Source organism: Drosophila serrata, unplaced genomic scaffold (genome assembly GCF_035046125.1).
Source record: "Drosophila serrata isolate PLE 108 unplaced genomic scaffold, ASM3504612v1 contig_93, whole genome shotgun sequence".
Lineage (NCBI taxonomy): Eukaryota > Metazoa > Arthropoda > Insecta > Diptera > Drosophilidae > Drosophila > Drosophila serrata.
Window position 1 is genome coordinate 28,982 of NW_028256991.1, and position 72,089 is coordinate 101,070.

Genomic DNA, 72,089 nt, shown 5'->3' on the forward strand with positions numbered 1-72,089 from the left:
TTGCGCGTGGATGTCCAGGGGATCAATTCCAAGTATAGTCTCTAGAGCCTTTGTGGGGGTTGACCTCAGCGCCCCAGATATGCAGAGCATTGCCTGCCGCTGGGTTCTCTCCATAAGCATTTTGTAGGTCCTCTTTTCCATGGCTTGCCACCACACTAAGACCCCGTATAGCAGAGTCGGACGCACCACCGATATGTAGACCCAATGTATCAGAGCGGGTGAGAGGCCCCATGTGCTGCTGAGCAATTTCTTGGATGCATATAGCGCAATGGTGGCCTTTTTCACTCTCTCTAGTACATTGGGTTTCCATGCCAGCTTGCTGTCCAGTACAGTGCCCAGTTATTTGACTTGTGTTTTCGGGGTCAGCCTGGTTGAGTTTATTTTAGGGGGGATCCATGGCGGTACCTTATATATCTTTGTGAAGAGAATGAGGTCCGTCTTATTCGCATTGATATTGAGTCCTACGTTGTCCGTATCTCCCTGAGTGTTGATTCCATGATCGAGCTAAGGGTCGATGGACATACTCCCGTGATAATTATGCTTATTGACGTGCCCCACGATTTTATTTTAGTCAAGTCTATGCATATGTTTATAATTCCCACAACTCTAACTCTAACTATTATTATTATTATTATTATTTTTTGTTTTTTAGTACATTTATCTTAAATATCGCAATGTATGTTTAACATAAAACCTTTTAACTTAAAAAGTTTTTTTTTCCTATTTTTATTTTCTAGTTTTTAGTTTTTATTTCGCACTCTGTTTAATTCATTTAGTGCTTCATTATTGCAAGGTTTTTTGCCCGTTAGTTTATTGCAGTTCAACTCCTCTATACGTAGTCCCTGCAAAGATCTTACTCTACTAAGGATGGGTGGATTCAGGATGGATGAATCAGATACCTAAATTACAGATTCAATTTCGAAATTTAAATCTTATTATTATACGCCATTTAGTGGCTGCGCCCATTCTTCTTGTCAAGCCCTTATATTTGATACCCATATTGGTGGGATAGATAAACAATTGATATTAGCCATTTGGTAGCGGCGGCCATCTTAGATTTCAATTTTGCATAGTAAATTGTATTCTACTTGTTGAGACCTTTCATTTGATACCCATGTTGATGGGATTGATAAATCCTAAGTTATCCGCCATGTTATAGCGGCGGCCATCTTGAATTTATAATGATAATGAATAAACATAATTGTATTGTCACCAAAATCCAAAGTGTATACAAAATTTCAGATTAATCGGTTGACAGGAAGAGGGTGAAAGTTGATAGTAATTCAATTTGACCCAAGAATAAATAAAACAAACGGGGTGAGTTAAATAAAAATGTTTAATTACTTACTTCTTATTCACCAATCGGTCTTCGAAAGGATCTCTCGGCATGCGGGCCATTATATCGGACTCAGCTTTTTCATAAGCCAGCGATATAGCAGGCAACATATCAGTACCAATATCAATACATAGGATTGCTATAGTACCTAAAGCCAATGGAATATCAAATACAACAAAACATAGAAAGGGCATTATTTCTGGTAGGTTTGACGTCAATGTGTATGCGATAGATTTTTTGAGATTATCAAAAATAGTTCGGCCTTCTTCAATCCCTACAACTATAGAGGCGAAATTGTCATCAAGTAAAATCATATCAGCAGCCTGCTTGGACACATCAGAACCAGAAATGCCCATTGCCACACCAATGTCAGCTCGTTTTAGGGCTGGTGAATCATTCACACCATCTCCCGTGACAGCAACAATTTCACCCCGTCTTTGACAAGCTTCTACAATTATCAACTTTTGTTGTGGGGACGTACGTGCGAAAACAATTTCATTATGATAATAAATAACTGCATCCAAATCCTCAGCGTTCATTTCCCGTAGTTCCCCTCCATGAACTACAATAGCAGTCGCTTGACGGGGGTCAACTTCTTGAATACTTACACCATGTTCTTTGGCAATGTCCTCAGCAGTGGGTTTTGTAATGATACCTACACTGCGAGCAATCGCTTTAGCTGTAATGGGATGATCACCAGTCACCATAATTACTCTTACTCCTGCCGAACGGCATTTAGCCACAGCATCTGGAACTGCGGCACGTGGTGGATCTATTAACGATATTAGTCCTAAAAAGCAAAGACCTTGCAAAGGAAAATTCGGAGGTTCCGTACTAAATTCGTATGTAATTGGGTACTGATTCTTTGGAAGTTTAAGCTCTGCAAATCCCAAGACTCGTTCACCCATTCCTCCCATATCTAAGTAGGCATCTTCAAAATCTTTTGAAAGTGCAGCAGTAAGCTCTACCACCTCTCCTTGAATTAATATCGTTTTGCAACGGTCTAAAATTCTTTCGGGTGCACCTTTCATTTCGATTATAAAATATCCATCGGTATAATTATATTCGTGTACAGAAACTTGATACTTTTCCGTAGAATTAAAAGGTATTTCAGTCAACTTTGCATACTTCAGACGAACCTGTCCTACACCATTATAAACAGTCTCTGCAAATTTTAAAAGGGCTGCTTCTGACGCGTTTCCGTTCACTTCTTTTTTAAATATTGGTACACTATCTTGCCCTCCCTTAAACTCGGCTGAATTGCAAAGGGCTGCACATAAAAGAAGGGCACTGAATGACACGTCTTCCTTATTAAAAATAGAACCCTTAAAAGACTCGGTAGTATCAGATTCCACTATTGCTTGATCATACCACAAGTGAGCAACAGTCATTCGATTTTGAGTTAGGGTGCCGGTCTTATCTGAACAGATAGTTGATGTAGACCCTAATGTCTCAACTGCTTCTAAATTTTTGACTAAGCAGTTCTTAGATGCCATTCGTTTAGCTGTAAGTGTCAGACACACAGTTACTGTTACAAGAAGACCCTCAGGCACGTTTGCGACAATAATCCCAATAAGAAACACAACTGCATCAATAAATGAGTATCCGAGCATTAAAGCTATTCCAAAAAAAGATAGTCCTAATATTACTGCAAAAATTGTAATGAATCGAATGAACAGTTGTATCTCTCTTGAAATAGGTGATTGCACATCATCCAAACCGGCTGCTAAGTTAGCTATTCGTCCCATTACTGTATTATCGCCGGTAGCAATGACCACTCCTCTGCAAGTTCCTTCAAGTACGTTTGTTGAAAAAAATGCCAAGTTCCTTGTTTCTAGAGGATTCTCATGAGTATATTCAGCTGATCTTACTTGAGGTTCGGATTCCCCTGTCAAAGACGAATTATCCACTTTTAAGCCATGAGCTTCTAGTATTCTTATGTCAGCTGGAACTCGATCACCAAATTTAACTTCTACAATGTCTCCTTTCACTATTGTTTCTGAAGCAACTGTATTTATTTCACCTTCACGTACTACAGTAGCGTATTGGGGTACAAGATTTTTAAAGGAATCCATTATTGAAGAGGATTTATGAACCTATCAAAATTAAAAAGTAATTGTATTATTAATTTTTTTATGTTATTTGATACTATTTTAAAAATCTATACAGTAAATAAAATAATTAATTTTTAACTAGTATATAAGAAATTAATAAAAAAAGAACTACACTCAACGGTTCTGTATCCGGTAAATTAAAAATAAATAAAGTTCTTACTGACACGTTATGCACAGTGAATCTCAAAGGCTAACCTATCTAGGACACTCAAAACCATCAACCCCTTTTAGAGTTTGATATTAAACTAAGGCCTTATCCTTTAATATTTATAATTTTGCAAATTTTTTTCAGTCCACCCATTTTTTTTAATCCTACAGCAGCAAAACTCCTTATCCTGTACTTAATTTTTTATAAATATATATATTTTGTTTTGAAGTCAGTGACTTGCTTAAGATTCTATCACTAAAAATGTATTTACAGTTGGCTATGACAAAACTCCTCCTTCTGAACTTAGAAATTATGCTGAGTCTAATATAATAATATGTTATTATAGAATCTGTGCAATATCGAAGCTTAAAAAAAAAACAAGAAAGGAAGCTAACTTCAGCACGCCAAAGTTTATATACCGTTCCAGATTAAACTTCGATGACTAGTAATCCATACAATATAAATTATATATATATACATATGTTAAAAAAACAATGAAGTAATACCTGCTTTCATTTCATTTACCTATACATATTAAATTTGCAGTTTTACATTCATAGATTTGCATTTTTGCTCCACATCTAACGATATAGTCGTCCGAGGCACCTCCGACTATATGAAGTATATATATTCTTGATCAGGATCAACAGCCGAGTCTATCTAGCCATGTCCGTCTGTCCGTCTGTCCATTTCTACGCAAACTAGTCTCTCAGTTTTTAAGCTATCTGAATGAGAATTTGCAGTTAGTCTTTTATATACTCTATCTCATATTTTGTCGGGACGGTCTAGATCGGACGACTATATCATATCGGAAAAATGTTAGAAAAAAATTATTTCCTTTTAATTTTTCAAAATGTTTTCATCACATTTCAGATATAGCCCTTTTATATTATATTATTTTATATTATATTATAATATTATACTAGAATTTTGCTTTTTATTTATGGAAATCGAACGACCATACCACCTAGCACATGCATAGGAAAAGTCTTTAAAAAATGTTTACTTTTCCAGTTTTCAACAGATCTTCATCAAATTTTATATTATTCTGGAACTTTCTTGAAAATTTTATAAAAATCGGACGACTATATCAAAAAGCTTCCATACAAACGGTCGTTAGATGTAAAGGCAAAAGCAAAACTGTTACTATAATAAGTAAGTATTGGTAAATAAAATGAAAGCAGGCATTACTTCATTGAATTTCGGCGTGCCTAATTTAGCTTCCTTTCTTGTTATTTGTCTGTCTGTTTGTAGTGTCGCCACACACTAAGAGTGTGTGGATGTTGGTATGAGTGTATGGGTATGCTGTTGTTGGAATTTCATCAGAAGGTTAATTTCATCATAATAGGGATATTGCATAAGCCAATAATTGTGCTGTGATTGGGTGTGTGTATGCTGTCACTTTAAGAAGCGTCGTTTTAGTAGGGCGACAGCGTAGTGTCGCTGTCGCCGAGTGTGGTTAGGTGGTAAGCATAGAAAGACGAAGCGACGACGCAGGCAGTTGCGTATAGACCGTCATGTGTGCGAAACCGAAAGTAACTGTGCTATTACGATGTCGGAAAACAACTGTGCTGCAATACATACATAGTTAAACTTCTACCGCATACGAAGCCATATAAAGCTTTTCATTTTTGATCTTTGTTGTATTAGAACGGCACATTCACCTATATAGTTGTTATTAGTTCGATCGAATTGAATATTTAAAACATTTTTGGATTGCCATATCTTAAGATTCATAATTTTTGTTAAAGCGTTACAAGCTGAGGATGATAAACGAAGGATAATTTTAAAATTAAATTAAAATACTTTAACCATGTTATAACTGGAAATTATTTTATAATTTTTATAATATACAATTTTTTTCAAAAACAAATTAATTTAACCTTGGACCACAATTTTTTTCGCTTATATATAAAAGCGTGCTAAACGTACCTTAGCTTGCCTATTGCCACGCGCTCCCGCTGTTTTTTATCTTATATATCGCTCTCTCTGTCTTCAAACGTAATAGGTATAATTATCTATTTTGCTAAAAATTGCACAAACAAAAAACAACTATTTTCAAGTGTTCGGGTGCAAAAAAATTCGGAATTGGCAGGCAGCATTTAGACGGATCCTAATGACCCGCTACGGGCACTCCGCAGGAGGCCTGGGCGTCAGGACCGAATTACTGGCCAATAATGACACGACAGATAATCAGTCTGCCTTGCAAAAATCTCCTGTAGCAGTCCTACCTACGAAACACGCGGCCCTCCTCTGTTGAAACATCCTAAGATGTTATTGCCTCTTTCCAAGGCAAAACCAGAAAAAAAAACTGGTCGAAAAATTTAAATTTTCTTCTGCAAGGGATATTTGGACTTCAACAATAAATGTCTATCTATAACAATCTTTTTGACACAGTATGCTCTACCAAATCCTGGCTTGAGTATATAGTTGTTAAGGAATTGAAGCTAAGATAAGCAAAAGGCGGCCTGTAGGCGGCCTACCTAGGACCATTACGCCCTTTATGTCTTCTTATTCTACTTCAAAAAACTAATGACCTCTCTATCCTTTTCAGATCAGAATGCAAGAGGCTTACGAAGTAAGTTTCATAACTTATATTATGACAGTCTTTCGTTTGCTTTTCAAGTAATTGTACTCACAAAAACCTGCTTAAAGAAGATTCTGAGCTCCGAAATTTACAGTGTTCACAGTATATCGGAAAGAGGGGCTTGTCAGACGCGACGGTGTCCTCATAACGGTTGACCCCGAACTGACGTCAGAGTTATTAACTTTCGAGGAATGCAACGATGTTGAATTTCTCTGTTTACAGCTATCTATCAATGGTAGCTCCATTTTTATTACCTGTTCTTACGTACCTCCATTGTCGGAGCTTCCTATTTATTGGAACCACCTTTCCGCTATTCAGATGGTTACCAATAAACTTTTGAATAGGGACCATTTGGTTGTTCAATGCGTTTTTAACATCCCTGGGTCTATTTGTTCTATAAATAATTCAATAAGTACTATATTAATTTCTTCACAACATTATGTTATTACTGGCTTGTTTGACATTTTGCTGTCCCAAGGCAACCATGTACGAAATTCCTTAGGGCGCTTGCTTGATCTTTGTTTAGCTAGGGCACCGCCGTTGGGACAATCCAAAGATCCCTATCCTCTTACTTTCGATATCACTCTTATCATTGGGACTGATTTTCAGAATATTTCTGACTGCATGAATGATTTAATTTTCACGAAATGTGTTCCGTTTTACCATCTTCCAATATCGTCTAGGCCCTATGCTATATTTAAACTCAAGCTTTAATATGCTGAACGCTCAGTGTTATGAAAACAATTTGACTCGTTACAGGGTCCATTTCTCACAGGACCAAAACAGTTGTACAGATTTGTTAGAACTAAACTCCTCGCGTTCGAACGAAAATATTACTGTAAATAGTGATCGGGTAATTGCCAACCTATTTGCGCAGACTTTTCAAACAAACAGCCAGAATTTCACCCGTTGTAACTGCTGAGGTTCAAACCCCCGAGAACCATAATAAGTGGGAGATGTTTTTCATGCAGCAAACCAAGGGCGGTTTTATGGAAATTTTATCGACACTCAATTTAATATCCAGCGCTAACAAAGATTCGGTGTCCGAATATGCCGCGGGAGTGCCCATGCTGCCGGTGATTTCCGTTTTGTCCGCTAGAGGGTCTCAAATTTTAACTCCTTAGAGTCCCATTAATCCTCCAGACCAGGGCGTCAGGTCCGGACTACCAGCCGAAAACGGAGAGACAGTTAAACAATCCGCCTTGCCAAAAGCCCTTATAGCTGTCCCACCAACGAGACATAAAAAAATCAGTCTGTAGAAATAACTCTTTCTGGGCTCAGGCCCACTCAGACCACTACTCCTTCTACTTCTAACTCCGCCTCAAAAAACTAACCAACTATCTAACAATTTCCTATCAGAATGCAAGAGGCTTACGTAGTTAGCTTCCTAACTTGTACCCTGATAGTCTTTCGTGTGCTTCTCAGTTTATTGTGTTCACTGAAAGCTGGTTAAAGCCGGAAATTCTAAGCTCCGAAGTTTTTCCAGCTGTGTTCACAGTATATCGGCTTGATCGGCCTATTAGGCGTGGGGACGGTGTCCTCATCACGTCAAAATTATTAACTATTTAGGTATGCAATTATGTTGAATTCGTCCTCAATGGTAGCTCAATGGTAGCTCCCACATACTTCCGATGACTTTCCGATAGGGACCATTTAGTAGTCCTAGGAGACTTAAACATCCCATGGCCATCTGGTCCTTAAATAATTCCATACATACTCCTAACCTGAACACAACATGATTTTATTCCTGACTTGTTCGACATTTCGCTGTCTTCTAGAGCGCTTGCTCAACAAAGATCGGTCTTGTCTCTGACGCTACCCGAAGATCCTTATCATTCTACTTTCGATGTGACTCTCGACATTTGGTCTGGCTTACAGAATTTATCTGACCGTTTAACCAAAGAAGTCCACTATTTCCGAAAGACGGATTTTGAACGGCTGATTAATTTTATATACAAGTTCAATTGGTCCAATCTACACATGTGCAGTTGCCGTAGATATTTTGTACAGTGCCATGAATTCTATTTTTACTGAATGTGTTCCGTTATACTATCCGCCAAGCTCGAGTAGCCTCCGTGCTTTACTAAAGAGTTGAGCCGCCTGAAAAATAAAAAATCTAGGCTGTATGCTAATATTAATATTTCCGGTTCTCAATCTACCTTTTCCTCTTATAAAAACTATTTGACTCGTTGCAGGATCCAGTTCTCTCAAGACCCACAACAGATTTATAAGCGTAAGACTAAAACAAGTCCTTCCTCGCTTTCATTTGAAAATACTACCGCAAATAATGACCAGGCAATAACCGATCTATTTTATCATTTTTTTTTAAACAACTTACTCAAACTCTTCGGATTTAAGTCAAACTTACGCCTACGTTATACCCAAATCGAACTAAATTTGTAGTCCTAGTTTAAACAAAAGCTTTCTTCTCTTAGATCTTCATTGTGTTAAGCCATTTTATTCGCCAGGTCCCGATGGAGTTTCTGGCTGTGTGCTTAGGTATTGTGCCGACGCCCCGTGCTATTCCCTTCGGAAATTGTTTACCTTATCATTAGAAACCTCCCACTTTCCCATTATTTGGAAGGAATCGTTTATTATTCCTCTCCACAAAAAAGTTAGCAAATTGGATGCTAGCAATTATAGAGGAATCTCTAAGTTGTCGGTCATCCCAAAACTTTTCGAAAATATAATTACTCCTCACTTGCAGCACCTTTGTAGATCAGTTATTTCTCCATGTCAATATGGTTTTATTAAGCGAAGATCAACAACAACATATCTTTATCGCTTCCTATATTATGAAAGCCTTCCACAAAAAAATTTTAAGACAGATGTAATAATTTATCAATGTTTTTAGGGGTACATCTGGCAGCACGCTAGTAGTTAATTTCCTCGTCCTCTTTTCTATTTTTCCTTTCGCGCCTACTAACACTTAACCCAAAAGTCACGTTCCTGGTTTCATACAGGCAACTCGTATGTACTGACCGTAGTGCATCAACGTCAAGATTTTGGAAAACAAATTCGTTATAGCTAGATAGCTTAAAATATACATTCGTATTGTAAATAAATCCCATGCAGCCAAATAAGGAAAAAATAACAATAATGTTAATATAAGCGATAATAATCATGCCTTAAACAGCTATATTCAGATCTGTGATATAATTCAAATTCAATGTTCCAAAGAAAATTCTATCTTAGGCATTTGTGTATGCTTCAAATTAAACAGGCAGAAAAATATATACAGATGAACAGGGCAAAATGTTTTAGCCTATAACTAATAATTAAAACTAACAAAAATATTACCGGCTCTGCCTCTCATTCACTTCCGATCCATTTCTTTGGGATTTCTCCTCCTCTTTTCCCGACCAACTCCCGACGCCGATTTACTTATGCACGTCCGACTAATATCAGATTATGATGGTAACTGCCGACCCTAGTTACCTTATACTGGGTCTATTATTGCTTTCTCTCTCTATCTCCCACATAAAATATGCAAATAGCAAGGGAGCCGAGCGAAATAAAACGGGGCTGGCGCAGCTCGCTTTGCTAGCTTTTAATGCCTACAACAAAAACAATCGGCACGCTCGCGAATTGGCATTCTAGCCCGTTCTTTTTATATACGACCTGATAATGCCAGCTTAAACTGCTTGAAAACTTATTTTAGCCCCGAAATTCAGGAACTTGTTGAGCCTCCGTCTCGTTCAACAGGAGGCCGGAAGAAAATGTTGTTGGATCGATATTAAACGCCAACTCTAAATAAAAATAACACTTGCCTTACGGGGAACAACATATAGATGGCGGCACCGTCTTTTTTGCCCGCCGACTATTTCGCCTGCCACAAGCGCTACAAACTGCCCCCTCCACAAGATCAGACTTGGGGGTGACACTCCCAAAGCCGATAACACCAAGCTTGAGGCGGTTTTCTATTGCCTCAGGTCCTTAACATGGTATCTTCCAATAAAATGTCTCTGCCGATCCTCTAAATCGTTGTAGGCATTACCCAGCTTATAGGTAGCTTGGACCTAGCTTAACATATACCCCGCTTAGACGTTGCTTTGTTTATGATTCTTGTACAACACTTCCTGGTCAACTTTGAGCGAAATTTCTTTAGATCGGAGATTATAGTTTCGTTCGTTCTTTTCATTTTGCTTCATCACCTCGACAGCCTTGCTGCGCATCAACTCCAAGGAATATTCCTTAGAGAACATTCGCTCTGACGCATTCGATTGTGGGGAATACACAACTGTCCGAATATGACTGACCTTATAGTCCCGGATAACCTTCTGGAACAGGTCTGATTTAAACTGCCATTATCTGAAATAATTGTCTCCGGCACCCCATAAGTATGAAAGAGTTCCTGTCGCATATACTGTATTAACCACTTTGCTCAATAGCTTTTTGACTGCCTTTAGAATGATCCAAAGCTATGAAAATTCCAATATTTCCACCTCTCGAGCGGGGATATGGGTCTAAAAGTCCATATACAGCCTTTGGAAGAATCTTTCTGACTCCGCTGGAACCCCCATCGGTGCTCTCTTAACTGTATTAAGAGCCTTTGTCATTTTACAGATATCGCGAGCTAGAACATAGGATTTTACATCTTTTATTAATCCTGGCCAATAACAATGCCTCCGCCTCCGCTCCAATGTTTTGTGAATTCCCCCATGCAAAGCCAAAGGATGGTCGTGAGCCTAATCTAGAACCTCCTGGATCAAATCCTTCGTAATCCACAACTTCCAGATTGACCAGCGAACCACTGCTGACTCCCAATGCCTCAACCTCCTCATTTACTATAAATAGCGCATCCGGCACAACATTTAACTTGCCACTGCCCGATTTTACATCCGGCTGCGACATCACTTGTACACTTCCCTTCACAGTCGTGGTAGCGATGACCTTCTTGGCGGCAGTTCCAACAAAGTAAAGCTAGAGCCCCGATTTCCGATTCGCCTTCCGCTTCAGAAAACTCGGACGGATGCTCCTCCTACAATTCGCAAACCTGCTGTTTGTGACACCTCCAGTACACAGAATAAATTCCTCCAGTAAATCCAATCAATTCTACAGTTAAATGTCCTCAACCCAAAATCTTGGGTTGGATTTACTGTAAGCTGCAGTAAAAACGACATACCGCATTATGTTGTGTGACTGCTTTACAGTAAATCCAACCACTATTCTGCAGTAGAAATTCCTTAACCAACAAATTTTGGAAATTACAGTATTTAATAATTTAACTGTATAAAAATGCAGAATACTGCCCCCATTAGTATATAGGGGCAGTACTGATACTGTTCAATACTTTTAAATACTGTTGCAGTGTTAAAACTATTCAGACATTTATGGAAATATATTTTATGAATAAGTTTGTCATTCTTAATTTCAGAGTGATCTAGTTCTTCGCCTTAACCTTAACCTTAACCCTTTTTCAGATAGTAACCGATTATATATTTTTAATAAGCATTTAGTAGCAACTGATAGTGATAAATTTTTTCTGGAGTTGATGTACATTTTGATTTCTCTGTGGTAAGAGTCATATCGAAAGCACCAAAAATACTTCAAAGGACCGACTCTATAAATCTGGAGGAGTGAATTAAAAAGTGAAATTTTGTCTTTACAGTTGTTCCAAAAAGGTTAAAATTAAGTTTATGGAACTCATACCCACACCTTGTTCCATATCTTAATTGCTTTCGCGTAGGGGACACCTTAATGCGGATGCTTTTTTGGGACATGTCATTGCTCCCTTTAATAAGATTTTTGTTTAGGACTAAGAATTAATTTAATGAAAAATAAGATAGGTACTATTGATCGAAACCTAATCTTGATTTGGCTATTATGTCCCTCCCTTTACATATTTAATAAATAATAATGTAATAGATAATAAACGCGTTAAGTCTTAAAAAAGGACTTTAAATATAAAAATAAATAAAAGATTTAAAAGATTTTATGTTTTTTTTTTAAATTCTTGGACGTTGATGCAATACGGTCAGTACATACAAGTTCCCCGTATGAAACCATGCACGTGCCTGTTGGGTTAAGTGTTAGTAGGCGCGCAAGGAATAATAGAAATGAGGACGAGGAAATTAACTACTGGCGTGCTGCCAAATTGCTTGCCTGCCTGTCAATAAAGTGGGTTAGAATTAAAGCTTTTAGTTTTGGAAGGCTATCTACGATTGAGATTAATGTGTACAAATCATTATAATTTGCACACAATACTCTAAAAGGTTCATGCAATTCGAAAGAGGTTCTACAGTGGTGCAATACTAAAGGAATATAGGATCTAGTATTTCTACTTGGTACATGGAAATTGAGCTGACTCAACAAGTCAGCACATTCCACGTCACCATGAATGAGCTTATAGATGAAGGTAATGCCAAGCATAGTTCTACGGTTGGCTAAGGAGGGTACGTTAAGGAAGAGTTTATTAGTGTAAGATGGTAACGTTTGCTTTAGATCCCAATTTAAACCGCGTAGAGCGAAAAGTAAATGGTCATTTTGAACCGACACGATGCGTTTACTATGGACGCCCTACTGATATTTTTATCGCTGATGAGGGTCATTTAATAGATAAATTAGGGTTATCTGACACCAGTCACCCCCTTAAAAGGGTAGGATCACAAAAAATTAATTATTTTACGGCGAAGCGCTACCGCCACGAAGAGGCAGTCGATACGGCTACGAGCGTGAATGCGACGGAGCGATATCGAAACGCGTTCGATCAGAGCTCAATGACAAAATAAGGGATGGAGGGTTAAAAGGTTCAATACCAGCTGAGCACTCACGCTTATTCAAGAATAAACGAAAATGGCAATCACGCCCGATCATCGCCAAAGAGGGATGGATGGTAAAAAGGTCACATACCACCTATGCACACCTGTAGTCACCTGTTATCGGTCAACGCAATGAAAAAGGGGAGGGATGAAAAGGTCACAGTCAGCCAAGATTTTAGTCTCTATGATAAGAGTCACTCGTGTGGGCACAAAAGGAAATTCTTGTGTGTACCCGAAAGGTGACGCTCACCAACGATCCTTCAATTAGAAAAAGGGAGGTAGCAACTTTTATACCCGTCACCAATCATAACACTACCAATGAAGGGAAAAGGCATTAAGCCTTTGTTTATTTATGAAGACATCTAATTGATACATTCATACATACCCCAGAACACTGACCCAAGAATGGGAAGCCACACACACAAAAATGATCTTTTATACTTTTGCCCAAAACAAATCTTGAAAAATCATGGTCACAATTTAGTTGCTCCCTTGACTCTCACATAAGGTGTGGGGTGATCTCTAAAAGGGATCACCCATATACCCACCACCCAAGATAAAAATGTCTTTTTCGTTTCCGTCTACGTTGGAAGCATAAAACGGGTGGCACACAAAGTACTAAAATTAATAAATTTTTTAGCTGTAAGTTTTGTATGTTGTGTAAAAAGTTAATTGACAGTGTCAAAAATATGAAAAGTTATTTTATGTTAATTTTTTGTTAAATCTTAAATTGTTTTGTTTATGTTTTTGAATATTATCATTAAGAATTATCCAATAAATAGATATACATTTCGAGGTGCAGCTCATAAAAGTGTAAATCCTCAAATTCAAAACAAAAAATATCATCCCCCTTCTGCCACAATTTCTCTGATGCCCATTTATTTGTGAAAGAGCTCGGGGAAACAGAGGGCGAAATTAGGGTAATTTTAATGAATAAGAACTCATATATTTCAATTTCTAAACACAATCCTGTAGGAGATAAAACCCTAGACCTCTAGTCTAGATACTCTTGCAAACAATTTAAACGATAAGCACTTGAAAATATGGAAAATAAAGTTCCTTCGATAGACATTAGTTTTTATTAAAATTTGTCTATAAATTTCCAATTCACTTGCATTATAATTTTGTGGAAGATGATGACATATTAAAGAATATAAATTATTTGTATATTGCCAGTTTTGTCCATCATCAAATTTAATTTTATTGTTTGAAACAAATTTATGACTACTCCCAAACATAATTTGACCATTTTGATTTTTTCTAGGACCATATGTCTTATCCAAAATACGTTCTCTTGCCAGTTCACTAATGTTGAAATACTCTCCTCATGTTTCGATGATTGTTCCAATATCGAAGGCGATGTGTGAATAAGGAGTGGATTTGTTGCCACAGGTGATGTAGCTGGTTGAGAATAGAATTGTCATCATCATCATAGTCATCAACTTAATCATTAATATTATCCTTCATCCCCCAATCATATGATTTAACTTCATTATCTTTATCATATATCATATTAAGCGATTGAGTTTAGGTTAATTGTATCATAAAATAAATTAATAATAATAAATAATTTATATGTGGTTTATCAAAGTCTGATGGTATATTTTTTTGTAACATGTGATGTAATTTTTTGTAATCAATAACAATTTCATGCAATGGTTCTGTTATACATAGGCTTAAATGTTTCTTTAAGTCCCATAATATTTCGGTTTTGGTGTTTTTTATTTTAGAGAATTTTTTTACAGCATTTCGACTTTTAGTCAATTGATTTAAAATATTTTCATTCATTGTGATAAATCTGATATTACTCCTTCGCATGTGAAAAATCTATTGAAAAAGAAATCTTGATGCAATTAATTATATATCACAGAGCAGAAATCGAAATCATAACAGATATCTAATCAGATAATCAGACCTAATAGCTGAATAGCTGAGTTAAACAGACCTGATAACCTGTTCAGTTAAACAGACCTCATCAGGTGATTAGACCTGCTAGCTGACCAGGTAATTAAATATTTATTGTAAAAAATTAAAAATGTGAAGGAAAATATTTTCCCATTTTCCAATCCCAATTTTAAAAAATTTATATTTTTTAATTAATTAGATTAATTTTTGTTGTAATTTTTCATTTTTAATTTCTATTAAGCAGAAAGCAGAAAGAAAATATCTGAAAAGAATTCCAAATTCTCGATAAAAAATATTGTTTTAATTTTATTTTTAATATATGTATTATTTATTTTTCACTTTTTTGATTATAAGCTGAAATAAGTTGGATAGTGGGGCGATCCTGCCCGCAAAGAGTCCCTTTCGGAGCAGAAAGAAAATATCTGAAAAGAATTCCAAATTCTCGATAAAAAATATTGTTTAAATTTTATTTTTAATATATATTTATTTATTTTTAACTTTTTTGATAATAAGCTGAAATAAATTGGATAGTGGGGCGATCCTGCCCGCAAAGAGTCCTTATCGGAGGCCAAATCAGGGTTGAAAATCCAAAGGCAGGGGCGTCGTGGTATATATTTCAGCGTCAGCTTTTATACCCTGCTCACAAGAACCGAGCTCCCGGTCGCTTTGCATCGTTAAAGCGAGAGCAAGCCGGGAACAGAAAACTCGCTCCTGACCAGAGGCGGCACAGTGGGCCCCTCACGTAAACATCCTTCGCCCCTTGCAATCGCTCGTGTTGCAACAGTGCAGGCTCCAGACACGACCCAACCGAAGACGGTACTTTAGGCCACTGGCAGTCCATCCTGGATCTTCAGGAAGCCGGGCTGCATCACTCTCGAATACATATCCGCTCCTAGGACCACGGAGATGGTCGCCGGTAGATGTAAACGCTCGTCGGCCAGAGTGTTGTCGCGGAAGTGGGCCCGCACCGTCTCGCTTAGCTCCCGGATTGGAGTTCGGATCAGCGTGACCGCGCCGAACTAAACGAGAAATTCTAATTTTGTCTCAAAAATATACTACAAAATACTATTTCATATTTTATAAAATACCACTATAAATACCATAACAAATAAATCGCCTAGAAATTCAAATTATAATATGTAATATGTAAATAAGGTTTTTCCCATTGCAAAAAATGTTTGTTTTTTATTTCATTTTACAAGATTAATAATATTTCAGTCCAGCATTAAACTAAAACAATATGCATTCGTATTCAATTCCATATTCCAATATATATTTAAGTCTTAAAATTAATTAAATACTTTAAATTCATTTTGTAACACTTTCTTAAAATAAAATAATAGAGAAACTTTTTTGTCCAGTCATCGAGTAACATGTTCTTAAAATAAAATAATAAAGGAACTTTGTCGAGTCTTGTACGTTTCTTTTAAGATCAGAATATTACTTTTCATTAAATTGACTAGTCTTCTTCGTCAGAGCTGCTTAAATTTAATTTGTTGAGATCTTTGCACAACATTTGTTGTTCATCAATGATTATGGAGAACACAGGCCTTCCCGCTGCAGAAACGCACCGTTTCATGCTAGAGATCAGTTGCGCCTTCATCACAGGTGCCAGTACATTGTACCTTTGATTTTCAACAGAAGTAGTTCATGTTGTCTTTATGTTTTTGGGTAGCCGCGTGCTGCGTAAGTGACGCCAGCCTACTTAACATGTCCGTCTGGCTTTGCACCGCGCATCCATCATATTTGCGCTCCATTGCCCAGCCATTTTTGGTTCTCCGGCATAATCTCCCACTCAGCTCTATATTTTTTTTTATTACTCATGATTAATTAAGACTTGTTTGGATTCAAGAAAAAGAGAGAGGTTGACCAAACCGAAAATACCATGTAATACCATAAAATCTAAGAAAAATGCCTATATAACATTAAAATACTTTTGGGCAAAATCCGAGCTGATAAAATACCAAAAAGTATTTAAAATACCATATTCGGTCACGCTGATATCTACCCTACTTCTGCAAATAGGTACATCGTTTTCGCTGTGAAGCATGGACAGTTGACTTCTTAATAAAGAAATTATACCTTTAAGTCCTATTCACCTCACAAAAGCAATGCCGTTCGCCCAAAAGGAAAAACTGGAGTCCGCAGTTCAGATAATTTATCCGTGGCCAAGTGTCGAGCTAACAATAACCCTGGCGCCTGTCAATCCAATGCGTATAACTAAATAAATGAGAAAGATTGCTTCCGGAAAAGTCATAAGGCTTTAAATCCAATTTATGTGATACCGTAAATTAAATAAGACCGAGAGACTGATTCGAGCTGAGTGTCACGGCAACCGATGGCTGAAGAGTAAACACAATTCTTTACCCACCGTTATACTACCGCCCTTTAAAAATTAAAGGAAAAGATAAATAGAAGTGTTTCCTGCATGTGTTAATGTTTTGGTGTGAATATTTTTTCACCAATGTAAACGATTAGTGACCCAAGGTTGGGCGCCAGATTATTTATAATGATAATAATTATTACTGTAACGAATTAACAGGCCCGGGTGGTAGGTAAAAGTACGAAAGACGCACGCAAAAAGGTCCATCTGCTCTTAGTCGGTTTCGTGAGGCGGTGTTCTTGTCCATATACTTTTGCTTTTCATCATCCTTTAAACTATCAAAAACTGTGTACTACGACAATAAATATGTTTGGCGGCAAAAAAAAGTTTCACACAAAACAGAAAAACTGGGGAGACACTCCTTTCCGAACTTCCTAATGATTCTTAGATGACATAAAGATCAGATTTGCATGCCCTTCCTTGGACGTCCTTATCTATAATTAAGGTGCTCATATTTTTTTTGACGTCCCCTTTTTGTGTTGCTAATAAATAATATTCCTTGTGGGAGATAGAGAGAGAAAGCGATAGGCCGAGCATAAGATAATCAGGGTCGGCAGTTATAATCTTATATTCGTCGGACGTGCATAAGTAAATCGGCTTTGGGAGTTGGACGTAAAAAGAGGAGATGAAATCCCAAAGAAATGGATCCGAAGTGATTGAGAGGCAGCGCCGGGAATATTTTTGATAGTTTTAAATATTAGTTATAGCCTAAGCGCGATCTATAGGGAAGCCCGAAAGCGGGGAGAAACGCTTGAGGAAAAGCGGAGAAGCAGGGCAAAACTGAAGAAGTTAGTGGATAAGGTAGAAGAAAGAGAACCGTAAGCTTTGTTCGAGTTCGGTCGTTCCGTTTTTGTTTTACCGAGGGTGAAGGGGTTCGCGAAAGAAAAAGTAGCAAAAATATTGCGGCATAGTGGGCCTAAATATTTATAAATATTTCCTACTGTCCGCCGTGGATGAAAAAAAGTAAATAGCTCTAGAGCATTGCTAACAGGAAGTAGAGAAACGTAAAGTTAAGTTCAAGGCTAAACGCCGGCATTGAAGTCTAATCTTTTTTTGTAACAATTTGCCTACCTTCTGGCACTACCAAAACGTTCTGCCTTGTTCATCGGTTTACATTTTTTTCTTGTTTAAATCGGAGCAAATACGAATGCCTAAGATCGAATTTTCTTTGAAATATTGAATTTTAATTACGTCATGTATCTGAAAGTAGCTGTTTAAGGCATGAATATTGTCGCATATGTTTTCATTATTGTTATTTTTCCTTATTTGTCTGCATGGAATTTTATTACAATACGAATGCCTATCTTAAGCTAATTTGGTAAAAGCAATGTTATTTAGACTTATAAGAATAAAAAATTATAATGTGGGGAAACACTTGTTTGCTTATGGATAATCCCCTCGCTAACCAATTATTAGCAACCCAAAAAGGGGCCGCCCGTTCTTTCTATATTGTGTGCAACTTTTCTCTACCCAGAACATATTTATTGTCGTAGCACGCATTTCATTTGATAATTAGAAAATGATGAAAGGCCAAAGTATATGGACAAGAACACCACCCCACAAAACCGACAAGAGCAGCTGGACTTTCACCTTTCACTTCACTTTCACCTACCACCCGGGCCTGGTAATTCGTTACAATGTGGGATTCTATGACTCCCAATATCCAATGAGTGCACCATGATGAAGTTGGAAAATCATTTAAATGACGTTTCTATTAGATGCAGCCTCGTAATTGAACGGAACCAGTGCTCATTAGCACCTGTAAGGCCGTAGAAAGGTAAACTTCCGGCACGCCCCGAAAGCAATAGAGTCCGTTTTGGCAATCAAGCACCTTGCAATCTTGATCGACCATAGGTTAACCTAAAAGAGCCATTAATATGTATTCTTTTGGGAACGCTGGGGAATTAAGAGAAGGAGAAGCTAATCAAAATATTTTTCGTTAGTATATGTCTTTTAGGTATTTTAGGTATTTAGGTAGGCTCCACCGAAACAAGAAAATATCAGATCTTGTAGCATAGCCAACACTTGAGACTCGAAGCGTGGTAATGAGCGACCACTTGAGCGCTACCTGAGCGCTACTTGGGCGATTTATTCTGTTGAGGAATACAAACTTTGATTTAACCTCAACCTATTTCTTATACATACAGCAGTATCTCCTCCCTTCTCTGCTGGGATCGCCGATCGGAATAACCGTGGCGCCAAACTTAACTTAACTTTGCCATAAACAGTCTGGCCAATTACAAACATGGTTTGAATCACAAATACACACTTAACAAAAGTGCACCCTAGTGGCGCGTAATTCAAACCGATTGACAATCGATATTCTAACAAGCTTATCCGTTCCGCGACATCTCCGCCCCCGTGAAGCAGTCGCATTCACCACATTCAGAACAGCTAGCTTCGAAGCGGGACGAATCATCCTAGCTCGATCGTCAGTCCGTACCGCCGCTCGCCTGGGCACTCCATCTACTCCAGTGAACACCTCCTCCACGATTCCTTGTTTCCACTCTCGACGTGGTATGGCCGGATCGCAGATGAACACTAAGTCTCCTCGGCGCAGGGGCTCGACATGTGAGCACCATTTCTCTGATGACCTCGTGTAGCTCTCGTCTGTGGTTGCTTCGTAGCTCCCTCCTGTGGCCACCGTCTATCTGTTGTGACCATCTGGGGCCATCGGCCTCGTCATGCAGCAAGTAGTGATGCTTCCTCTGGCACCGTAGACGTTGCACTTACGGCTCCTCTTGCAGAACCGTACCATGTGCCCGCTTGTAAGGCTTCTTGACGAACTCCAACCGCGTCCTGACAGGGGCGTTGTTGAACTCTTTGCAATCCTTGATGGCGTGTTGCCCTTTACACATGGGCAACCTCTGGGGTGGTCATTATACCCCTTCTGTTCCATGTCTTCCTGATGCTCACCTTGCATCGGAGGCTACAGATTCGCGTTTCCATGTAACACGCTTCGCTTTGGGACTTTACTGCTCACTTCCGTAATGGTGCATACCAGCTTTGCGAGCTCGTTTAGCCATTCGCTTAGGTGCACTATCGTCGGATATGGCTCCATCGTGACCGCGTACCTGGCCCAGTCCAACCTCTTACTTAGGGGCAATTTGCCGATCAGCTCCTCCATCAGGGTGGGATTTCCTATATGCTGGTCGCCGCTGTCGGTTGACTGCAGAAACGCAAGATTGCTCACACTCGTGGCGAACGATACAATCCTGCCTATGTTGTGCTCCTGAATTGGCTGTAGCTCCCGCACGCTCTTCAGTTGGCTCCGGATCAATTGCTCCGGACGCCCATAGCGAAAGCGAAGCTGTTCCATTACGGCCTGTACGTTGTTGGGATGAATAAGCAGTGATTTGACTGCCGTCCTCGCTTCACCCTTCAGTGCCTTCACTAGCCTTTAGTTTTTTTCCAATGCTGTACAATGATACGCCGCCATCGTCTCCAAGAACGCCCACTGGAATATTGGCCACTCCTCTGGCTGACCTTCGAACTCTGGAAGATCAGGCAATCTGCGTGCACCGTGGCTGTCACACAACATGGCGGCGAGTAGCATACAGTTGTACAGCCTGCCCGTGTGACTTTTTGCCCTATTGCCACATTACCGCTCAAATATGGCGGCAAGCTTCCACTCAATTGTGGCGGCAGATTTGCACTCAATTGTGCCGGCAACTGTTCATCATCAGACCAAACATGGGGCCTCTCCGGTGTATTGCGGTGTATTCGCCGCACCGCACACTCCGACGCCACTCGGCCAGATTCTAATTGGATTCCTGGCACTCAGCCACCACTTTCCGTAGCAGCCTCCGTAAGTTCGTTATCCAGAACTTCTTCCGTATCTGGCCTATGGTCGCATCGTGGTTCTGATGCCGCATCTTCTCTACCATCACAGTCATCGTGTACCTGTGGGACAGTATAACAGGGCGCATGGCGCTGTATGGGACACAAGCAGTGTCGTCGATCCTTTCCCTTACACGAATGACTGCATCGTCGTCGAAATACGGGGACAGCTCTCGCGGTTTGCTGCCTTCTTTCGAGATCTTTCCATTCATGTCCCTCTCTTCTCGGAAAGCACTTCACTTTGAGCCTGCTGGATCAATATGCGCTCCGCCTTGGCGCATTCGTTTCCCGTGAGTCCATACTTCTCACTGGCCGCGGCATCGTCGGACGAATCCGTGGTCCTTACCAGCCGGTTGTAGTTTCCTCATCGGAGCACATTTTGATTTTGAACATACGAAATGCACCCGCACTTCGTCGTTTGCGTAGGTGGCCCGCCAATACTCCGTCGCAGAAAACGCCGACTGGCTGGAGTCCACGAAAACGTGCAGCTGGAGTGCTCGTACTCGTCCAGTACCAGTAGCGTGGACATCGGAACTCCTTCACATAGCTCATCTGTTGTCGCCAGCTCTCGAATGCCGTGGCTAGCTTGCCTGGCAAGCTTGGCGGTTACCATGTAGCAGCTCAAGAACCTTATCGGATCAAACGTGGACATCACCAAACTGAGGAACTCCCTCTTGGTGGGGACGCGTTTCCCGGTCATCTCGCTGCTGGGAACCCGATGGTACATGACGCTGAATCTGAATTCACCTGTAGCCGGATGCCAATACATGTCCAATACCTTCTGCTCGGATTCGGTCTACTTGACATTCTCGTTGGTGCCTAACGGATTTTAGGCTCTGACCAATCTCGCCGAGCTGGAAGAAAACCGACACAGATCAAAACCGGCACTTGCGTGTATTTTCTTTCTCGTTTTGAGACAGCGATAGCTTCATCCTCGTCTGCGAAGCTGTCTACGTAATCCTCCACGTTGTGGTACTCGTTAATGGCCAGGACCGCCCTGGGATCAGTGTGAAGCATTTACGGTCTTCACGTGCTGCGCTGAGCATGGCGAATAAGCTGCTTCAAACGTAATCACTGTTATCTCGTAGATCTCCGGGTCATTTCGGTCATCTCCATGCCTCCACAAGAATCTGTGGGCCCATTTATCTTGTTGACGAGTCGTCATTGTGCCATGCTGTAACTGACTGGCAGTCTCATTTCATCATCCTTTCATAGCAGCCCTGTCTGGTATCGTTGACGTATTCATTTAGTCGTCCTCTCCAAGATGCCCAGGGCCCGTTCATCGTCGCTGGCTGCGAAGTTCTCTAATTCGAAATAATCGCTGACCATCATCTCCAGAGCTCATCCTGGATAACACGACTAGAAGGCACGATTTCTCCTTGACGCTTGACGTCATACTGGTCCTTATACTACCCATCCTAGTTTGGTAGCTGCTGTGTATGGCCCTCCTGTACCGAAGCTTCTGGTCTGCAGGGGTATTCCGTGCCTACCTGTTGCTTCTCACCGGACAGCGTCACGTGCAGAACTCGGAGCAGCAGGGACCCTCCGTCCGAATCGACGCAACTAAGGTTTCGATGCGGCCGCTTTGGTTTTCATTTTCTATACGCCCAGCGCTTCTCAGGCTTGATGCTTGTGCTATGAAAATGTTACTCACTGTTGGATCCTCTGACTGCGGCATCCGCTTGCGTTGGCTGATGACCTCGTGTAGCTCTCGTCTGTGGTTGCTTCGTAGCTCCCTCCTGTGGCCACCGTCTATCTGTTGTGACCATCTGGGGCTATCGGCCTCGTCATGCAGCAAGTAGTGATGCTTCCTCTGGCACCGTAGACGTTGCACTTACGGCTCCTCTTGCAGAACCGTACCATGTGCCCGCTTGTAAGGCTTCTTGACGAACTCCAACCGCGTCCTGACAGGGGCGTTGTTGAACTCTTTGCAATCCTTGATGGCGTGTTGCCCTTTACACATGGGCAACCTCTGGGGTGGTCATTATACCCCTTCTGTTCCATGTCTTCCTGATGGTCACCTTGCATCGGAGGCTACAGATTCGCGTTTCCATGTAACACGCTTCGCTTTGGGACTTTACTGCTCACTTCCGTAATGGTGCATACCAGCTTTGCGAGCTCGTTTAGCCATTCGCTTAGGTGCACTATCGTCGGATATGGCTCCATCGTGACCGCGTACCTGGCCCAGTCCAACCTCTTACTTAGGGGCAATTTGCCGATCAGCTCCTCCATCAGGGTGGGATTTCCTATATGCTGGTCGCCGCTGTCGGTTGACTGCAGAAACGCAAGATTGCTCACACTCGTGGCGAACGATACAATCCTGCCTATGTTGTGCTCCTGAATTGGCTGTAGCTCCCGCACGCTCTTCAGTTGGCTCCGGATCAATTGCTCCGGGCGCCCATAGCGAAAGCGAAGCTGTTCCATTACGGCCTGTACGTTGTTGGGATGAATAAGCAGTGATTTGACTGCCGTCCTCGCTTCACCCTTCAGTGCCTTCACTAGCCTTTAGTTTTTTTCCAATGCTGTACAATGATACGCCGCCATCGTCTCCAAGAACGCCCACTGGAATATTGGCCACTCCTCTGGCTGACCTTCGAACTCTGGAAGATCAGGCAATCTGCGTGCACCGTGGCTGTCACACAACATGGCGGCGAGTAGCATACAGTTGTACAGCCTGCCCGTGTGACTTTTTGCCCTATTGCCACATTACCGCTCAAATATGGCGGCAAGCTTCCACTCAATTGTGGCGGCAGATTTGCACTCAATTGTGCCGGCAACTGTTCATCATCAGACCAAACATGGGGCCTCTCCGGTGTATTGCGGTGTATTCGCCGCACCGCACACTCCGACGCCACTCGGCCAGATTCTAATTGGATTCCTGGAGGGCGCCGCAAGTCCTTTGTTTGCCCTTGCCTGTAGGAGCTCTTTCCCTAGATTTGCGATCCTTGCTATAAGCTGCGCAATCTGAGAAGTCGTGGGGTCCACATCCTGTCCTGGCGCTCCAGTCTGGGCCGGTCCAGTGGTGCGTTTTGCCCCGATTCCTTCCTCTGGAGTCCGTGACCGCTGTGGTCCACTGTCTGCATTCGCCAAGCCGGTCGTTGTGCCGGACGCTGCAGATGTGGTCGTAGCTGTGGTTGCCTCAGATTGATTAAGTCTGCGGCTGCGTCTGGGCGAATGTGTAGTCGGCGTGTCCCGCATTTAGCTGTGTACGTGTGTTCTCCGATGCCGTAAGAGTTCCGAATAAAAGAAATGATGCCGATCTAAAATCCCTGGAGTGTCCGTCTAACAATCTGGGCTCCACCGAAACAAGAAAAGACCAGATCTTGTAGCGTAGCCAACACTTGAGACTCGAAGCATGGTAATGAGCGACTACTTGAGCGCTACTTGAGCGTTTTATTCTGTTGAGGAATACAAACTTAGATTTAACCTCAACCTATTTCTTATACATACCGAGTATCTCCTCCCTTTTCTACTGGGATCGCCGATCGGAATAACCGTGGCGCAGAACTTAACTTAACTTTGCCATAAACAGTGTGGCCAATTTCAAATTAATAAAAATAGTTTGAATCCCAAATACATACTTAATGAAAGTGCGCCTTAGTGGCGCGTAATTCAAACTGATTGACTTGATATTCTAGCTTGTCCATTCCGCGACAGGTATATTTAATAGGCTAAGAAATCAAATTAATTTAAAATCTAGTTCAGATGTGTTAATGAATAATTTATTCTATGACCCTAACAGATTTGACCGCGAGGTGAAAAAAAGATTAAACGCCAAATTAATAAGAAAACAACCCTCCGGCAGCTGAATAGAATACCTACTCTTAAGAGTGTATGGTCATGGAAAACGGTTGACTGTAGTGCATTTATTGATGCGGTATCTTTATTAAAATGCTTTTATTAGTTCGAGGTTGATAAATTCTTTTATAGATCCTCCGTAAATGAGTAAGAGATACAGAGCTAGAGCTCGATTGAGAGAGCATTAAGAATCTTCCAAACAAATGATCAAGTTGCTAGATGCTAACGAAAAAATTCTCCATAGTTTTGAGAATATAGGGGCAGTAATTTATATGATAAAAGCACAAGGCCAACTCATTGATGCACCTCGAAATATAGATAACAAGGAATTAGATTCTGAAATATCTAATGAAATTAATCAGATAGGAGGTCCAACATTGACGTGTCGAAAGGCTAAGAGAATATTTCATCAGTCCGTGTTGATTTCGGATCAGATGGAGTGCACCTGATTCAGCTGATATCGTTACAGTTTCCAGCAAAATACGGCTATGGAACTTCTGTGAGACGGATGTTGCCATTAATCCTGAGTTGGGCATTGACTTTTCACAAGATGCAAGGTTGATCATCCAGTCATTTATCTAGGCTCATGCCTGTTTGCTGCTGGACAAGCTTGTGTAGCACTTAGTCATGTAAGAACCTTAAGACGGAATTTGCATTGAAGAACTTGATTGCTTAAAGCTAACAGGAAAAACCCCATGCAACAAAGAGAGCTTAAATGAAATAATGAGATTACGAATGAGTTCGAAAGGTATTTCATAATTACATGTCCGCAAAAATTGATTATTGATAAATCGAACTTTAATACGGAAAATAACTGATTCTTAGAAAATTAAAAAACACGAGTTGATAGGTACCCACACTAAAATATATAAGAAGTAATAGATTAAAAAAATAAAAAAACACGCTTCTATAACCAAACTAATAAGAAGAAAAGATTCGAATCCTGATGTGGACAAGAGACGAACAGAGTACTGCCCATTTTCAAGCCTAACACAACTTTCTTTGAAAAACTGCTCGCATCGCGAGTCCTCAGGTAACAATAATGGTTCTGGCGAACTGAAGTCCTCGATTCCTTCTTGCTTCCTACGGCAGCAAGTGTGTCATCATCAGAATGATTAGTAGGATTGTTGACGATGGCAGACAGACTGAGGAGTAGACGCACTCGGCAGCCCTCCAGACACGATCCAACCAAGTTTGGTGTTCTGAAGTGTTGGCAACGTGCTGTCCAAATGAATTTGTTCCGTAGCAATTATTTCGAAAAAGAGGCCAGCACGAATTAAAAGTAATGAAGTTTAGCTGAGACGCCGAGTCTAAGATTGCTCGGCAAGGCATAAATTCTTCAGCCTTATTTCTCACATATATAATAGCGGTTGGAAGCAACACGGAATCAACGGGCAGAATATCTGTGGGTTTTGGTGGAGGGTTTGATGAATGTAAGCATGATAATAATGCTAATGAAGACGATGTTGATGGCTGAGAGTTTAGGAGTGGATCGGATGATAGAGATGAGACGGTGGATGGTACAGACAGGTCTCGAATGATATGCAACAATGGGTGGTGCTTCAATATTTGTTGTGCGTTGACTTGCATAGCTGCAAGCTATGCCTCTTGCGCAAACAATTGAGGCACAGGTGCAACTTCTTTGCTTCTCTAAATCAAAGATTCGGGCTCAAATTTAGAAATCAAGAGCATTTTGTCAAATAATGATCTCTCGCATGACAAAACATACATAGAGAAAGATTTGAGCTAGTAGCTAAAGTAATAAATGTGTTTGAACTACACCTATGCATGGTTTTTCCCACCTGCTGACTTGGGATTTGCGTTACCAAGGCTTGATCTGTATTTTCCATCATCCTACACCTCCACTCCAAGAACGACTCCATAGAATCCCAAGTAGATAAATGGTTGATGGAAAAATCCTCTTCCCATTTTTCGCGCGTCCTTTAATCCAAGATTTGTTGCGAATTCATGCAATCACTTAACTCCCGAAGGCCCTTGGCTGATCCCTTCTCGACACCTTTTAACCCAAATATTGCCTGTACGTATGCCTGACAATATAGAACTTTATTATCGAATCTATTTGTGAGTAAATCCAAAGTCTTTCAATAATTGGCATTCAAGGGCTCAAGCGAACGTATGGTCTCTAGAGCCACGCCGCCTAAACTTGAGCTTAAATATTGTTATTTTTCAATATCGCTTAGCTCCTCATCATTTCCGATGATCGTGGTGAACGTCGCAATAAAATCCGACCAATCAGAATAGGATCCGTGGAACCGAGGTATCTCCAGAATTGGCAACCGAGGCTTCCTAAATCGGAAAGAAAGATCTGGATGGTTAATAATGTCTATGGATGTTGAATTTGCAGCGGATGCAGCCGGAAATTGCGATATGCGAAGCGCCGCTAAGCCTCCATTTATTTTCGCCTTCACATCCATGAACGCTGTGGAGAATTCGATCCGATAGTCGCTTTCTATCTCCGAAAGGTCAAATTTTTCCAGCGAAGCCTGTGCGGAATCAAAGGCCAGGTTTAAGGAATTAAAAAGAAAAGAATTAAAATGCCTGACCGCTTCAGTAGGTATGAACCCGTTTAGTTTTCACCGCGCAAATTTAAAGGTTAATCAGCGTCACCGAGATGCAACGGAACCTCAACAGTGTTGTTTTTGTAAATTGCCTGCCTCGCAACAGCCGATAATTTCAAACGCGCATCTATGCTATGTATTGCATGTATGTATATAGGAGCTATTTACGAAGCTTAAACGCGAGCCACCGTTGTGTATAATGTTTGGCACAACTCAGCTTTGTTTTAACAGCGCGATGTAACCGAAAATCAGCGGCCGGCTGTATGCACTCAACTAGTTATTAATAATAACCGAATGCCCGTAAGCGACAGCAAAGCAAAGCGATTTATTTACAAAATATTATACAGCGAACACTGGGATGCAGACTCCGAGCCAAAGAATCAAGTCGGGGTAACCAAAATGTTTATGGGGAAGACAACGAATTTGCCACCCTTGAGCAATAGCTAACGCACGAATAGGTTGATTATATGCCGAATTTTTTTTCTTGTTTTTTGTTCTCTAGTCGGAGCTGCAACTACCGATCGAACGCTTGGCTTCAATATATATGCTTACAATGTAGCTTAGCTTACAGATAAGGCAACAGAAGAAGGAGAGATAGAGAAATAGATAACTAAAAAGAACTAAGAGGGCTGCAGCTGCAGCCATACACCTATGCTCGCATAATTAGGCGCTATCGGTCTGATCCGAACACATGGCTTCTTCTAATATTTTGCGGGAAAGAGCATCCGCTACATAATCTTCTTTGCCTGGAAGATACTTAATTTTGTAATCGAATTCATTCAATTAGATTTTCTACCTTTGCAATTTCATGTTGGGTTCTTGATTGCTTAATATTTCAAACGGCCTTCCAAATAGATGACCTAAAATATTTAGTTGCCCAAACTATAGCTAAAAGTTCTTTTTCGATAGTCGCATAGTTTATTTCATGCTCATTTAGCGTTCTGCTTGCATAACATATATTGCTATATTACTAGCGTCAGTTGGTAGGGAAAAGGGTTTTGAAAAAACAGTATAGATTAAAATAGGATCCGAAGTTATTAGTGCCTTTAATTTTTCAAATGACCCTATGTAATCTCTGCATTTGGTATCGATTACCGCTCCTTTTTTCAACTTTAGGGTCATACCTTAGCAAAATTAGGAATGAATTTGCGATAGAACCCACTTAGTCCTAAAAATGATTTTTTTGTAATGCGTTCGTTTTGTTTGTGTTAGGTCGAACTCCATTAGTAGTGACAATGTGTCCTAGCAATTCTGTTTCTTTCCTCATGAACCATCATTTATCTAATTGCAATTTCAAATTAGCATCCCTTAATTTTCCAAAGACTTTCTTCAATGATAAAATGTGTTCCCCCAATGAAGTGGAGTAAATTATAATATCATCCAAGTATATTAAGCAATTCTTGTAAATTAAATCTTCCAACAAATTGTTCATGCATCTCTGAAAAGTTTTAGCTAGATCAATGTAATACTGACATCTTTTCAATTTGTCAAGTATTTCATCCATTCTAGGATTCGGAAACTTATCATTTATTGTTATTTCATTGGAATTCCTAAAGTCAGCTACTAGTCTGAATTTTCGTTTACCTGAGGTGTCTGCCTTCATTGGGACTACCCAAATAAGTGAACAATAGGGGGCATTTGATTTTAGGATAATGCCCTGCTCTATCATTTCCTTAATTTGTTTGTTTACTTCCTGATCAACGCTCTGGGGGTATTTGTATGGTTTGCGATAAACTGGGTCTTCATGCTGAGATTGGATAACATGGTTAATAGTACTACTGAAAGTCAAATTCTCATCTTCTCTGTACTGAATGTATCTATGTTTGTTTAGGACATTCTTTAAAAATTCCATTTCTTCAACATTGAGATGTTTGAGTCTCGTTACATTCGCGTAATTCGTTATTGATCGCGAAGTTAACTGTTTCATCAGCAATGGATGTGGGATCGGATTGCATACCACTGCGCCTTCTACGTCTTCCAATCCCGACCCAAAAAACTAACCTACTCCTTAGGTATTTCCTATCAGAATGCAAGAGGCTTACGTAGTAAGCTTCCTAACTTGTATTCTGATAGCCTTTCGTTTGCATCTCAGGTTATTGTGCTCACAGAAACCTGGTTAAAGCCGGAGATTCTGAGCTCCGAAGTTTTTCCAGCTGTGTTCACGGTATATCGGCTAGATCGCCCTATCAGACGCGGGGGTGGAGTTCTTATAGCGGTGGACTCCTCACTCACGTCAGAATTATTAACCTTCGAGGAATGCAACGATGTTGAATTCCTCTGTGTGAAGCTATCTATCAAAGGTAGCTCAATTTTTATTACCTGTTCCTACATACCTCCACTGTAGGAACTTCCTGTTTATTGGAATCACCTTTCCGCTATCCAGATGGTTTCCCGTAGACTTTTGGATAGAGACCAGTTGGTAGTTCTAGGAGATTTTAATATCCCTGGTGCTATTTGGTGCTCAAATAATTCCACCAATACTCTCCACACACCTACACAACATGACTTTATCGCTGGCTTGTTTGACATTTCGCTGTCTCAAGTCAACCATGTGCGAAATTCCTTACAGCGCTTGCTCGATCTTTGCTTCGTCTCTAATCCTGCGAGGGTCAGTTTAGCAAGGGTGGCGCCCCTGACGCAGCCCGAAGATCCTTATCATCCAACTTTCGATGTGACTCTTGATATTGGGTGTGACGTACATAATATTTCTGACCGTCCAGCCAATAAAGTCCTTATTTTCGGACGGACTTTGAACGACTGAATAATTTTATAAACGAGTTTAACTGGTCCGATCTATACATGTGCACTGACATGGCAGTTGCTCTGGATATTTTTTACAATGCCATGAATTAATTTTTTACTGAATGTGTTCCGTTATATTATCCGCGAAGCTCGAAAAATCTAGACTGTATGCTAAATTTAAATTCACCGGTTCTCAATCTGCCCTTTCATCTTATTTATCAGCTCGGTCAAACTTTACCGTGCTGAACGCCCAGTGTTATAAAAAACTATTTAACTCGTTGTAGGGCGCAGTTCTCACAGGACCCAAAACAGTTTTATAATTTCATTAACACTAAACGTAAGCCTAAAACAAATCCTTCCTCGCATTCATTTGAAAATACTACCGTAAATAATGATCAGGCAATAGCCGATATATTTTCACAGTTTTTTCAAACAACCTATTTAAGCTCTTCGTATCTACACCAGACCTATTCCTACGACTTACCCAAATCAAACTTAATTTTCTGTCCTAGCCTAAACGAAAGCTCTCTCCTTTTAGATCTTCATCGTGTCAAGCCAGTTTATTCGCCAGGTCCCGACGGAATTCCTGGCTGTGTGCTCAGGTATTGTGCCGACGCCCTGTGCTATCCCCTTCTGAAATTGTTTACCTTGTCCTTGGAAACCTCCCACTTTCTCATTATTTGGAAAGAATCGTTTATTATTCCTCTCCACAAAAAAGGTAGCAAATTGGATGCCAGCAATTATAGAGGAATCTCTAAGTTGTCGGCCATCCCTAAATTATTTGAAAACATTATCACCCCTCACTTACAGCACCTTTGTAGATCGGTTATTTCTCCATGTCAACATGGTTTTATGAAGCGAAGATCAACAACAACAAATCTTTTGGAGCTCTCTTCCTATATTATAAAGGGCTTCCATAATAATTGTCAGACAGATGTAATCTATAGTGATTTCAGTAAAGCATTTGACTCTGTTAACCATTCTCTTCTCGTTAGAAAACTCGATTCAATGGGTTTTCCAAGTGATCTTCTTAATTGGATCTCAAGTTATTTGAATGGCAGGACGCAAAAGGTCCTCTTTAAGAATAATTTATCCAATGTTCTAAGGGTTACATCTGGCGTCCCGCAAGGAAGCCATTTGGGACCCTTATTGTTTACATTATTTATAAATGACCTGCCCAAAGTCTTGACTAACTCCAGAGTACTTATGTATCATATTTCATCTATGGTGAATAGAGCCAGGGGTGTGTTTGGTTTTTATTAAACGGTGTTAGAAGGAATTCAATGACCCCTATGTTACTAAATCCTTATATACTTCTTTAGTTCGTCCTATCTTAGAATATGGATGCTGCGTATAGAGCCCTTAGTATGGCGTCCATAGTAAACGCATCGAGTCGGTTCAAAAGAAGTTTTTACTTTTCGCTCTACGCGGTTTAAATTGGGATGCAAACCAAAGATTACCTTCCTACTCTAATAGACTCTTATTAATAAACTTGCCGTACTTAGCCAATCGTAGAACGATGCTAGGGATAACCTTTATTTTTAACCTTACCCATGGTGATGTGGAAAGTGCTGACTTGTTGAGTCAGCTTAATTTCCATGTACCATGTAGAACTACTAGATCCTATATCCCATTAATGTTGCGCCACTGTAAAACCTCCTTTGAACTGCATGAACCTTTTAGAGTGCTATGTGCAAATTATAATGATTTGTACACACTAATATCTAACGTAGATACCCTTCCCAAATTAAAATCTTTAATACTAACACACTTAGTAAGCATGCAAGCTAACAATCTGGCAGCACGCCGGTAGTCAATTTCCTTGTATTCTGTCCTATATTTTCCATCGCGCCTACTAACACCTAACCCAAACAGGCACGTGCCTGGTGTCATACGGACCACTTGAATGAACTGACCAAAGTGCATCAACGTCCAATTATATCTCATTACAAGAAAAAAACACGTCCGTTCTCTTGGAAAGATGAATGATGATTTTGATTTTGATTTTAATTTTATTGGGTCCTTAATTTTATATACCGTGAGATTTTCTTTATTTTCTTTTTAATTTGCAAAATTTTCTCTAATGATATTGACGGACGAACCTGTGTCAATCATACCTTTGTAAAGATTGTTCTGATACGCAATTTTTACAAATGGACTGGCTCTTCCTCTTCTCCCGTGTCCGAGGAAGTTTGATGAAAATTTACGTCTACATCCATTTTGTTCTGTCCACTGCTACTTTCTCTTTGTCTTTTTACAGGACCATTATTACCTGGGTTATGCGAAGTAGAGGGTTGATAATTCAAGGGGTTATTCTGCCTAGCTTGATATAAACCATTCATAAAATTGTGAAATACTTGCGGCTCAACAATAGGAGGGTTGCTTGGATTACGATTCTGGTTATTTCTATTCGAATTACTGGCTTGATTATTATTCTGATAAGTCGACGAATAGTGAACACTTGTATTATGTCTGTTGTTGTAATACCTTTGATTGTTGCTTTGATTTTTGTTTCCCTTGTCCTGGCGATTATGATCGTGAAATTTTTGTAAATAAACGTCTTCAGGATTTGCATCATAATGACCTAGTTCCATGGTGGCTTGTTTTAATTTTGGGATAGTTTCGATATCCTTGCGAGCCAACGATATGTACATTCTATATGGTAGTTTTTTATTAATTTTAGATTTGGTAGTCAATTTTAACATTTCAGAATAGTTACTCTTAATTAAAGGGGTAACTTTTTAACTCTAACTTATCAAAGATATTACGATGCTGCACTTCCAGCATCTGGATGAACTTACTGATGCTCCCGGGGTATGGCGGCTATGGTCTGTGATCCTTAAATAAAGTGGATATTGCTTCTCGGATCTCCATCCATGAGGTTGCTTCTGCTTGAGTCACAGCTTCCAATGCAGTATCTACTATCACTCGCTTGATAGCGCCGTAAATGATGTGAGCTTGACGGGCATCTTGCGTTGGGTAGAGGGTCAATATCTGATCGACTTGGTTGATGAACACTTATAGCTTTCAAGGTGTGTCTTCGTAATAATGAAGCTCTTTCATTTGGCTTAACAGCTGATTCAAATGAAGCTCGGAGAGTTGTGCCACTGTTGTCATTTTTACTCTTTGTAAATTTTAGTTGTTTAAAAAAATCACAGAATTAAAAATTCGAATTTGAATTTTGTTTCCGACCTCACGGGATTTTCGTTTAGAATACTACTTGCACGTAGATTCTTTAGCGGATCAAACTTTTTGAATCACTGTTTTAATTCGCTGGTCTTGATAGCTAGTTGTATAGCGTATCCTTAAAATTGACCAGTACCGTACTAAAAAGAACTCGTTGATCCTACCGGCTGCGCCAATTAAATACTTGGTTATTCATAAGCTAAAAAAAATATTTTATTTTATTTAAACCAAATTAATAAAAGATATTTTTTTTATTGAAGAACACCGATTAATTTCGTGTCTCAAACTGAACTCATCTTATTGAACTAGGATGGCTGACGTTAAAGCCTCGGTCTCGAGATTTGGTGGATCTTGATGGATTTCGAAGATCTTAAGAGAGAGCTTAATTGATTCTTTTATTTCTCTTGTATTCAAGTGAATACGCTCTTGTATACAAGTGCTTTATTGAAATTTGATAAATTTGTTTTCGAGTTAGCGAGTCCGAACTTTGAGCGTATGAACGCGACAAATAGAGGAGACTGTTCATACAATGAAATTGTTTAGTCTACTATCGGGAACTCGTGGAGTAATGGTGTCCGATGACTATCTAGTTATCATTACATGATGATGCATAGTTTTACATATGTGGAATAAGTATGAATGTGCTAAAGTCCGTGGGACTGTGGATATGTCACCATATATATTTTTTCAAGTTTTCAACATCAAATTTAAGATATAGCCGATTTATATTATTCCACAATTTTGTGCAGATATAGCCGTTTTATTTTATTCCACAATTTTTTGTAAAATAATATGAATATCGGACTACTATATCATATAGCTGCCATAGGATTGAAAGAGAAAATAATACAATTAAAATTTATAACTTTTCCAGTTTTCAACATATTTTCATCAACTTTAAGATATAGCCGTTTTATACTGTTCCACAATTTTTTGTAGAATTATATGAAATTCGGACGAGTCTATCTTAAAGCTGTCATAGGACCGATCGAGAAATTAATACAATTAAAAATACAATAAAATTTATAACCTTTCCAGTTTTCAACAGGTTTTCATAAAATTTAAGATATAGCCGTTTAATATTTTAAAAAAAAAATTTTTTTTTGTAGCATTAGATGAAAATCCAAATACTATATCATATAGCTGCCATAAGACTGCTCGAGAAAGTAATACAATTAAAATTTATAACTTTTCAGTTTTCAACAGACTTTCATCAAATTTAAGATATGGCCGTTTTATACTATTCCACAATTTTCTTTTTTAAATTATATGAAAATCGGATTTCTATATCATATAGCTGCCATAGGACCGATTGAAAAATTAATAGCACTAAAATTTTTTAATTTTCCATTTCTCAATAGATTTTCATCAAATTTAAGATATGGCCGTTTTATACTATTCCACAATTTCTTTTTTAAATTATATGAAAATCGGACTACTCTATCTTAAAGCTGTCATAGGACCGTTCGAGAAATTAATACAATTAAAAATACAATTAAAATTTATTACCTTTCCAGTTTTTAACAGATTTCCATAAAATTTAAGATATAGCCGTTTAATTTTTTTTTTTAATTTTTTTTGTAGCATTAGAAGGAAATCGGAATACTATATGATATTGCTGCCATAAGACTGCTCGAGAAAGTAATACAATTAAAATATATAACTTTCCAGTTTTCAACAGACTTTTATCATCTTTAAGATATAGCCGTTTAATATTATTCCACAATTTTTTGTTAAATTATATGAAAATCGGACTAATTTATCATATAGCTGCCATTGGACCGATCGAGAAATAAATGCAATTAAAATTTATAACATTTTCACTTTTCAACAGATTTTCATAAAATTTAACATAAAGCCGTTTAATTTTTTTTTTTACATTTTTTTGTAAAATTATATGGAAATCGAACTACTATATCTTATAGCTACTGACGCCGATCCAAATCCCGGGAGTTGCCATCTAACACTTGTGCTCCACCGAAACAAGAAATACCAGATCTTGTAGCGTATCCAACACTCTGACTTGAAGAGTGGTAATGAGCTTACTCGAAAGTGTTTTATTCTGTTGAGGAAGTAGTACAAACTTAGAATTTAACCTCAACCTATTCCCTTTTACATACCGCAGTTTCTCCTCCCTTCTCTGCTGGGATCGCCGATCGGAATAACCGTGGCGCCGAACTTAACATAGCTTTTCGGCCATAAACAGTGCGGCCAATTACAAACATATTTCAAATACCGAATACATACTTAACGAAGGTTCGCCTTAGTGGCGCGTAATTCAAACTTGACTGACTATCGATATTCTAGCGGGTTAGCTTATCCGTTCCGCGACATCCCCGCCCCCGTGAAGCAGCCGCATTCACCACATCCAGAACAGCTAGCTTCGAAGCGGGACGAATCATCCTGGCTCGATCGTCAGTCCGTACCGCCGCTCGCCTGGGCACTCCATCTACTCCAGTGAACACCTCCTCCACGATTCCTTGTTTCCACTCTCGACGTGGTATGGCCGGATCGCAGATGAACACTAAGTCTCCTCGGCGCAGGGGCTCGACATGTGAGCACCATTTCTCCCTGCGCACAAGAGTAGGCAGGTACTCGTGCACCCATCGCTTCCAGAAGCGGTCTCTCATCATCCTGGCCAGTCGCCACTGCTTCTTTGTGGCGCACCTCTCCAACGGCTGTCCATTATCTCCGGGTAGATCCGGCAGATTGGGTACTCCTCTCAGCAAGTCGTTGGGAGTCAGTGGAGCCTCCTGGTCCACAGTGACTGGCACATGCGTTAGTGGGCGGGAATTTACTATGTTCTCCGCTTCGATCAACAGGTTCTCCAGAACATGTTCCATGGGAGCCAGCTCCCTCATCGTATGTGCCAGCACCTTCTTGACGCACTGGACCATCCTTTCCCAGGCGCCACCCTCAGCTGGGTTCGCTGGGCAGTTGAATATCCACTCGATTCCTTTGGACGACAGCTCGCCCTGGATCTTCTCTGGCTCGAAAACCTCGTTGAATCTCCTGGCCTCTCGATTGGCTCCAACGAAGTTTTTCCCATTATCGCTCCTCATCTTGACCACCGGTCCTCGCCGGTTCATGAAATTCCTCATAGCGATGATACAGGAATCTGTAGATAAATCATGGGCCATCTCCAAATGGATGGCCCTCGTGGTTAAGCAGGTGAACAGTGCCACCCACCTCTTCTCGATGCGACGTCCAATTGTCACGTGCAACGGTCCAAAATAATCCAACCCCGTGTGCTTGAATGGCCATCCGTTGGCTTCCAGTCGGTCTTCAGGCAAAGGACCCATTATTGGCTGCATCGGCTGTGCCCTCCTTGCAGATCTGGCAGTCAGCCACCACCTTCCGTAGCAGCCTCCGTAAGTTCGTTATCCAGAACTTCTTCCGTTTCTCGCCTATGGTCGCATCGTGGTTCTTATGGCCCATCTTCTGGTGGTAGTGGTGTACTACCATCACCGTCAGCGTGTGTCTGTGGGACAGTATAATGGGGCGCCGGGCGCTGTATGGCACAAGCGGCGGCGTCGATCCTTCCCCTTACACGCATGACTCCTTCGTCGTCGAAATACGGGGACAGCCCTCGCAGTTGGCTGCCTTCTTTCGAGATCCTTCCAGCTTTGTCCCTCTCTTCTCCGGAGAACGCTTCACTTTGCGCCTGCCGGATCAATATGCGCTCCGCGTTGGCGCATTCGTTTGCCGTGAATCCATACTTCTCACGGTCGCTATACTGGCCGCGGCATCGTCGGACGAATCTAAGGACCCAAGCCGTGGTCCTTACCAGCCCGTTGTAGTTTGAGAACCTCTGGAGAAATGCACCCGCACGTCGTCGTTTGCGTAGGTGGCATGCCAATACGCCGTCCCAGCAAACGCCGACTGGCTGGAGTCCACGAAGACGTGCAGCTGGAGTGCTCGTACTCGTCCAGTACCAAAATAGTAGCGTGGACATCGGAACTCCTTCACATAGCTCATCTCTTGCCGCCAGCTCTCAAATGCCGTGGCTAGCTCGTCTGGCAATGGCTCATCCCATGTGAATCCTTTCTGTCAAATCTCTCGCATAAGTAGCTTGGCGGTTACCATGTAGCAGCTCAAGAACCCAATCGGATCAAACGTGGACATCACCAAGCTGAGGAACTCCCTCTTGGTAGGGACGCGTTCCCCCGTCATCACGCTGCTGGGAACCCGATGGTACTTGACGCTGAATCTGAAGTCATCTGTAACCGGGTGCCATTACATGTCCAATACCTTCTGCTCGGATTCGGTCCACTCGACGTTCTCGTTGGTGCCTAACGGATTTAAGGCTCTGACCAATCTCGCCGAGCTGGAAGAAAACCGACACAAATCAATGTATCTCTCTTACTCGTTTTGAGACGGCTATAGCTTCATCCTCGTCTGCGAAGCTATCTACGTAATCGTCCACGTAGTGGTACTCATTAATAGCCAGGACCGCCCGGGGATCAGTGTACACGTGCCTTGAAGCATTTACAGTCTTCACGTGCTGCGCTGAGCATGGCGAACAAGCTGCTCCAAACGTCATCACTGTCATCTCGTAGATCTCCGGGTCTTTGCGGTCATCTCCGTGCCTCCACAAGAATCTCTGGGCGCATCTATCTTGTGGCTGCATCAATACCTGGTGGAACATCTCCTTGATGTCCGCACAGACTCCCACGGCTCCTTCCCTAAAGTGGAAGAGGACAGCCGGGAGTGACTTGTAGTTCTGGGGGCCTTTCAGTAGCGCTGAATTCAGGGATACGCCGTTCACTTTGGCTGCTGCATCGAAAACTAGTCGGATCTTCCCAGGCTTGTTTGGGTTTTCGACCCCGAAGTGCGGCAGGTACCACAACTTGTCACGGTTACCATAAGTGACCTCCTGCTGCTCTAGTCGTCGTGCGTATCCCTTCTTGACGTAGACATCCATGATCGCATTGTAGGCATGCGCGAAGTTCGCATCGCGCTTCATTTTCCGTTCGATGTTGACGAGTCGCCGTAGTGCCATGTTGTAACTGTCTGGCAGTCTCGTCTCGTCATCCTTCCATAGCAGCCCAGTCTGGTATCGTTGACCTATCCGTTTAGTCGTCCTCTCCAAGATGCCCAGAGCCCTTTCATCGTCGCTGGCTGCGACCGGTGGCGCTGGCTTCACTCCGAAGTTCTCTATTTCGAAAGAATCGCTGCCCATCTTCTCCAGAGCGTCATCCTGGGTAACGGCTAGTAGGCACGATCTCCCCGTCAGTGGACTCGCTTGACGTCTCACTGGTCCATATACTACCCATCCTAATTTGGTAGCTGCTGCGTATGGTCCTCCTGCGCCGAAGCTTCTGGTCTGCAGGGGAATTCCTAGGTGCGCGTGATCCAGTCCAATAAGGATCCTTGGCGCTGCATTGTTGTACGGCTTCACTGGTTGTCGACTCTCACCCTTTAGGTGTAGGCTTCGGACGAGCTCGTCGTCTATGAGTGTCACAGACGATCCCTCGTCGAGTAGTGCGTACGTGTCCACCTGTTGCTTCTCCCCGTACAGCGTCACGGGCAGAACTCGGAACAGCAGGTGGCCTCCATCCGAATCGACACAACTAAGGTTTCGATGCGGCGTCTCCTGGCCGCTTTGATTCTCATTTTCCATGCTCCCAGCGCTTCTCAGGCTTGTTGCTTGGGCCATGGAAATGTTACTCACTGTTGGATCCGCTGACTGCGGCATCCGCTTGCGTTGGCTGATGACCTCTTGTGGCACCCGTCTGTGGTTGCTCCGTAGCTCCCAACTGTGGCCACCGTCTGACTGTTGTGGCCGTCTGGGGCTATCGGCTTCGTCATGCAGCAAGTAGTGATGCTTCCTCTGGCATCCGTAGACGTTGCACTTACGGCTCCTCTTGCAGAACCGTACCATGTGCCCGGTTTCAAGGCACGCGAAACAGATCCGCCGCTTCTTGGCGAACTCCAATCGCGTCCTGACAGGGCCGTTGTTGAATTCCTTGCACTCCTTGATGGCGTGTTGCCCTTCACACATGAGGCAACCTCTGGGGTGGTCATTATACCCCTTCTGTTCCATGTCTTCCTGATGCTCACCATGCATCGGAAGCTCCAGATTCGTGTTTGCATGTAACACCCTTCGCTTTGGGGTTTTACTGCTCACGTCCGTAATGGTGCATACCAGCTTAGCGAGCTCGTTTAGCCATTCACTTAGGTGCACTATCGTCGGGTATGTTTAAATAGCGATCGCGTATCTGGCCCACTCCAACCTCTTACTTTGGGGCAACTTGGCGATCAGCTCCTCCATCAGGGTGGGATGTCCTATATGCTGGTCGCCGCTGTCGGTTGACTGCAGAAACGCTGCAAGATTGCTCACACTCGTGGCGAACGATACAATCCTGCCTATGTTGTGCTCCTGAATTGGCTGTAGCTCCCGCACGCTCTCCAGTTGGCTCCGGATCAATTGCTCCGGACGCCCATAGCGAAAGCGAAGCTGTTCCATTACGGCCTGTACGTTGTTAGGATGAATAAGCAGTGACTTGACTGCCGTCCTCGCTTCACCCTTCAATGCCTTCACTAGCCTTTGGTTATTTTCCAATGCTGTACACTGATACGCCGCCGTCGTCTCCAAAAACGCGCACTGGAATATTGGCCATTCCTCTGGCTGACCTTCGATCTTTGGAAGATCAGGCAATCTGCGTGGCGTCCATTCATTGGCCACACCCGCTGTTCCATAGGATCCGGGTGATGGCGTGGGTACAGCGAATCTGCGTTGTGGCTCCCGTGGTGCGTGAACATAACCTCGTTCTGGCTGCACCGTGGCCGTCACGCAACATGGCGGCGAGTAGCTTACAGTTGTACAGTCTGTCCGTGTGACTCGTTGCCCTATTGCCGCATTACCACTCAAATATGGCGGCAAACTTCCACTCAATTGTGGCGGCAGATTTGCACTCAATTGTGCCGGAAACTGTTCATCATAAGATGGCGTCACTGACGCTAGTGGTCCCGTTGGCAGATTTTCACTCAAGAGCTGCCTTACCGTTGCGCTCAAACATGGCGCCTCTCCTAGCGGTGTATTCGCCGCACCGCTCACTCCGACGCCACTCGACCCGTTCCTAACGGGATTCCTGGCGGGCGCCGCAAGTCCTTTATTTGCCCTTGCCTGTTGGAGCTCCTTCTCTAGTTTTGCGATCCTTGCCATAAGCTTCGCAATCTGTGAAGTCGTGGGGTCCACATCCTGTCCCAGCGCTTCCGCTTGGGCAGGTCCAGTGGTGCGTTTTACCCCGATTCCTTCCTCTGGAGTCCGTGGCCGCTGTGGGCCGGGGTGCCGGATGCTGCATATGTGGTCGTAGCTGCGGTAACCTCAGGTTGATTAAGTCTGGGGCTCCGTCTGGGCGAATGTGTCGTCGGCATATCACGCGTTTAACTCCGTACGTGTTTCCAAATGCCGTTAGAGTTCCGACTCTAATGCGAATTAAGATGCGAACTCAAAGAATTCGAATAAAAGAATGCGAATAAAAGAAGTGCGAATAAAAGAAATAACGCCGATCCAAATCCCGGGAGTTGCCATCTAACACTTGTGCTCCACCGAAACAAGAAATACCAGATCCTGTAGCGTATCCAACACTCTGACTTGAAGTGTGGTAATGAGCTTACTCGAAAGTGTTTTATTCTGTTGAGGAAGTAGTACAAACTTAGACTTTAACCTCAACCTATTCCTTTTACAAACCGCAGTATCTCCTCCCTTCTCTGCTGGGATCGCCGATCGGAATAACCGTCGCGCCGAACTTAACATAGCTTTTCGGCCATAAACAGTGTGGCCAATTACAAACATAGTTCAAATACCGAATACATACTTAACGAAGGTTCGCCTTAGTGGCGCGTAATTCAAACTTGACTGACTATCGATATTCTAGCGGGTTAGCTTATCCGTTCCGCGACAATAATAATAATAATACTTATTGACGCCGAACTAAATCCTGGGAGTTGCCATCTAACACTTGGGGCCCCACCGAAGCAAGAAATTCCAGATCTTGTAGCGTATCCAACACTTGGACTTTAAGTGTGGTAATGAGCGTACTCGAAAGTGAGTGTGTGCTTCATTCTGTTGAGGAGTACAAACATAGAATTAACCGCAATCTTTTCCTTTTAGCATACCGCAGTATGTTCTCCCTTCTCTACTGGGATCGCCGATCGGAATAACCGTGGCGCCGAATTTATCATAGCTTTCGGCCATAAACAGTGTGGCCAGTTACAAACATAGTTCGAATACCAATACCAATACCATACTTAACGAAGGTTCGCCGTAGTGGCGCGTAATTCAAACTGACTGACTATCGATATTCTAGCGGGTTAGCTTATCCGTTCCGCGACAGCTACCATAAGACTGCTCGAGACAGTAATAAAATTAAAATTTATAACTTTTGAGTTTTCAACAGATTTTCAGTACCTTTAAGATATAGCCGTTTTATATTATTCCACAATGTTTTGTAAAATTATATGAAAATCTGACAATTATATCATATAGCTGCCATAGGACCGATCGAGAAATTAATACAATTTAAATTTATAACCTTTCCAATTTTCAACAGATTTTCATCAAATTTAAGAAGTAGCCTATGCATATTATTCCACAATTTTGTGCAGAACTATATGAAAATAGGACTAATTTATCATAAAGCTGCCATAGGACCGATCGAGAAATTAATACCACTAAAGTTTATAACTTTTTCAATTCTCAACCGATTTTCCCCATTTTTAAGATATAGCCTTTTAATATTATTCCACAATTTTTTGTTAAATTATATGAAAATCAGACTAATTTATCAATAACTGCCATAGGACCGATCGACAAATAAATACAATTCATATTTATAACATTTTCACTTTTCAACAGGTTTTCATAAAATTTAAGATATAGCCGTTTAATATTTTTTTTAAATTTTTCTGTAAAATTATATTGAAATCGAATTACTATATCATATAGTTGCCATAAGACTGCTCAAAAAAGTAATACAATTAAAATTTATAACTTTTCCAGTTCTCAACAGATTTTTCATCAAATTTAAGATGTAGCCGTTCTATATTATTCCACAAATTTGTGCAGAATTATATGAAAATCAGACTACTATATCACATAGCTGCCATAGGACCGATCGAGAAATTAATACCACTAAAATTTATAACTTTTCAAGTTTTTAACAGATTTTCATCAACTTTAAGATATTGACGTTTTATATAATTCAATCATTTTATAGCAGATTTATATTATTCCACAATTTTTTGTAAAATTATATGAAAATCGGACCACTATATCATATAGCTGCCATAGGACCGATCGAGAAATAAATACAACTAAAATTTATAACTTTTCCAGTTCTCAACAGATTTTCATCAACTTTTAGATATATCCGTTTTATATTATTTTATTTGATAAACTTTAAGATATTGACGTTTTATATAATTCAATAATTTTATAGCCGATTTACATTATTTCACAATTTTTTGTAAAATTATATGAAATTCGGACTACTTTATCATAATCCTGCCATAGGACAAGATAGAACAGATAGAACTTCGATGACTATACATTTTAAATAATATATATTTGTGTTAAAAAACAATGAAATATTACCTGCTTTCATTTCGTTGACATATATGTACATGTTATAATTACAGTTTAACATTTACAGATTACAATTTTTGTCCATTTCTAACTATTTTTCCTATCGGAACTATATGATATAGTAGTCCCATTTTCATAAAATTTTACACAAAATTTTAAATGTATTTAAAATGGCTATATCTCAAATTTGATCACATTCTGTTGAAAACTTAATATATTATAATATTTTTTGTAAAAATTTTCTGATCATTCCTATGGCAGCTATATCACATAGTCGTCCGATCTGGCTCCATCCGACATATATACGAGTTAGAGTGTATATAAGACTAACTACAAAGTTTCATTCTGATAGCTTCAAAACTGAGAGACTAGGTTGCGTAGAAACGGACAGACGGACATGGCTAGGTCGACTCGGTTGTTGATCCTGACCAAGAATATATGTACTTTATATAGTCGGAGGTGCCTCCTTCACTGCGTTGTAAACTTCTGACTGAAATTATAATACCCTGCAAGAATAAAGTTATAACTTTTTCACTTTTTAATAGATTTTCATTAACTTTAAGATACATCCGTTTTATATAATTCCAAAATTTTTCGAAAAAGTATATAAAAATCGGACTACTTTATCATATAGCTGGCATGGGACCGACTGAGAAATTAATACAATTAAAATTTATAACTATTTCAGTTTTCGACAGATTTTCATTAAATTTGAGATATCCGTTTTATATTCTTCCACATTTTTTTCGCAAAATAATATGAAAATCGTAATATTTTATCATATAGCTGCAAAAGGACCGATCGAGAAATTACTATTAATATTAATAATAATATTATTAAAGTTTAATTTTTTCAGTTTTCAAGAGATTTTTATCAAATTTAAGATATAGCCTTTTTATTTTATTCCACAATTTTGTGTTAAATTTTATAAAAATCTGGCTTATTTATCATAAAGCTGCCGATTGAGAAATTAATACATATAAATCGCTCACTATTGTATAAGTTGCTACACTACAGTAATTTACAATAATAAATTCAGTCAAAATGGAAAAAAATCACACAAAAAAAAAAAAAAAAAAATACATATAAAAATTATAACTTTTCCAGTTTTCAGCAGATTTTCATCAAATTAAGGATAAAGCCGTTTTATATATCTCCCGTACAAACGATCGTTAGATATAGACAAAAACGCAAAACTGTGAATGTAAAACTGTAAATATAATAAGTATAGGTGAATAAAATGAAGGCTGGCATTACTTTATTGCTTTTTATATCCTTGTAGGGTATTATAATTTCAGTCAGAAGTTTGCAACGCAGTGAAGGAGGCACCTCCGACTATATAAAGTATATATATTCTTGATCAGGATCAACAGCCGAGTCGATTTAGCCATGTCCGTCTGTTCGTCTGTCCTTCTGTCCGTCTGTCCTTCTGTCCGTCTCTCCGTTTCTACGCAAACTAGTCTCTCAGTTTTGAAGCTATCTGAATGAAATTTGCAGTTATCCTTCTATATACTCTTATTCGTATATATATCGGAACGGGCCAGATCGGACAACTATATCATATAGCTACCATAGGAATGATCGGAAAATTTTTACAAAACAAATTATAACATTTTCAGTTTTCAACAGAATTTAATGAAATTTGAGATTTAGCTAGCTTATATTATTCTACAGTTTTTTTGTAAAATCGGACTACTATATCAAATAGATCCCATAGGAACGACCGAGAAATTAATACAATTAAAAATTATAACTTTTCCAGTTTTCAACAGATTTTTATCAAATTTGAGATATAGCCCTTTATATTATTGTACAATGTTGTGTAGTTTTGTGAAAATCAGACTACTATATCATTTAGATAGAGATTAATTCAATTAAAAATTATAACATGTTCAGTTTTCAAAAGATTTCCATCAAATTTGAGATATAGCAATTTTATATCAGTCTTAAATTTTGTTTCAAAATGAAAATCGGAGGACTATATCATATAGGTCGCTAGATGTGGAGCAAAAATGCAAATCTGCGAGTGTAAAACTACAAATACAATATGATTAGGTGAATGAAATGAAAGCAGGTATTACATCATTGTTTTTAAACATAAATATATATAATTTATATGTATGTATATGTATGGATTTCTTGTCATCGGAGTTCCATCTGCAAGGGTATATAAACTTCAGCGTACCGAAGTTAGCTTCCTTTCTTGTTTTAATTCATAGTGATCGATGTTCTATCTGCAAGGGTATGTATTTTCAAGACAGGATGCATTGTTCTCAGGCTTAGCTCTAGGGTATAGTAATTGAGCCATCTACTTATTTTTTAAACGAGCTGACCAATGCTTTTATTAATTCTGAAGTAATAGTGAAACAGATTTCACATTTAACTTTGCGTATAAAATAATGCTTTTGCTTATCTTAATAGTTTTCAAACTAAGGGTGCAAACTTTTTAAAATTCAATGGTTCTTGATTTATCGCTCAATCGAGCAAGGCGTATAATGTTACAAGAGTGTTTGGACTTAAAATATTATGCGGTGGACAAATGTTTTTAAAAGCCCCCTATACTAAGAAGACCTTATATACTTAGTTAGTTTGATATATTTTAGAGTACTTATCCTTTGCTTCGAGTTCCCAGTGGGAACATTTTACTTTTACCTATAATTCATAAACCCTGTAAGTTGCAAAGTTGGGGAAATTACAACGATGTTTACCTCATTCTTTAACTATATTTCCTATTATATCGCATGTTAACGCCTAACTCTAACAATCACATTTTTGATGTGCCATGAGACAAGGATACTAACAATAGTGAATAACTATTTGTTAAAAAAAACCAAATTAGCCATCTTAACTTTTTTGAGCGTCTCAGGAATGTGTGTAAATGATTTCTCTATTAATATTGGTCAAACTAGTCCTTATACTACAAAGTACGAACTATACTTTAATATTTACCTGAAAATATGTAAATAGTCCAGTAAGTATCACAAGTACGGCTAGAGCCAATCCTAAATATAGGTTATCGTCTGGCGGATCACGCTGCGTATTCGTTTGTATCAAATACCCAATTAAGCAAAGACCAGATCCTACCCAAAGAAGTATAGCAAATCCGCCAAACATTACTTTCAAAAAAACTATCCACTTCGGTGTTGGTGGTGTTGGTGTAAGTATATTGGGACCATATAGTTCCAACCTTTGCTTTGCCTCCGAATGAGATAATCCCTAGGTGTAAATAAATAGTAAAAGCCATCATCATAGAAATTAATTGTAAGGTATACATACCACATTGCGATCGGTTTTTAACCGGTCCAATAATTCTTCAATTGAAATTTTATGATTATCAGTTTCAACATCTTTTTTATAAGACTGAATATCCTTTTTAGTTTTTTTAGTTTTTTTTTTTGTTTCTTTTTTGTTTTTAATGCCCATGTTTTAAATTTTTGTTGTTTATTTACCAACCTTGGATTTTCCTTGTATTCTGATAGAATAAACTTGGATATGTTGATAGGTCTTAAAAAATATGTATATTTTAGTTATGGAACCTTTTCATAATCACCATCACTTCATAGCAAACGGTCATGTTTTTGTTTTGCCCCCCAATGTTTTGTGTTTATTTGCCTTTTAACCCAGCGGGGTTTCCTCTATTTTATCATTAAACATTTTTATTTGTATATATCGTTTATCTACCTCGCATGCATATGTTTCCGCGTTTAGTCTATTAATTACCACTTTTAGTTTTGTGGACAGACGGTTTTTATCTTTTCCTTTTGTTCCTATCCATCTCTTTCCCCCGCTTGAGTGTCGTTTGTTTTTGGCTGCAGAGCAAAGCTCTCGCTTAAGCTCTATTGTTTCTCTTGCTCTATCTCTCTCTCTCTCCTTCTCTCTCTTTCTGACTCTAACTCTTCCGCTCTCCTGCTTTTTTCAGATTTGTTATCGTTCACAGTGGTTCAAGAAATGTAAAAATGTCCTCGATTATGGTCACCAACACCAAATAGGTGTTTCGAATGACCAGTCGAGTCTCCATTGCTGGCTTTGCAACGCGGCAGTGCATACAAAATGCATCGAGAAGGCGGGTCGCATAGCTGATGCAATTTCCAAAGGGGATTGTATTATAGTTGTGAGGCCTGTTGAGAGGTAAATGTTATCCTTCATTCGCCAGACCTGAAGCGGAGTTCTCTTTTATTCATTTTTATGGACGTTAATGCATTACGGTTAGAACACTCAAGTGGCCCGTATGAAACCAAACACGTGCCTGTTAGTGCGATGGATAATATAGAAAAGAATGCGAGGAAATTAATTACCGGCGTACTGCCAGATTATTTGCTTGCATTTGTACTATGTGTCTTAGTATTACATTTTTTAATTTGAGAAGACTATCTACGTTGGAAATTATTGTGTACATATCATTATAATTTTCACATAAGACTCTAAAACGTTCATGCAATTCAAAGGAGGGTCCACAGTAGCGCAACACTAAGGGTATATAGGATCTGGTATTTCTACTTGGTATTTGGTAATTGAGCTGACTCAACAAGTCAGCACTTTCCTCATCACCATGGATAAGGTTATAAGTGAAGGTTATTCCTAGCATCGTTCTACGATTGCCTAAGGACGGTAAGTTTATTAAAAGGAGTCTATTTGAATAGGAAGGTAATCTTGCATCCCAATTTAAACCGCGTAGTGCGAAAAGTAAAGTCAAGTTTTGGGCCCAAGCGGACGCCCAAATCATCAACTGATTTAATTCTTTCCAAAGAGCAGCAGTTCAGGGTGTAAGTAGGAACGACACGACAGAATGTCATTAGCTTGCATTTCGAGCCGTTTAAGTTTAATAAGAATATACGGCACGAAGTATGAAAAATATTTAGATCTGTTTCAATGCAAAGAATTTTTATTGAGCATTTCGACTTTTTGTCAATAGATTTAAAAAATTTATATAGTTATAAGAATAATATATATATAATAATAATAATAATAATAATAATAATAATAATAATAATAATAATAATTATTATTTTTTTTTTTTTTTTTTTTTTTTGGGTTGAGGAGGGGAATGCCTAACGCATCTTCCCTATTGCCGTCGCAAAAAAAGGTATGTGGGGCTCGCACCCACTAAACCCCCCCCCCCCCCCTCGCATTTGGCCGTGTTCCCACCTCGGAACAGCTTTCGCATTACTTCAAGGTGGCGCCAATTCAGCGCAATGCGCTCTCATCTTCTTTCTGCGTCCAGATTACCCAGTTAATTCGTCCAGATCTTGCTTCTTAGATCTGAGAATGTTCTGCACGAATCCTGCGATGTGTTTCCACGTGTCTTCGCTGTCTATCATCTTCGTGACAATATTTTCTGTGTTTATTGCCCCAACAGCTTGTTCCAGGCAGTTCCGCGCAGGTCCGAATTTCTTACAGCGGAAAGTGGTGTGTTTAGCACTGTTCATCTCCGCATCTCCATATACGCATCTGGCGCTGGTTCTTTTCCCTATAGAGTGCAGAAAGGCGGCAAAGTAGCCATGGCCAGTCAGCATCTGCGTGACGTAGTAATCCACATCTCCGTGTTTCCTTCCGTACCAAGCTACCAGGTTTGGTAACAGTCTAGCTGTCCATCTTCCCCTTGCTTCGGCTGCCCATCTTTCCTGCCATTGTTGGAGAATTACTTCTCTGGTCCGCTCAATAAAGCCTCTTGTCGTCTCTCCTTCCTGTCTCCTCATATATATTTGTTTTCGCGCTTTGGCCAATAGGTCGATTGGTATGGCGCCTGCAATTACTAGTACAGCAGGGCCGGATACCGTTCGATATGCACTCGCGATTCGTAGAGCCATGGTTCTTTGTACCTCAAGTAGAGGTTTTGACCTGCAGGTTGTCTCAAGGGTGCCTGCCCAGACCTCACACCCGTACAGCATGATTGCGTGATTTATCTCCATTAAGAGTTTCCGCCTTGATTGTAAGGGGCCGCCCACGTTTGCCATGAGTCTGCTAAACGCCTTTGTAGTCTCGGTCGCCCGCTTCTTCGTCTCTTGTATGTGTGCATTGAATGTCAATTTTGAGTCCAGTCTAACTCCTAGGTACTTTATAACCTTCTGCGTCCTTATTAAAGTCTCTCCAACTCTCATGTCTATTTCTAGAGGGATCCTTTTTCTGCTGACTAAAAGTAGCTCTGTTTTTTCGTCCGCCAGTTTCAGGTCGTGTGAGTTCAGCCAGCTTTTTACGCGTGTCATTACTTGCGTCAACATACGTTGTGCGTACCCGGTATTTCAAACTGTAATGACTGCGACTATGTCGTCCGCGTACCCCACAATAGTCGTGCCCTCAGGGATGTCTAGGTGAAAAATTTCATCGTAGCTAATGTTCCAAAGCTCCGGTCCAAGTATTGATCCTTGTGCCGCTCCTGAAGTTATCTCTATACATTTCTCTCCTGCTTTTGTTTGGTACAGTAGTCGTCGGTTCTCAAGATAGCTCTGTATTATCCGCATCAGGTATCCTGAGATTTGGAATCGTCTTTTCAAGGCATCAATTATGTTGTTCCATTTAACGCTGTTGAATGCGTTTTTAACATCCAGTGTTGCTAGGAAAACTACCGGCCTCGAGAAATGGTTGCCTTGTTGGCTGCTGAGCGCTTGCTTGACGACTTCTTGGATTGCTCCAATGGTCGACCTGCCTGGCCTAAAGCCATACTGCATCGGTGAAAGACCCCCCCCCCCTCTTTCGATCGCTGCTGATAGGCGTGGCTTAATCATTTTCTCTAGTAGCTTCCCGGTAGTGTCAAGCATACATAGTGGTCGATAAGCTGATGGGGTTAGGGGATCTCCTTTGCCCTTACTTATGAGAACTAATCGTTGCCTCTTCCAGATGTCGTGGAATTTCCCGCTGGTAATGCAATCGTTATATATATCCAGCAGGATTTGGGGTCTGCTCTCCGCGATCACTTTGAGGACCTCTGCTGGGATGTTGTCGGGCCCTGGAGCCTTCTTCCCTTTTAAGGTTTTTACCGCTTTTAGTAGCTCGTCCACTGTGAAGAGTTCGATCTGTTCTGCTATTGGTGGAGAAGTTCTCGCTTTACTGTTTGTATGAGTGGGGAATAATGTTTTGACTATATGGTCCATTTGTTCTTCATCTAGTTCTGGTGTTGTGCTTCTTGTTCTCAGCTTCTTCATCACGGTTTTATACCCTAGCCCCCATGGGTCAGAGTTGACGTCGTTGCAGAGGCGTTGCCAGTTTTCCGTTTTGCTCTTCCGGATGGCAGCATTTAAGTCCTTCTTGGATTTCTTAAATTCGTCATTAACTTCTGTGAGAATCCCCCTTCCTCTAGCCCTCGTGAGGGCTTCTCTAAGAGCTTTTATCTCTCCACCAATACGCTTCTTGTCCTTGTCTTCGAGGATTGCCCATTTTTGGCATTGCAGCGTTGCATGCCTGTTTTAAGATTGCCAGGTTGTTGCTAACTGCGTTACCGCCGCTCTGTCGGTTCTGCCTTGCGTCAATTTCTTGTATCAGCCTTGCCTTGTCTAGTCGGTTAACGTTCCATCCTTTTCTCGTTGGTCTCACTGTAGTCACTTCGTTTTCTGCTATGTTAAACGTTATATAGTTATGGTCACTTCCGTTGTAGGTGTCGAGGACTTTCCAATCGGCGATCTTGTGCGCGCAGTTTTCTGTCACTAGGGTTATGTCGGGGATTGTGCTCTCGTTCCCCACTCGATGGAATGTCGGTATTGCTCCTACATTTGCTGATAGCATTCCGATACTTGCTGCCATATTTAGGATTCTACGGCCTCGAGAGTCAGTTGATGCCATGCCCCATACTTGAGCCTATTTCCCTGGCGTTGTCTTCAATACATTTAAGTTTCATCTGGAAAGTCTAAATGTCGTCACTTGGGGTCAAATAGCAGCTGAATATTATCCAGTTTCTGATTTGTGTTAGAACATGACATCTTCCTTTTTTGTCGCCCCTGTGTGAAAGAGTGTTCGGGTCGGGGATCCAAATTGCCGTCGTCTTTGTGTCGTCTTCTAGCCAGACGCCTTCGTCCCGTTTCTTATATTGTTCGCTTATGATAACAACGTCAATTTTGTTTTCCAGCACAATTTAGTGCAGCAGGTCATTTGCCGTTCTGCTTCTATGCATATTTGCTTGAAGAATCTTAATGGCTTTCCTTTCCTGGCCACACTGGGGCAATGCGCCGTCCCAGGGAGGTGTCCGACGTCGCTCCTCTTCTCTGATGTACAGATACAGCATCTCGGAGCTTTAGTGCAGGTCTTCATTTTATGACCACTTTCACCACATCTAATGCAGAGGTCTCTCCTATCCGGTCGTTTGCAATCCTTTTGCAAATGTCCCACCCCAAAACATTTGAAGCATCTCTTTATATCGAGACAACGCTTAACGCGGCATTGGGTCCACCCTATTATTATTCGCTTTTCCGTCAGTATCTTTAGCGCGTCTTCCGTTGGTAGCGTAACAAACGCTGGCCTTTGTTCTGAGGTTTTTACTCCTGTCAAGTGGATTATAATTTCCTAGCGCGTGTCGCCTATAACTTCTCTGATTGCTGAGATTATTTTATCTTCTTGTGTGATGCAGTCAATGTCTCTGATTTCCAGTTTGACCAATTGCCTCATGGTCTTCACTGTTCCGCACTCTTTAAGATTATCCTTAATGTTTTCACATAGCTTGACCGTTTCACTTCCTTTTGCAAGTTCCAAGAGCATATAACCTGCCTTCGTTTTTCTGACCGACAGTATATTGCTATCGGATTCCTTTAGTTTAAGGTTTTTTCGCAGGCATAGCTTTTTCCCTCTGTCGGTCTGACTAAGACGGCTGCTGGGCGAGTTCGCATTCTTGTGCTAGTCTTTCCTTTTGTTCCCTCAGCTTCACTTTGTCTGACATGTCCTTCTTTAGTTTTGCTTTCTTTTTTGCCCTTCTTATATGTGACCGTCTGAAAACCATCGTTTTCCTGTTTATTTTTTACCTTCTTACTCCTCTCCTGCGCCGCCGGGCTAGTGGCCGTCCTCTTCTGAAGTATCGAAGTGGGGGTTTCGCTCACTGTATTGCCAGGTGCGTATTCATTGGCTTTTCTCTTTTCCTTTGACCGCTCCCTTTCTGCGGTTTTCCAGCTAGATCGGTAGTTTTCCATGACATCAAAGAGCTCACTGAGTTCTGAGGTGCCATCCTTTACGTCCATGCTGATATTCCTTTGCTTTTGCATTGCGATCTTCATTTTCTTGAGAATTGCCTTGCACTCTGATAAGGCCTTCTCTTCTAGTGCCTGCATCTTGTATATCAGCTCCGGTCGTGGGGAGCTTATCTCCACAGTCTGTGCAAGCAGTGGGGTCTGTTGCGTTGGTAGGGGGTTGTACAGTATTCAGTCTCTGAATTGTCCTTGTCCCCGAGGTTAGGATTTGGATGGGGTATCATCCTCACGCTGTTGTCCGGTGAACTTGTCATCAAGCAGCTCCTCCTGAATGCGTCTTCTTCTTCTTCTTTTTCGTTGTGCGCTGGTCATCTTGTTTAAGTGGGTCCAAACTCTAAGCCGCTATCTCCCCGCATATGTGCAGTATTCCAAAGTGTCCCCATGGGTCCCTATGCAAGCAGTGAGGTTCATGCGAGGGTTGACACAGGGCTTCATGGGGATCTGTGTTCAGAGCCAGGACAGACTCTAAGCAGGAATCCATTCAACTGCACCACCGAGCCATCGGTGTGCGGTTCGAACATACTTAGAGACTTGCTAAGTTTTAATTGGACGAAGGCATTTTCCTGAGATCGCGGGTGTGTCAGGCCCGTCACCCCGGTTGGGGTGCCCTTGCAGGGATAATAATATAATAATAATAATAATAATAATAATAATAATTATTATAATAATAATAATAATAATAATAAAATTATTAATAATAATAATAAAATAATTATAATGCTAATAAAAATAATAATAATAAAGATAATAATAATAATAATAATAATAATAATAATATTAATTATGTATTAATAAGAATAATAATGATAATAATAATAATAATAATAATAATAATAATAATAATTGACGCCGATCCCAATCCCGGGAGTTGCCATCTAACACCTTTGCTCCACCGAAACAAGAAATACCAGATCTTGTAGCGTATCCAACACTCTGACTTGAAGTGTGGTAATGAGATTATGAGGCAGTGTTGGTTTATTCTGTTGAGGAGTAGTACAAACATAGACTTTAACCTCAACATATTCCTTTTACATACCGCAGTATCTCCTCCCTTCTCTGCTGGGATCGCCGATCGGAATAACCGTAGCGCCGAACTTAACATAGCTTTTCGGCCATAAACAGTGTGGCCAATTACAAACATAGTTCAAATACCGAATACATACTTAACGAAGGTTCGCCTTAGTGGCGCGTAATTCAAACTTGACTGACTATCGATATTCTAGCGGGTTAGCTTATCCGTTCCGCGACATCCCCGCCCCCGTGAAGTAGCCGCATTCACCACATCCAGAAGAGCTAGCTTCGAAGCGGAACGAATCATCCTGGCTCGATCGTCAGTCCGTACCGCCGATCGCCTGGGCACTCCATCTACTCCAGTGAACACCTCCTCCACATTTCCTCGTTTCCACTCTCGATGTGGTATGACCGGATCGCAGATGAACACTAAGTCTCCTCGGCGCAGGGGCTCGACATGTGAGCACCATTTCTCCCTGCGCACAAGAGTAGGCAGGTACTCGTGCACCCATCGCTTCCAGAAGCGGTCTCTCATCATCCTGGCCAGTCGCCACTGCTTCTTTGTGGCGCACCTCTCCAACGGCTGTCCATTATCTCCGGGTAGATCCGGCAGATTGGGTACTCCTCTCAGCAAGTCGTTGGGAGTCAGTGGAGCCTCCTGGTCCACAGTGACTGGCAGATGCGTTAGTGGGCGGGAATTTACTATGTTCTCCGCCTCGATCAATAGGTTCTCCAGAACATGTTCCATGGGAGCCAGCTCCCTCATCGTATGTGCCAGCACCTTCTTGAGGCACTGGACCATCCTTTCCCAGGCGCCACCCTCAGCTGGGTTCGCTGGGCAGTTGAATATCCACTCGATTCCTTTGGACGACAGCTCGCCCTGGATCTTCTCTGGCTCGAAAACCTCGTTGAATCTCCTGGCCTCTCGATTGGCTCCAACGAAGTTTTTCCCATTATCGCTCCTCATCTTGACCACCGGTCCTCACCGGTTCATGAAATTCCTCATAGCGAAATGGATGGCCCTCGTGGTTAAGCAGGTGAACAGTGCCACCCATCTCTTCTCGATGCGACGTCCAATCGTCACGTGCAACGGTCCAAAATAATCCAAGCCCGTGTGCTTGAATGGCCATCAGTTGGCTTCCAGTCGGTCTTCAGGAAAGGGACCCATTATTGGCTGCATCGGCTGTGCCCTCCTTGCAGATCTGGCAGTCAGCCACCACCTTCCGTAGCAGCCTCCGTAAGTTCGTTATCCAGAACTTCTTCCGTTTCTCGCCTATGGTCGCATCGTGGTTCTGATGGCCCATCTTCTGGTGGTAGTGGTGTACTACCATCACCGTCAGCGTGTGTCTGTGGGACAGTATAATGGGGCGCCGGGCGCTGTATGGCACACAAGCGGCGGCGTCGATCCTTCCCCTTACACGCATAACTCCATCGTCGTCGAAATACGGGGACAGCCCTCGCAGTTGGCTGCCTTCTTTCGAGATCCTTCCAGCTTTGTTCCTCTCTTCTCCGGAGAACGCTTCACTTTGCGCCTGCCGGATCAATATGCGCTCCGCGTTGGCGCATTCGTTTGCCGTGAGTCCATACTTCTCACGATCGCTATACTGCCCGCGGCATCGTCGGACGAATCTAAGGACTCAAGCCGTGGTCCTTACCAGCCGGTTGTAGTTTGAGAATTTCTGGAAATATATAAAAAATCCGTTTGCAGTCACTAACGCAAACTCACATGGCATCTCTTCCTCGTCGGTGGCTCTCATGCAGCCACTACCATTAGAGGAGCACTCTTCTGGTTCCCGCAGGAACGTCGGCCCGCGTAGCCATCGTGACCATTGACTGAGGTCCACATGACGTCGCGGCCTGGTTGCGTCATCTGCCACGTTCTCGGCAGTTGGTACCCATCTCCATTGGGATACTTCCGTCGACTCCAGGATTTCTGCCACCCGGTTTCCAACAAACTGTTTATACCGCCGGTGGATGCTGCTTATCTAGTGCAGCACTGTCTTAGAATCCGTCCAGAGTACGTATCTGCTTATCTCTACACTATGTTCCTGTTTCACAGTGTTCATCAGCCGTGTTCCCAGCACGGCTGTCTGTAGTTCCAATCTCGGAACTGACATTGTCCTCATCGGAGCACATTTCGTTTTGGCACATACGAAATGCACCCGCACGTCGTCGTTTGCGTAGGTGGCCCGCCAATACGCCGTCCCAGCAAACGCCGACTGGCTGGAGTCCACGAAGACGTGCAGCTGGAGTGCTCGTACTCGTCCAGTACCAAAATAGTAGCGTGGCCATCGGAACTTCTTCACATAGCTCATCTCTTGCCGCCAGCTCTCAAATGCCGTGGCTAGCTCGTCTGGCAATGGCTCATCCCATGTGACTCCTTTCCGCCAAATCTCTCGCATTAGTAGCTTGGCGGTTACCATGTAGCAGCTCAAGAACCCAATCGGATCAAACGTGGACATCACCAAGCTGAGGAACTCCCTCTTGGTATGGACACGTTCCCCCGTCATCACGCTGCTGGGAACCCGATGGTACTTGACGCTGAATCTGAAGTCATCTGTAGCCGGGTGCCTATACATGCCCAATACCTTCTGCTCGGACTCGGTCCACTCGACGTTCTCGTTGGTGCCTAACGGATTTAAGGCTCTGACCAATCTCGCCGAGCTGGAAGAAAACCGACACAAATCAAAACCGGCACTTGCGTGTATCTCTCTTACTCGTTTTGAGACGGCTATAGCTTCATCCTCGTCAGCTATGCGCTGAGCATAGCGAACAAGCTGCCCCAAACGCTTGCGTTGGCTGATGACCTCGTGTAGCTCCCGTCTGTGGTTGCTTCGTAGCTCCCTCCTGTGGTCACCATCTAACTGTTGTGACCATCTGGGGCCATCGGCCTCGTCATGCAGCAAGTAGTGATGCTTCCTCTGGCATACGTAGACGTTGCACTTACGGCTCCTCTTGCAGAACCATACCATGTGCCCGCTTGTAAGGCACGCAAAACAGATCCGATGCTGCTTTTTTTTCGAAATCCAACCGCATCCTGACAGGGGAGTTGTTGAACTCCTTGCAATCCTTGATGGCGTGTTACCCTTTACACATGGGGCAACCTCTAGGGACCTCACCTCAGGTGGACTGAAGAAATGCTGCAAGATTGCTCACCCTCGTGGCGAACGATACAATCCTGCCAATGTTGTGCTCCTGAATTGGCTGTAGCTCCCGCACGCTCTCCAGTTGGCTCCGGATCAATTGCTCCGGACGCCCATAACAAAAGCTAAGCAGTTCCATTATGGCCTGTACGTTGTTGGGATGAATAAGCAGTGACTTGACTGCCGTCCTCGCTTCACCCTTCAATGCCTTCACTAGCCTTTGGTTATTTTCCAATGCTGTACACTGATACGCCGCCGTCGTCTCCAAAAACGCACACTGGAATATTGGCCATTTCTCTGGCTGACCCTCGAACTCTGGAAGATTAGGCAGTCTGCGTGGCGTCCATTCATTGGCCACACCCGCTGTTCCATAGGATCCGGGTGATGGCGTGGGTACAGCGAATCTGCGTTGTGGCTCCCGTGGTGCGTGAACATAACCTCGTTCTGGCTGCACCGTGGCCGTCACGCAACATGGCGGCGAGTAGCTTACAGTTGTACAGTCTGTCCGTGTGACTCGTTGCCCTATTGCCGCATTACCACTCAAATATGGCGGCAAACTTCCACTCAATTGTGGCGGCAGATTTGCACTCAATTGTGCCGGAAACTGTTCATCATAAGATGGCGTCACTGACGCTAGTGGTCCCGTTGGCAGATTTTCACTCAAGAGCTGCCTTACCATTGCGCTCAAACATGGCGCCTCTCCTAGCGGTGTATTCGCCGCACCGCTCACTCCGACGCCACTCGACCCGTTCCTAACGGGATTCCTGGCGGGCGCCGCAAGTCCTTTATTTGCCCTTGCCTGTTGGAGCTCCTTCTCTAGTTTTGCGATCCTTGCCATAAGCTTCGCAATCTGTGAAGTCGTGGGGTCCACATCCTGTCCCAGCGCTTCCGCTTGGGCAGGTCCAGTGGTGCGTTTTACCCCGATTCCTTCCTCTGGAGTCCGTGGCCGCTGTGGGCCGGGGTGCCGGATGCTGCATATGTGGTCGTAGCTGCGGTAACCTCAGGTTGATTAAGTCTGGGGCTCCGTCTGGGCGAATGTGTCGTCGGCATATCACGCGTTTAACTCCGTACGTGTTTCCAAATGCCGTTAGAGTTCCGACTCTAATGCGAATTAAGATGCGAACTCAAAGAATTCGAATAAAAGAATGCGAATAAAAGAAGTGCGAATAAAAGAAATAACGCCGATCCAAATCCCGGGAGTTGCCATCTAACACTTGTGCTCCACCGAAACAAGAAATACCAGATCCTGTAGCGTATCCAACACTCTGACTTGAAGTGTGGTAATGAGCTTACTCGAAAGTGTTTTATTCTGTTGAGGAAGTAGTACAAACTTAGACTTTAACCTCAACCTATTCCTTTTACAAACCGCAGTATCTCCTCCCTTCTCTGCTGGGATCGCCGATCGGAATAACCGTCGCGCCGAACTTAACATAGCTTTTCGGCCATAAACAGTGTGGCCAATTACAAACATAGTTCAAATACCGAATACATACTTAACGAAGGTTCGCCTTAGTGGCGCGTAATTCAAACTTGACTGACTATCGATATTCTAGCGGGTTAGCTTATCCGTTCCGCGACAATAATAATAATAATACTTATTGACGCCGAACTAAATCCTGGGAGTTGCCATCTAACACTTGGGGCCCCACCGAAGCAAGAAATTCCAGATCTTGTAGCGTATCCAACACTTGGACTTTAAGTGTGGTAATGAGCGTACTCGAAAGTGAGTGTGTGCTTCATTCTGTTGAGGAGTACAAACATAGAATTAACCGCAATCTTTTCCTTTTAGCATACCGCAGTATGTTCTCCCTTCTCTACTGGGATCGCCGATCGGAATAACCGTGGCGCCGAATTTATCATAGCTTTCGGCCATAAACAGTGTGGCCAGTTACAAACATAGTTCGAATACCAATACCAATACCATACTTAACGAAGGTTCGCCGTAGTGGCGCGTAATTCAAACTGACTGACTATCGATATTCTAGCGGGTTAGCTTATCCGTTCAGCGACATGCCCGCCCCCGTGAAGCAGTCGCATTCACCACATCCAGAACAGCTAGCTTCGAAGCGGGACGAATCATCCTAGCTCGATCGTCAGTCCGTACCGCCGCTCGCCTGGGCACTCCATCTACTCCAGTGACGACGTGGTATGGCCGGATCGCAAATGAACACCAAGTACCCACGGCACCATTTCTCACTGCGCACAAGAGTTGGCAGGTACTCTTGTGCCCATCGCTTCCTGAAGCGGTCTCTCATCATCCTGGGCAGACGCCACTGCTTCTTCCGTAAGTTCGTTATACAGAACTTCTTCCGATATCGCCTATGGTCGCATCGTGGTTCTGATGGTCCATCTTCTCGTGGTAGTGGTGTACTACTATCACCGTCAGCGTGTGTCTGTGGGATAGTATAGTGGGGCGCCGAGCGCTGTATGGCACACAAGCGGCGGCGTCGATCCTTCCCCTTACACGCATGACTCCATCGTCGTCGAAATACGGGGACAGCCCTTGACTGAGGTTCACGTGGCGTTGCGGCCTGGTCTGCCACGTTCTCGGCAGTTGGTATCCATCTCCATAGGAATACTTCCGTCGACTCCAGGATTTCTGCTACCCGGTTTCCGACAAACTGTTTATACCGCCGATGGGTGCTGCTTATCCAGTGCAACACTGTTTTGGAATCCGTCCAGAGTACGTATCTTCTTATCTCTGCACTGTGTTCCTGTTTCACAGTGTTTATCAGCCGTGTTCCCAGCACGGCCGCCTGTAGTTCCAATCTCGGGACTGACATTGTCCTCATCGGAGCACATATCGTTTTGAAACATACGAAATGCACCCGCACGTCGTCGTTTGCGTAGGTGGCCCGCCAATACGCCGTCCCAGCAAACGCCGACTGGCTGGAGTCCACGAAGACGTGCAGCTGGAGTGCTCGTACTCGTCCAGTACCAAAATAGTAGCGTGGCCATCGGAACTTCTTCACATAGCTCATCTCTTGCCGCCAGCTCTCAAATGCCGTGGCTAGCTCGTCTGGCAATGGCTCATCCCATGTGACTCCTTTCCGCCAAATCTCTCGCATTAGTAGCTTGGCGGTTACCATGTAGCAGCTCAAGAACCCAATCGGATCAAACGTGGACATCACCAAGCTGAGGAACTCCCTCTTGGTATGGACACGTTCCCCCGTCATCACGCTGCTGGGAACCCGATGGTACTTGACGCTGAATCTGAAGTCATCTGTAGCCGGGTGCCTATACATGCCCAATACCTTCTGCTCGGACTCGGTCCACTCGACGTTCTCGTTGGTGCCTAACGGATTTAAGGCTCTGACCAATCTCGCCGAGCTGGAAGAAAACCGACACAAATCAAAACCGGCACTTGCGTGTATCTCTCTTACTCGTTTTGAGACGGCTATAGCTTCATCCTCGTCAGCTATGCGCTGAGCATAGCGAACAAGCTGCCCCAAACGCTTGCGTTGGCTGATGACCTCGTGTAGCTCCCGTCTGTGGTTGCTTCGTAGCTCCCTCCTGTGGCCACCATCTAACTGTTGTGACCATCTGGGGCCATCGGCCTCGTCATGCAGCAAGTAGTGATGCTTCCTCTGGCATACGTAGACGTTGCACTTACGGCTCCTCTTGCAGAACCATACCATGTGCCCGCTTGTAAGGCACGCAAAACAGATCCGATGCTGCTTTTTTTTCGAAATCCAACCGCATCCTGACAGGGGAGTTGTTGAACTCCTTGCAATCCTTGATGGCGTGTTACCCTTTACACATGGGGCAACCTCTAGGGACCTCACCTCAGGTGGACTGAAGAAATGCTGCAAGATTGCTCACCCTCGTGGCGAACGATACAATCCTGCCAATGTTGTGCTCCTGAATTGGCTGTAGCTCCCGCACGCTCTCCAGTTGGCTCCGGATCAATTGCTCCGGACGCCCATAACGAAAGCGAAGCAGTTCCATTATGGCCTGTACGTTGTTGGGATGAATAAGCAGTGACTTGACTGCCGTCCTCGCTTCACCCTTCAATGCCTTCACTAGCCTTTGGTTATTTTCCAATGCTGTACACTGATACGCACACTGGAATATTGGCCATTTCTCTGGCTGACCCTCGAACTCTGGAAGATTAGGCAGTCTGCGTGGCGTCCATTCATTGGCCACACCCGCTGTTCCATAGGATCCGGGTGATGGCGTGGGTACAGCGAATTTGCGTTGTGGCTCCCGTGGTGCGTGAACATAACCTCGTTCTGGCTGCACCGTGGCCGTCACGCAACATGGCGGCGAGTAGCTTACAGTTGTACAGTCTGTCCGTGTGACTCGTTGCCCTATTGCCGCATTACCACTCAAATATGGCGGCAAACTTCCACTCAATTGTGGCGGCAGATTTGCACTCAATTGTGCCGGCAACTGTTCATCATAAGATGGCGTCACTGACGCTTGTGGTCCCGTTGGCAGATTTTCACTCAAGAGCTGCCTTACCGTTGCGCTCAAACATGGCGCCTCTCCTAGCGGTGTAATCGCCGCACCACTCACTCCGACGCCACTCGACCCGTTCCTAACGGGATTCCTGGCGGGCGCCGCAAGTCCTTTATTTGCCCTAGCCTCTTGGAGCTCCTTATCTAGATTTGCGATCCTTACCATGAGCTTCGCAATCTGTGAAGTCGTGGAGTCCACATCCTGTCCCAGCGCTTCCGCTTGGGCAGGTTCAGTGGTACGTTTTACCTCGATTCCTTCCTCTGGAGTCCGTGGCCGCTGTGGGCCACCGTCTGCATACGCCAAGCCGGCCGGTGTGCCGGATGCTGCAGATGTGGTCGTAGATGCGGTAACCACAGGTTGAGTCTGGGGCTCTGTCTGGGCGAATGTGTCGTCGGAAAGTCACGCGTTTAACTCAGCATGTGTTCCCAAATGCAGTTAGAGTTCCGACTCTAATGCGACTTAAGGTGAAAATTAAAGAAGTGCGAATAAAAGTAATGACGCCGATCTAAATCCCGGGAGTTGCCATCGAACACTTGGATACTCTACAAGATTTGGTATTTCTTGTTTCGGTGGAGCCCCAACACTTGGACTTGAAGTGTGGTATTGAGCTTACTCGAAAGTGAGTGTGTGTTTTATTCTGTTGAGGAGTACAAACTTAGAATTAACCTCAACCTATTCCTTTTAACATACCGCAGTATCTTCTCACTTCTCAACTGGGATCGCCGATCGGAATAACCGTGGCGCCGAATTTAACATAACTTTCGGCCATAAACAGTGTGGCCAGTTAAAAACATAGTTCGAATACCAATACCAATACCATATTTAACGAAGGTTCGCCTTAGTGGCGCGTAATTCAAACTGACTGACTATCGATCTTCTAGCGGGTTAGCTTATCGGTTTCGCGAAACTAATAATAATACTAATGATAATACTTATAATAATCTATATAAATAAAAATGCTCTGTTCGTGTGTACTTCCTTCATAGACTTGAAAAGTTCTGAACCGTTTAAGCCCAAATTTTTACACAACATGCGTTGAGATTCCAGCTCGGTTATTGTCTACTTTTGATGTTGATAGCTTATCTGCATTTGCGAATATATCAATTTTTTCGCGTTTCCCCGTGCCCGTACTGCTGCGCCCTCTACAGGCAGCCAGCTGAATCAAAGCATTTCCTGTCAAATATTCAAAACATATTGAAAGAAGAAATTGGAGATACAAATTTTATTTTTTTATTCAGGTTCAGTAAGATACGAAGTCATGCCACCCAAGAAGTCGAGTCTGGGTCGTCGTACTCGCAATAAATAAGCAAACAGACGTAAGATTACGAATATGACTGACGAAGAACGGGCCTCCATCCGAGAGACTGAGCGGCTGAAAGCAATGCAGATGACAAGGAGGAATCAGCAGAAAGACGAGCAGATAGGCTTGAGAGAAAACGATTGAGAGTTAGGCAGTCGCGTTCTGCAGCAATCGATTTGATTCACTCTCATAATAATGAACGCGACAGGGCAAGGGTAGCTGATTCGCGTTTATAGCTTGCAGAAGATCAAAACCTGCAATACAATCGTCTTGCATTCAGATATAATCCAACTATTGATTACAGCTCGAATCGAATGTCGTTATTGGACGAATGCATCAGGTCTGCATATACTGTCAGGCTCCTTCGATTGAATCAAACGAAACTTCGGTCCGAGGAATATATCCATTTGCGGGATGCTGTGATGAATGACCGTAATACAATCAACGTTGGAAAGCTCACGATTTTGCCATCCTCATACATAGGTAGTCCACGCCACATGCAGGAATATGCTCAAGATGCCATGGCATATGTTCGTTGCCACGGCCGTCCAGACTTATTTATCACCTTCACATCCAATCCAGCCTGGGACGAGATAGTACAGCTGTTATTTCCTGGACAATCATATAGGGATAGGCATGACATCACAGCCCGTGTTTTCAGACAAAAGCTCAAGTCACTGATGGATTTCATTGTGAAACATGGAGTTTTTGGATCTGTGCGGTGCTGGATGTATTCAGTAGAATGGCAGAAGAGAGGATTGCCGCATGCGCACATACTGATTTGGCTGTATGATTTTTATCAAAATTACTCCAGATGAAATCGACGATGTTATATGTGCTGAGATTCCACGGGCCGAGGTTGATACGGATTTGCATGAAGTTGTCATCAAGAACATGATCCATGGCCCTTGTGGTACCCTCAACCCATGTTCACCATGAATGGTAGACGGGAAGTGTTCTAAGCGATATCCTCGAGCATTTACAGCCAACACCGTAACAGGGGACGATGGATATCCTCTGTATAGGAGACGGTCAATTGAAGAAGGAAGGACTTCGGTAACTTTAAACATGAGAATTGGTGATATTGATGTAGACAATCGTTGGGTGGTTCCATACTCACCACTATTGTCAAAATCATACAAAGCGCACATCAACGTAGAATATTGCAATTCCGTGAAATCGATTAAATATAACTGCAAGTACGTGAATAAAGGCAGTGATATGGCAGTTTTTGGTGTTCAGGCAGAAAATGGTGACAGCAATGCAGTACGAATTGTCGATGAAATCTCTCAATACCAGGCTGGAAGATACTTAAGCAGCAATGAGGCTGCATGGCGAATTTTTTCGTTCCCAATTCATGAACGCTATCCAGCTGTAGTTCACTTGGCACTCAATTTGAAGAATGGTCAACGTGTCTATTTCACAGAACTAAATGTGCAAGAAAGAGTCCTGAATCCGCCTACGACAACTCTGACTGCCTTCTTCACCTTATGCCAGGAAGATGCTTTTGCCATAACCTTGATGGATTCAGAAGTGCCCTCTTAACCACAAAATGCCACAGAGAAACGTGGCAGGGTACAGCTAGTCTATATATATAAAAATGCTCTGTTCGTGTCTACTTCCTTTATAGACTTGAAAAGTTCTGAACCGTTTAAGCCCAAATTTTGACACAACATGCGTTGAGGTTCCAGCTCGGTTATTGTCTACTTTTGATGTTGATAGCTTATCTGCGTTTGCGAATATATCAGTGTTTCCCCGTGCCCCTACTGCTGCGCCCTCTAAAGGCCACCAGCTGAATCAAAGCATTTCCTGTCAAACATTCAAAACATATTGAAAGAAGAAATTGTAGATAAAAATTTTATTTTTTTATTTAGGTTTAGAAAGAAACGAAGTCATGCCACCCAAGAAGTCGAGTTTGGGTCGTCGTACTCGCAATACAAAAGCAAACAGACGTAAGATTACGAATATGACTGACGAAGAACGGGCCTCCATCAGAGAGACTGAGCTGCTAAGAGCAATGCAGATGCACAACGAGGAATCAGCAGAAAGACGAGCAGATAGGCTTGAGAGAAAACGATTGAGAGTTAGGCAGTCGCGTTCTGCAGCAACCGATTTGATTCACTCTTAAAATAATGAACGCGACATGGCACGATGGCACACAAAAAATCGCTGGTGGCTCTCGATTGATCATTGCGGGATTTGCGTGGAGCTGTCCAACCATTTGGGATTGCGTTAATATTGCTCGCAGGGGATTTCAGGCACACGTTGCCTGTGATTTCCCGATCGACACCAGCTGACGAGATCAATGCTTGCCTGAAATATTCTATATTGTGGCAACATGTACGTACATTATAGTTGAAGACGAATATGCATGTCCAGTTACAGAACGATAACTCAGCCGACGTATTCTCACGACAACTACTGGACATTGGGAACGGAAAGCTGCCAGTCAATGAGACGTCGAGAAAAATAGTATTGCCCGAGAATTTCTGTAATTTAGTTACATCGGAGGAAGGACTTATCCAAAAAGTTTTCCCCGATAACCGAATAAATTATAGGAATCACGAGTGGCTTAGTGAACGAGCGATTCTCGCTGCCAAGAACAAAGATGTATACCAGCTCAATCATGTAATCCAATCCAGCATAGAAACTGACGAATCTACATATAAGTCGATAGATACCGTTTTGGAGGCAAAGGAAGCAGATAATTACCCTACGGAATTTCTAAACTCACATGATCTGCCTGGAATGCCACCACACATATTGAAATTAAAAATAGGTGTGCCGAATATCATGCTCCGGAATATAAATCACCCGAAACTCTGCAACGGTACGCGACTTGCAGTCAAGAAATTGATAAACAACGTAGTAGAAGCAACGATCGTAACTGGTCCTTTCAAAGGTGAAGATGTCCTCATTCCTAGGATTCCTCTGATTCCGACTGATACACCGTTCCAGTTCAAGAGATTGCAGTTTCCCATTCGTTTGGCGTTCGCAATGAACATTAATAAAGCTCAAGGTCAATCTCTGGAGTTGTGTGGTCTAGATTTGGATGCAGATTGTTTTTCACACGGATAATTATATGTTGCGTGTTCCCGTGTCGGAAAACCAGATAGTCTTTATATTTACGCGGAGAACGGAGAAACGAAGAAAATTGCATACCCATAAGTATTACAGAATTAAATGAATTTGAAAATTATTCTTTTTTGTTTGACTTATTTCTTATGCGTGCAATCACAATTTGCCACAGAGAAACGTGGCAGGGTACAGCTAGTTCTAATAATAAAAATAATAATGATAAGAGTAATAATAATAATAATAATAATAATAATAATAATAATAATAATAATAATAATAATAATAATAATAATAATAATAAATAAAATAATAATAAAATACAAAATAACAATAATAATAATAATAATAATAATAATAATAATAATAATAATAATTTTTTTTTTTTTTTGGGTTGAGGAGGGGGAATGCCTAACGCATCTTCCCTATTGCCGTCGCAAAAAAAGGTATGTGGGGCTCGCACCCACTAAACCCCCCCCCCCCTCGCATTTGGCCGTGTTCCCACCTCGGAACAGCTTTCGCATTACTTCAAGGTGGCGCCAATTCAGCGCAATGCGCTCTCATCTTCTTTCTGCGTCCAGATTACCCAGTTAATTCGTCCAGATCTTGCTTCTTAGATCTGAGAATGTTCTGCACGAATCCTGCGATGTGTTTCCACGTGTCTTCGCTGTCTATCATCTTCGTGACAATATTTTCTGGGTTTATTGCCCCAACAGCTTGTTCCAGGCAGTTCCGCGCAGGTCCGAATTTCTTACAGTGGAAAATGGTGTGTTCAGCACTGTCCATCTCCGCATCTCCATATACGCATCTGCCGTTGGTTCTTTTCCCTATAGAGTGCAGAAAGGCGGCAAAGTAGCCATGGCCTGTCAGCATCTGCGTGACGTAGTAATCCACATCTCCGTGTTTCCTTCCGTACCAAGCTACCAGGTTTGGTAACAGTCTAGCTGTCCATCTTCCCCTTGCTTCGGCTGCCCATCTTTCCTGCCATTGTTGGAGAATTACTTCTCTGGTCCGCTCAATAAAGCCTCTTGTCGTCTCTCCTTCCTGTCTCCTCATATATATTTGTTTTCGCGCTTTGGCCAATAGGTCGATTGGTATGGCGCCTGCAATTACTAGTACAGCAGGGCCGGATACCGTTCGATATGCACTCGCGATTCGTAGAGCCATGGTTCTTTGTACCTCAAGTAGAGGTTTTGACCTGCAGGTTGTCTCAAGGGTGCCTGCCCAGACCTCACACCCGTACAGCATGATTGCGTGATTTATCTCCATTAAGAGTTTCCGCCTTGATTGTAAGGGGCCGCCCACGTTTGCCATGAGTCTGCTAAGCGCCTTTGTAGTCTCGGTCGCCCGCTTCTTCGTCTCTTGTATGTGTGCATTGAATGTCAATTTTGAGTCCAGTCTAACTCCTAGGTACTTTATAACCTTCTGCGTCCTTATTAAAGTCTCTCCAACTCTCATGTCTATTTCTAGAGGGATCCTTTTTCTGCTGACTAAAAGTAGCTCTGTTTTTTCGTCCGCCAGTTTCAGGTCGTGTGAGTTCAGCCAGCTTTTTACGCGTGTCATTACTTGCGTCAACATACGTTGTGCGTACTCGGTATTTCGAGCTGTAATGACTGCGACTATGTCGTCCGCGTACCCCACAATAGTCGTGCCCTCAGGGATGTCTAGGTGAAAAATTTCATCGTAGCTGATGTTCCAAAGCTCCGGTCCAAGTATTGATCCTTGTGCCGCTCCTGAAGTTATCTCTATACATTTCTCTCCTGCTTTTGTTTGGTACAGTAGTCGTCGGTTCTCAAGATAGCTCTGTATTATCCGCATCAGGTATCCTGAGATTTGGAATCGTCTTTTCAAGGCATCAATTATGTTGTTCCATTTAACGCTGTTGAATGCGTTTTTAATATCCAGTGTTGCTAGGAGAACTACCGGCCTCGAGAAATGGTTGCCTTGTTGGCTGCTGAGCGCTTGGTTGACGACTTCTTGGATTGCTCCAATGGTCGACCTGCCTGGCCTAAAGCCATACTGCATCGGTGAAAGACCCCCACCTCTTTCGATCGCTGCTGATAGGCGTGGCTTAATCATTTTCTCTAGTAGCTTCCCGGTAGTGTCAAGCATACATAGTGGTCGATAAGCTGATGGGGTTAGGGGATCTCCTTTGCCCTTACTTATGAGAACTAATCGTTGCCTCTTCCAGATGTCGGGGAATTTCCCGCTGGTAATGCAATCGTTATATATATCCAGCAGGATTTGGGGTCTGCTCTCCGCGATCACTTTGAGGACCTCAGCTGGGATGTTGTTGGGCCCTGGAGCCTTCTTCCCTTTTAAGGTTTTTACCGCTTTCAGTAGCTCGTCCACTGTGAAGAGTTCGATCTGTTCTGCTATTGGTGGAGAAGTTCTCGCTTTACTGTTTGTATGAGTGGGGAATAATGTTTTGACTATATGGTCCATTTGTTCTTCATCTAGTTCTGGTGTTGTGCTTCTTGTTCTCAGCTTCTTCATCACGGTTTTATACCCTAGCCCCCATGGGTCAGAGTTGACGTCGTTGCAGAGGCGTTGCCAGTTTTCCGTTTTGCTCTTCCGGATGGCAGCATTTAAGTCCTTCTTGGATTTCTTAAATTCGTCATTAACTTCTGTGAGAATCCCCCTTCCTCTAGCCCTCGTGAGGCGGCGTCTGTTTTTAATACACGCTTCTCTAAGAGCTTTTATCTCTTCTGTCCACCAATACGCTTCTTGTCCTTGTCTTCGAGGATTGCCCATTTTTGGCATTGCAGCGTTGCATGCCTGTTTTAAGATTGCCAGGTTGTTGCTAACTGCGTTACCGCCGCTCTGTCGGTTCTGCCTTGCGTCAATTTCTTGTATCAGCCATGCCTTGTCTAGTCGGTTAACGTTCCATCCTTTTCTCGTTGGTCTCACTGTAGTCACTTCGTTTTCTGCTATGTTAAACGTTATATAGTTATGGTCACTTCCGTTGTAGGTGTCGAGGACTTTCCAATCGGCGATCTTGTGCGCGCAGTTTTCTGTCACTAGGGTTATGTCGGGGATTGTGCTCTCGTTCCCCACTCGATTGAATGTCGGTATTGCTCCTACATTTGCTGATAGCATTCCGATACTTGCTGCCATATTTAGGACTCTACGGCCTCGAGAGTCAGTTCATGCCATGCCCCATTCTTGAGCCCTTGAGTTAAAGTCTCCTGCTATTATAAGGTTTCCTCCTATTCGCCTGGCGTTGTCTTCAATACATTCAAGTTTCGTCTGGAAAGTCTGAATGTCGTCACTTGGGGTCAAATAGCAGCTGAATATTGTCCAGTTTCTTATTTGTGTTAGGACATGGCATCTTCCTTTTTTGTCGCCCCTGTGTGAAAGAGTGGTAAGGTCGGGGATCCAGATCGCCGCCGTCTTTGTGTCGTCTTCTAGCCAGACGCCTTCGTCCCGTTTCTTATATTGTTCGCTTATGATAACAACGTCAATTTTGTTTTCCAGCACAATTTGGTGCAGCAGGTCATTTGCCGTTCTGCTTCTATGCATATTTGCTTGCAGAACCTTCATGGCTTTCCTTTCCTGGCCACACTGGGGCAATGCGCCGTCCCAGGGAGGTGTCCGACGTCGCTCCTCTTCTCTGATGTACAGATACAGCATCTCGGAGCTTTAGTGCAGGTCTTCATTTTATGACCACTTTCACCACATCTAATGCAGAGGTCTCTCCTATCCGGTCCTTTGCAATCCTTTTGCAAATGTCCCACCCCGAAACATTTGAAGCATCTCTTTATATCGAGACAACGCTTAACGCGGCATCGGGTCCATCCTATTTTTATTCGTTTTTCCGTCAGTATCTTCAGAGCGTCTTCCGTTGGTAACGTAACAAACGCTCTCCTTTGTTCTGAGCTGTTTACTCCTGTCAAGTGGATTATGATTTCCTGGTGCGTGTCGCCTATACCTTCTCTGATTGCTGAAATTATTTCGTCTTCTTGTGTGATGCTGTCGATGTCTCTGATTTCCAGTTTGACCAATTGCCTCATGGTCTTCACTGTTCCGCACTCTTTAAGAGTATCCTTAATGTTTTCACATAACTTGACCGTTTCACTTCCTTTTGCAAGTTCCAGGAGCATATCACCTGCCTTCGTTTTTCTGACCGACAGTATATTGCTATCGGATTCCTCTGGTTTAAGGTTTTTTCGCAGGTTGCGCAACACCTCGGCATAGCTTTTTCCCTCTGCTGGTCTAAGACGGCTGCTGGGTGAGTACGCATTCTTGTGCTAGTCTTCCCTTTTGTTCCCTCAGCTTCACTTTGTCTGACATGTCCTTCTTTAGTTTTGCTTTCTTTTTTCCCCTTCTTATATGTGACCGTCTGAAAACCATCGTTTTCCTGTTTATTTTTTACCTTCTTACTCCTCTCCTGCGCCGCCGGGCTAGTGGCCGTCCTCTTCTGAAGTGTCGAAGTGGGGGTTTCGCTCACTGTATTGCCAGGTGCGTATTCATTGGCTTTTCTCTTTTCCTTTGACCGCTCCCTTTCTGCGGTTTTCCAGCTAGATCGGTAGTTTTCCATGACATCAAAGAGCTCACTGAGTTCTGAGGTGCCATCCTTTACGTCCATGCTGATATTCCTTTGCTTTTGCATTGCGATCTTCATTTTCTTGAGAATTGCCTTGCACTCTGATAAGGCCTTCTCTTCTAGTGCCTGCATCTTGTATATCAGCTCCTGTCGCGGGGAGCTTATCTTTGTAGTCTGTGTAAGCAGTGGGGTCTGTTGCGTTGGTAGAGGGGTTGATCCGTATTCATTCTCTGGGTTATCCTTGTCAGCGAGATTTGGATTTGGATGGGTTATCATCCCCACGGTGTTTTCCGGTGATCTTGTCATCAAGCTGCTCCTCCTGAATGCGTCTCCTTCATTGTCCATTTTTCGTTGTGCGCTAGTCATCTTGTTTAAGTATGTGTGCAGTAGTCCAAAATGTCCCCATGGGTCCCTATGCAAGCAGTGAGGTTCATGCGAGGGTGGACACAGAGCTTCATGGGCATCTGTGTTCAGAGCCAGGACAGACTCTAAGCAGGAATCCATACAACTGCACCTGCACCACCGAGCCATCGGTGTGTGGTTCGAACGTACTAAGAGACTTGCCAAGTTTTAATTGGACGGAGGCGAAGGAGGCATTTTCCTGACTAAGGTAACAGAATGCCGCATTCGTCAGCCCACAATCCTCGATTCAAACAGTTTTATCCAAGCATTGGTCCTTGAGGAATCCATGGTCGTGCCGTGACTAGGGATCGCGGGTATGTGAGGCCAGTCACCCCGGATTGGGGTGCCCTTGCGGGAATTTTTTTTTTTTTTTTTTTTTTTTTTTTTTTTTGGGTTGAGGAGGGGGAATGCCTAACGCATCTTCCCTATTGCCGTCGCAAAAAAAAGGTATGTGGGGCTCGCACCCACTAAACCCCCCCCCTCGCATTTGGCCGTGTTCCCACCTCGGAACAGCTTTCGCATTACTTCAAGGTGGCGCCAATTCAGCGCAATGCGCTCTCATCTTCTTTCTGCGTCCAGATTACCCAGTTAATTCGTCCAGATCTTGCTTCTTAGATCTGAGAATGTTCTGCACGAATCCTGCGATGTGTTTCCACGTGTCTTCGCTGCCTATCATCTTCGTGACAATATTTTCTGGGTTTATTGCCCCAACAGCTTGTTCCAGGCAGTTCCGCGCAGGTCCGAATTTCTTACAGTGGAAAATGGTGTGTTCAGCACTGTCCATCTCCGCATCTCCATATACGCATCTGGCGCTGGTTCTTTTCCCTATAGAGTGCAGAAAGGCGGCAAAGTAGCCATGGCCTGTCAGCATCTGCGTGACGTAGTAATCCACATCTCCGTGTTTCCTTCCGTACCAAGCTACCAGGTTTGGTAACAGTCTAGCTGTCCATCTTCCCCTTGCTTCGGCTGCCCATCTTTCCTGCCATTGTTGGAGAATTACTTCTCTGGTCCGCTCAATAAAGCCTCTTGTCGTCTCTCCTTCCTGTCTCCTCATATATATTTGTTTTCGCGCTTTGGCCAATAGGTCGATTGGTATGGCGCCTGCAATTACTAGTACAGCAGGGCCGGATACCGTTCGATATGCACTCGCTATTCGTAGAGCCATGGTTCTTTGTACCTCAAGTAGAGGTTTTGACCTGCAGGTTGTCTCAAGGGTGCCTGCCCAGACCTCACACCCGTACAGCATGATTGCGTGATTTATCTCCATTAAGAGTTTCCGCCTTGATTGTAAGGGGCCGCCCACGTTTGCCATGAGTCTGCTAAGCGCCTTTGTAGTCTCGGTCGCCCGCTTCTTCGTCTCTTGTATGTGTGCATTGAATGTCAATTTTGAGTCCAGTCTAACTCCTAGGTACTTTATAACCTTCTGCGTCCTTATTAAAGTCTCTCCAACTCTCATGTCTATTTCTAGAGGGATCCTTTTTCTGCTGACTAAAAGTAGCTCTGTTTTTTCGTCCGCCAGTTTCAGGTCGTGTGAGTTCAGCCAGCTTTTTACGCGTGTCATTACTTGCGTCAACATACGTTGTGCGTACTCGGTATTTCGAGCTGTAATGACTGCGACTATGTCGTCCGGGTACCCCACAATAGTCGTGCCCTCAGGGATGTCTAGGTGAAAAATTTCATCGTAGCTGATGTTCCAAAGCTCCGGTCCAAGTATTGATCCTTGTGCCGCTCCTGAAGTTATCTCTATACATTTCTCTCCTGCTTTTGTTTGGTACAGTAGTCGTCGGTTCTCAAGATAGCTCTGTATTATCCGCATCAGGTATCCTGAGATTTGGAATCGTCTTTTCAAGGCATCAATTATGTTGTCCCATTTAACGCTGTTGAATGCGTTTTTAACATCCAGTGTTGCTAGGAGAACTACCGGCCTCGAGAAATGGTTGCCTTGTTGGCTGCTGAGCGCTTGGTTGACGACTTCTTGGATTGCTCCAATGGTCGACCTGCCTGGCCTAAAGCCAT

General features: G+C 42.5%; 1 protein-coding gene and 3 pseudogenes across 1 annotated transcript; all 4 read right to left on the bottom strand.

Moving 5' to 3' along the window:
* Positions 1-1,326: 1,326 nt before the first annotated feature.
* JYalpha (sodium/potassium-transporting ATPase subunit alpha) lies at positions 1,327-46,504 on the bottom strand. The gene is made up of 3 exons (XM_086840583.1): positions 46,248-46,504; positions 45,921-46,187; positions 1,327-3,432 (listed from the first exon to the last, which is right to left on the bottom strand). The coding sequence occupies exons 1-3, from the start codon at positions 46,392-46,394 to the stop codon at positions 1,345-1,347; spliced, it is 2,502 nt and encodes an 833-aa protein (XP_086696709.1). The 5' UTR covers positions 46,395-46,504; the 3' UTR covers positions 1,327-1,344.
* LOC147644798 (uncharacterized) lies at positions 22,909-29,054 on the bottom strand (annotated as a pseudogene).
* LOC147644799 (uncharacterized) lies at positions 36,316-37,117 on the bottom strand (annotated as a pseudogene).
* Positions 46,505-53,575: 7,071 nt separating the features above from the next.
* LOC147644800 (uncharacterized) lies at positions 53,576-54,477 on the bottom strand (annotated as a pseudogene).
* Between the last annotated feature and the right edge of the window lie 17,612 nt (positions 54,478-72,089).

Coding starts and splice junctions, on each gene's coding strand:
- JYalpha (XM_086840583.1), bottom strand. CDS start 46,394: ATGGGCATTAAAAACAAAAAAGAAACAAAAAAAAAAACTAAAAAAACT. Junction 46,188..46,247: donor TAAAAACCGATCGCAATGTG/GTATGTATACCT, acceptor ATTTACACCTAG/GGATTATCTCATTCGGAGGC. Junction 3,433..45,920: donor GACTATTTACATATTTTCAG/GTAAATATTAAA, acceptor TAATTTTGATAG/GTTCATAAATCCTCTTCAAT.